Source organism: Gastrolobium bilobum, unplaced genomic scaffold (genome assembly GCF_033153095.1).
Source record: "Gastrolobium bilobum isolate Gb01-03AN ecotype WA unplaced genomic scaffold, APGP_CSIRO_Gbil_v1 utg107494, whole genome shotgun sequence".
Classification (NCBI taxonomy): domain Eukaryota; kingdom Viridiplantae; phylum Streptophyta; class Magnoliopsida; order Fabales; family Fabaceae; genus Gastrolobium; species Gastrolobium bilobum.
Window position 1 is genome coordinate 23,770 of NW_026896012.1, and position 72,089 is coordinate 95,858.

At 35.8% G+C, this 72,089-nt stretch overlaps 3 protein-coding genes and 1 non-coding gene across 5 annotated transcripts in view; 3 read left to right on the forward strand and 1 right to left on the reverse strand.

Moving 5' to 3' along the window:
* The first annotated feature begins 24,948 nt into the window (after positions 1-24,948).
* On the forward strand, positions 24,949-25,055 carry LOC133297292 (small nucleolar RNA R71). The gene has a single exon (XR_009749623.1). It is a non-coding gene; the product is annotated as a small nucleolar RNA R71 (small nucleolar RNA).
* A 4,185-nt stretch (positions 25,056-29,240) lies between these two features.
* LOC133297287 (DExH-box ATP-dependent RNA helicase DExH1) lies at positions 29,241-38,692 on the forward strand. 2 transcript variants are annotated; one of them, XM_061496399.1, is made up of 16 exons: positions 29,241-29,545; positions 29,717-29,862; positions 31,368-31,467; positions 31,567-31,779; positions 31,908-32,003; positions 32,305-32,580; positions 33,281-33,484; positions 33,582-33,737; positions 34,684-34,776; positions 35,393-35,607; positions 36,410-36,569; positions 36,774-37,047; positions 37,129-37,321; positions 37,430-37,616; positions 37,858-38,226; positions 38,331-38,692. In XM_061496399.1, the coding sequence occupies exons 1-16, from the start codon at positions 29,258-29,260 to the stop codon at positions 38,457-38,459; spliced, it is 3,099 nt and encodes a 1,032-aa protein (XP_061352383.1). In that variant the 5' UTR covers positions 29,241-29,257; the 3' UTR covers positions 38,460-38,692. The 2 variants fall into 2 exon arrangements, with proteins under 2 accessions (XP_061352383.1, XP_061352384.1); XM_061496400.1 differs by lacking the exon at positions 29,241-29,545 and having other exon boundaries at positions 29,745-29,862; positions 31,364-31,467.
* Positions 38,693-50,712: 12,020 nt separating this feature from the next.
* Positions 50,713-52,236, reverse strand: LOC133297289 (uncharacterized). Its single transcript, XM_061496402.1, has one exon. It carries the CDS (start codon positions 52,234-52,236, stop codon positions 50,713-50,715), a length of 1,524 nt encoding a protein of 507 aa, XP_061352386.1.
* An 18,134-nt stretch (positions 52,237-70,370) lies between these two features.
* Positions 70,371-72,089, forward strand: part of LOC133297288 (protein virilizer homolog) — a 23,668-nt gene continuing 21,949 nt past the window's right edge. Inside the window, exons 1-3 of the mRNA XM_061496401.1 lie at positions 70,371-70,598; positions 70,866-70,954; positions 71,241-71,364. Of these exons, the coding sequence (XP_061352385.1) occupies positions 70,524-70,598; positions 70,866-70,954; positions 71,241-71,364 (288 nt within the window). The 5' untranslated portion in view covers positions 70,371-70,523. The remainder of the gene's footprint in view (positions 70,599-70,865; positions 70,955-71,240; positions 71,365-72,089) is intronic.

Here is a 72,089-nt window from a genome sequence, read left to right on the forward strand (position 1 = left end):
AATTTTCTGAAACTTGCCTAACCACTCAATTTTTTGTTCTGAATCCATTTTCGGGGTTATTTTCATCATTTGAGATCTTCTACTCAATTTTACCTTCCTAGGGTTGTGTGTTTGGCTAATTACCGTTTTACCCTTTCTTTGTATTTTAGCCTAATTTCTAGGATTTTCACTAATTCTTACCTTTAATACTCATTTAATATATTAATATATAATTTAGAAATGTGAGGTGTTATAGTAGGAGGTTGTGCTGCAGAAGGTAACCCTAGATCAGGAGCACTAGATAGAACTTGAGCAACATGAGTTGTTCGAGGAGGCTGAGGTGGCTTGCCATGGAGCTTCTAACAGCAATCAATAGTATGATTGGTGTGATGACAATAAGTGCAGAGTAGCTGACCCTTAGAGTGTTTACGTCCACAACCAAAGCCCTGAGAAACAAGAAGGGCAAAGAGTCGGAGGTGTCAACCGGAGAGACATTGGGCATAACAGGTGCTGATGATGTAGAGGGCTTAGGTGAAATCCTAAGCAAAGTAGACATCATAGAATCCAGTGTAGGAACAGTAGCAGATCCCAAAATTTGATTCCAGTTGGCGGACAAATGGGGAGGTAAACCATATAGAATCAACAGCATAAAGAGAGTACTATGTTGTTCTCGGTCCTTAGCAACATCACCAGTAAGGGGCAGAAGTTCATTGAGATCATGAAGCAAACTCTATGCTTTCCCCAAGTACTCATACATAGGACAATCAAAATCACGAGGGGAGAATGTAGATATCAACTTCTACCACACACTATAGAGTCGCCAATAATTTGTTTGCAAAGCCTTTGCCTGACTCCAAACTGTCTCACAAGTATTTGCAGGTCAAAAATTATGCTTAATGGAAGGATAAAGAGTGGTTTTGATGAGACTGCACAACTAAGCATAAATTATCTTTCATCGTGTGCACTCATTAGTCGCAATAGATTCAACCTTAATAGTGAGAAGAGACGTATAATTATGCCCATCCAACCAAAGTTGCAGATATGAAGACCAACAATTATAGTTCGAGCCATCCAATTTATCCACACTAAGTGGAGCAAGGATATAATTGGTAAAAATAGTATACTCCGGCTTGGGGTCAGCCGGAGACCTATAAACAGAAGAGGTAGGAGAGTCCATAATCTCCCAAAAAAGAAAAAGAGACCAAAAAATCAGAAACATCAGATCACAAAACTAATCGGAAGGAGGAGGATCCGTTCATTACCAATAATGAGGTCAAAACTCCAAAACCATCTCAGAGAACGGAGAAAAACTCAACCGGTCACTACCAAAAAGCAGTTGCCACTCAACCGGTCACCACCCATCCAGCCTTAATAGTACTTATATCCTTTTTCTAAGAAATAGAGATCCAATCAAAAGTTTCAACCCACGTTGAAAAAAGAGGCGTAATCCAATGAAAAACAATAATCCACTTATTTCACAAAACAAATTGTTTCACTAAAATCCAAATGTGAAACTGTAACGGAAAGTATAATGGATTTCAAGAATCTTTAAATAGTAATACGCAAATTTGAATACACCACAATTCAAGATAAATATCCAAAATATTTCGAAAATGAAAATAAGTTAAAAAAAAATAATTCACGTTAGCATTGAATAAAATAAATCACCAGGATTCTAAAGATACACCATTCTAAAAGTCTATTCCACAAAAGATGCACAGTTGAAAAATGTCCTCAAAAATTCAAAGTTTATGAATTGTGGGACCTACCCACGGAAAACTACTTCATGTAAGTGACATAAATAATTCAAGACACATGTCCAATGAATACAAAATTCAAAATATGATACTTAATTTTCACTTACTAATAAGTAATAAATGTTAATACTAACTCATCTGTGGGGTTTAAAAATAAATATAAGTATTCATACTAAGGTGAATAAATCCATGAAATATTGTTATTCACAACTGTTGCGTATCTAGCAAGTGTACTAGTCGTACAAGTAATAAAATGATGAGTAAAGATCGTTCCCACAGAGATTTGTATTCAAACACCAATTAACCATAGAAAACTAATTTGAATCAAACAAAAGTTTGTAAAAATCATGAATGTTTTGTCACGAGAAAATTGATTTGAAGTAACAAAATATAATGCTAAAATCTGAATTAATATTTAATAAAAATAAGTAGTCAGAAAACAACTTCCCTCAACAATAAACTCATGTAAAAACTGATCATATGATGAATTCTTTTTCATGTGATGTTAATCAACCTTTTACTTATCATCAAGATGTAATCCCTTACTACCCTGATAGACACATTAATCAGAAACCCCAATCCCTTGGTGATTCCTTTCTTAATTCATACATTAAACACTAAAGTCTTAAGATTACATCAGAACTCTAGCATCAATCCCTTGAGTACTAGAATCCTGATGATGAGATTGCCAAATATAGGAGTAGAAAGAATTAAATAAGAAAATCTCATATCAACACATGAAAAATACTTCATCATATTAATCAAACATACATAAGATTATCATTAAGTTCCATTGAATTCAGACCACAATGACTCTACTCAGACATAACTAAAGAATACACAAGAGAAGAAAGATCAAACTCCATTTCCATGCAGTGAATCTTCAATCTCCAAGTACAATTACATAAGAAACTAACTAATACAAGAACTAAGTCCTAAAGAAATTTAGAGAGAAGTCAGATCAGAGAATCTGATGTAAGAGAGAGAGAGAGAGAGAGAGAATCCATATTTTTGAACAAGTGAAGGCCCTTGCCTTATATAGTTTTACAAATTCAAACAGAAAAACTAGCATGGGCGCTAAAACGTTCATGAGTGAATGTTTTAGCGTCCATGCTTGACGGATGCCCAACTGCTTCAAACTGACTCCAGCGCTAAAACACTTGGTTTGGACGTTTTAGCGTTGGAGACCAGAGTCTTTTTAGCGCCCAAGACCAGCAACTTTTTGTCTTCGGATTGCAGCAGCGCGCTAAAACGTTCTGTGTGGATGTTTTAGCGCTCAGCACCAGCAAGTTTTGGCTTCTTTCTGCAGCAGGGCGCTAAAACGTTCTGGATAAACATTTTAGCGCTCAACACTTAGAATTTTCTCTTCTTCAGAATCTTCTTCCTTCTCCCAGCTGCCTTTTAATCTTGCTTTTCCTACAAGAATAATACAAATTTTCAATAAAACTTCTTGAACTTGTAGTTGAGGACATTCTAGGATATTAACCTCTTTTTCCATCATTTAATCACACAAATTGATACTAATTCATGCTGAAAAACCTGATGAACTAAGGGTTTATCACAATTCCCAGATTTGAATATTGCTGTCCTCAGTAATAACTTTAAAAACAGAGAAGGACTTGAGATTCCTTACAAATGGAACTTATGAGGATGGATTTGAATTATGACTGATCAACAATCCATGATACAATCTTACAACCAAGCAATCTATCATTTCCCATAACTTGCCCAACCTCATCATATGACTTTCAACATATCAGTAAAGATGAAATACAGATACTTTCAACACAAAACACCCCCTCACTAGGAACTTCTCTAAAATTGTGAGAATTAAACTCTCTTGCACTCTAGTGTTTAAGGATGTACTCATCACTCAATCTTCACTGTACTTAAACTACCATAAGTTTGCCCATCTTCTCACTTTCCACAGTGACACTGATCCATAAAGTAGATCAAAAGAGACTTTGGTGGTATGGCTTGGTTAGGAATAGGATTCTGTATAGAAGGAGGGAAATGTCTTGGCATGAGGTTTGGCTAAAGGTAGGATTTAATGTTGCAGAAGGGTTCAGATTATATGAATCAGATTCAGATAAGAGGAGGATCACAATTGAATTTATCTATGTGCTCCTTAATCCTTCTCATTCTCTTCTTCCTTTTCATTCATTCTTTTCACCACCTTTTCTACAACTTTTCTTTTTCTTAAACTTTCTTCCTTCTTTTCTTTCAAACACTTTGTGTTTTTAATTCCCCCTTTTCCTTGTTTCCTTTTCTTTTCCTTTCCTCAACCAAGCACTTTGTGCCTTTACTTTCTTTTTCCCTTTTTCTTCTTCTTTTCCTCCAAATTTCCAACACTTTGCATTTTTATACATTACAGAAACACCTTTCTCCATACAGATCTTTCATCCATTACCCTTTATCTAAAACATGTAATCTGAAAACTGGGATAGATGCAGGCTCTTGATTTTATCAACAACAAACTTAGGCTCAAGGTTTTCATGCAATGGAAATATTTGGTTCAAAAGAGAATGCCTCAATCAACTCTACCTTACAAATCATGAACCATTTCAAGCAAGAAACAGAGAAAGTTCTAGAGTTAATCATACAGTGAAGTGCCCTCTGAAGAAAAAAATTCTGTATAGGCTCAATTCCTCACAGTTCAGAGTGCATGCTTGACTACCTCTATATACATCAAAACTGATCTCTATACTCTCTTCACATAAAATGAGTCATGCAATCATATCATTTTAGAACACATGCAAAGATTCAAGATTGTATCCTAAAATTTGATCAATCATGTAAAACTTTGATCATCCAATCCTCATGAAATTTCACATCATATTAACTCAAAATCCAATTTCTCTACATACACAATTACCTAAACAACATCACACAAGAAACTTAAAAGAAAGGATTGAGATGTTTCCCTGTTTGTGGCTCATCAAATTGTGTGACTCCATGATATTTGCATGTCATTCATTCACACTCCATTCCCAGATTTAAACGTCGATGTCCCCAGCAACTAATTTAAATCTAAAATAACAGTTGAACACTGAAACACATTCACATATCATCAAATAGCATCAGTACTATTTCAAAATGTGCATCTATCAAAACAGGGAATTTCATTGTACTTAACTAAAATAAAACCAGAATAATAGAAACAAATGGAAAAACAACAAGAGAAATCTAATCAGTCGACTCCTCATCATCAGAAAATAGCAGATCAGATCCTGGGTCATCAGTAGGTAAGGGGTTGTACTCAGCATCAGCATCCCTGTCCTCATCCATGGCAGAAGTATCACCAGCAATCTGATCATCATCAGCAGTGGCATCAGCAGCAGTCTGAGCAGAAGCAGTAGCAGCAGTAGGCTGGGCAGAAGGAGCAGTATCAGCAGTCACACTTGCAGTGGCCAGAGTATCATAGTAGGTGAGGACATCTGCCTCAAATGCATCCTCCTCCTCGGAATGTGGATAAATAGCAGGCTGGAATTCAGCTGTCTCTAAACCCTGGGCCTCACAGAGATCGGTCAGCATCTTGATTATATGAGTCTGAAACGAGTACTGACTCGTCTGTATGAACTTGAGACGGCGGCGTAAATGACCCAATCGAATGTCATTGTTAACCAGCCACTGCTCCCCGGATCTAAGCCTTTGTTCAAGCTCAGAATCCTCCTTAGTCATTGGTTTCCTGCCAGGTGTCAATCCAGAGGGCCCTTCTCCTCCAATCTTCAACTGCTGTCTGATCATTTTTTCATCAATTGGGGGATGCAATTTGGTTAGCACCCCATTATCAGTGACATCCACTCCAGCTTTCTGGCACAGCAGCTGGATCAGAGAACAGTGACCCAAAGCAGAAGTGCTGCTATTAGAATAAGCCATATCATATATACTGTCTTGAAGAAGAATGGGTAGCTCCACCTTCCCTTTAGTCATAATGGTATGGATCAAAATAGCTCTCATCAAAATTACCTCTGCCTGGTTGGAAGAGGGCATGACATTGAAAACCAAAAAATGGAACCAGACTCGGGTCTCACCATTTAGATGCCTCAACCACAGCAATTTAGGATTGACCTTATCTTTGGTCGCCTCCCATGTTTCACCAGGCTTGGCTATGGTCTGCAGAACAGGCTCAGCTTCCCCAATCTTGGTCCAAGTTTCAAATTATGGGTCCTGTCTCCTAGGTGGTATTTCAATTTGCTGCCAGTTCTTCTTGAAATCACAGCTGGAATTGTTAATATAATCACAGTGCCTGATCTTCAGAAGCTTCTGTATGGTGTGGGCATCATATTTCACTTTTTTACCCCTCACCCAGCTGGTGAAAGTCCTCTTACCACCCTGATCACCATTATATGTATTAGCAAAGAATTCCCTTGCTATATTAGGGCTGTTGTCCACCAGGATCTCACCAAAAGTAACCCAATCCCTATTTACCAAGTGGGACTGGAACTCAGGATATTTGTAACAGCCCGTTACGTACCGGTATTGTTAACATTAATTATGATATTAAGCGCAGTTACAATCACAACAGTTCATTTATAAAACACGAATAAATTTTTTCCGATTATTACGCGAGCATTTAAAACATAAAAAGGCGTAATAATTAAAAGCTGTGACCGTAACCGTAAACTCTTGCGGAAGACTTATTTAAACTATTTTTATCACTTACATCATTTATTATAAGTTACTAAGGAGTTCCCATAAACTCACTTAGCCAATTTCCAACTTTACGTTTTTACCACTTCGAACATGTTTCACTCTAATTTTTTCTGCGACCAAACCGATCGCAACCAACCCTTCTCCTCAGATTATATCTTTGTATTACTTAATTCCCCTTTTAACAAGCTATCATACACTCAAATCGGAGCTCATTTGCTCCGGTTATCGCCGTTTGAAGTTGGATAAGCAATTAGCCCAAACAACCCCAAAAACAGCTCCAAACCACTCACATTGCTCGAATTACTGCACTCAATCGACTCAACCATTTGCTCTCAAATTTTTATCCTAAAAACTAGACATCTCAAACTTCATTTTGATATATCACACGCTTAATTTGGCGGAGAAACGAAGCGGGAATTAATTTCCCAAATCCGGTCCAGAATCTGCCTCAGGTGCAGGGGCACATGGGCAGTCCGAGTTTCTCTATTTTTTTCAGGCCGAAGATCAACCCAGAATTTCCTCAAATTTTGACACAAGGTAGAGGACATCTCAAACTTCAAAATGGCGTATGGAACATCCCTAGGGGACCTCTATGGAGGGAGATATGCTCTGCCGAAGTTCGCCTAAAATCTGCCAATTCTACAGAAAGATCATTTAAACCTCAAATGTACCTAATAAACACATGATAATACAGTAATAATCCAATGGGTGGCACACACAAGGACCAACAACGCCTTGGGACACTTACAACCCAAACCAGTTTATAGTTATTAAACATAGAGTTCATATTAATCATTCTTAAGTAGTTGCAATCACTAACACCTTTTTCATGCATATTTCCATCATACATATTATCATAACCTAAAATAGGCCTAAGGCCCTTCCATCATAAATAGACATGCATCAATACTATTACAATATGGCTTTACAAATCACAACTTGAAACTAAAACTTCAAATTACATTCTTCTAAAATTACATCTTAAATTTAAAAGACAACATAACCAAATACATCACTGCTAGACTTAGGCAAAATGGCATGAACAAGATGCTAATGAAGCTACTAATAAATACAAATGACATGTTCATGCCCTAAGTCTAGCCTAGGCCACACGGCCAACAAAATGCAAAATATGAAGCGCTCCAGCGCTCACTCTGCGGGCCTCTTGACCGAGGCTCCTGCTCCACTGCTACCTCCTGAAATAAATGCCCCGAGACGGGGTGAGATATACGAATATATCTCAGTAACCAAGAGGTTCTGGAGAAAACTCCACCCAATGGTTCACTTCTATGCATATCAATAGAATACAACAACCACTTTGAAAACGGGATATAGCAAGGGATTTAGAGAATGAGGAATATAAAGAAAACAAAATACGACGATACGGGATGGTAACCCCAATTCCACGTACGCCCTCGGCATATATAAGCCTATGGGTATCATCCAAGGTGTGTTCACAGAAACCACAACCATGATGCCCAAACCAACCAAAATGCCAAAGGCATTCCTAGTGTGCTCCTACCCGGATCACACACCATGACACGCAGTCAACTGGAACTCCCTCCTGGAGACCTATCCAGCGGAAGTCCGAAAATGCCCGAAGGCTAATAAAACTGTCTACTGGCCAGAGACTCGGTACCGCAGTACCCATAGCAATAATGCATGCATGCTCATGTGTTGTATACTATTCATACACACTTCCTACCATTGCCATCAACTGGCAAGGTGGAACAGAAAAGGGGAACAAGCCCCAGTACCAAGAGGTTACCTGAAATATTGTTTCCACAAGCTCCGCAGCAGCTTATCCCTCAACTTGGTACACAGCAGAATGCCTACACAGAGGACATTCCTAATCACTCACAATTCAAACAATACATGCTACTTTACAATTACACATGCATTGAACCAATTACTTACCTCAATCCACTTGGTCCAAGACCAATGGCAACTCACTGAATCAAGATTCAGGATTCAAGTCAACGTACGGCAACCTATACAATTACGTACATCCATCAGTACGCGTCAAATAGTATCAAAACGCAAAATCACAAAAATCCTCCCCATCCTCCCTTGATGGTTCGGCCATTGTAGTGTAAATGTGAGATTTATTTTTCTAAATTTTCTTTCTCATTTTGTTACGTCTCATTAGGTTGTCAATAGGCCAGTTCAAGTGCCGGTTCATCATTTTTGCGTCGAATTACATCAAAACGCGAAAATCGCCAAATCACCCCTTTTCCCTTTGGAGGTTCGGCCATGTAGGTGTAAATTTGAGATTTATTTTCCTAAATTTTCTTTCTCATTTTATAACACTCCCTTAGGTTGTTTAGAGGCTAGTTCAATCTTCGTTTTTTTGTTTTTCGACATTTACGCATCGTTTTGCGAAATATTTCATTCTGGCCTCATTTAGGTCTCTAACACAATTCATTTTTTTCCATTGATTCAAACACTCTCCAAGCACAACACAACTCATCTAAGCACCATATAACTACACAAATCATTATCCAAATCATTTTTCAACATCAATTCTTCAATCTTTCCTCAAAGAATCGAATTTTAACCTATGGCATTCCAAGGAATTTCCATTCAATTTTAATCACTCCAACCTTCACACAACCTATTATATCATCATACCATCCTGACACAATTCATCAAACAAGTCTCAACACCAAAATTCACAAGTCCAAAATCATGATCATCAAATTTTTCTAAGTTAAATTCATCAATTTTCACCAATAAATTTCATCGCATTTCTAGCTTTAATACATCATTCTAACACATTATCATCTAATACACATTTTCAAATTGAGCTCTCTAACACAACACATCATCAAATCAAGCTTTAGGTTTCCAAAAATTCAATCACAATTAAACCATGTAAATGGGATGGAAACATACTCACAACAAAGGCTAGAAGCTAACCCAAGACTTCTCCAAGCAATGGAAGATCAAAAAGCTCCATGGACAACCATTTTTTCTCCAAAATTTCGTGGCTGTAAATGGCCAATATCTCCCCAAATACACGGTTTCAAGGCTCAAGAGTGGTACCAATGTGTTTAGAAGGTTGTTTCCAACAAATTTCAACACAAAAATCACTTGATTTGGTTAAGAAATGATCAAGTTATGGTGAAAAGAAAATTTGAATGCAAATGGGGTTTTTGGGGGAGGGGGCTGCGGGTTTCATGAAGAAGAAGGGAGGAAAGTGATGCATGAATAGTGCCAAGCACATGTGGCTTAAGTCACTTAAGTGGGGTGGGTCCCACCGCCACCTCACGCGATTTAAAACTAATTCGAATTTTCCTCCGATTCCACTAAACGTCCGTAAATTCACAACCTATTTAGAAACTCAAATTCTTAACATTAACTATTCCCCTTTAATTAGGCTTGATCAGATGAATTCAGAGTCCTCCATTCGTTCGGAGAAAACACCGTTTTAAGCTATTACGCGCGCCATTGGCACGCTTCCCCAAACTGTCTTAATTTCATCGAATATTATAAGAAATCATATTTCCTAACTCATTAGACCATTTTTAACTCATATTTGAAACCTAGAGCTCAAAAATCCACTGGCACGTTTTACGGTGCAATCGTAACGCGGTATTTTTACCCGCGAAAAACATTATTCACTGATTTTTCTGAAACTTGCCTATCCACTCTATTTTTCGTTCTGAACCCATTTCCAGGGTTATTTTTACCATCTGAGACCTTCTACTCAATTTTTATCTTCCTAGGGTTGCGTGTTGGCTAATTACCGTTTTGCCCTTTCTTTGTATTTTGGCCTAATCTTTAGGATTTTCACTAATTCATCACTTGATTGCTCATTTAATATTTTAATTAATTGATTTAAAATTGTGAGGTGTTATATTCACCCCAACTTTTTAGAATTTTTTCCGCAAAATTAAATCATACTCATCCGCTAACTCAGGATACAATCGGAGAATCTCATCCTCCCGCTCCCAAGTAGCATCCTCAAGTGTGTATCTCTACCATATTACTTTTATCACAAGCATGATCTCCTTTGTATGATACTCATTATCCTTTGATCCTTCACAATTACTCGTCTCTCATGGTTCTGTGACCTTTTAATTCACAATACTTTAAACTTTCTCTGGTTTACCGTTTCCCTTTCGCTGATTTGTAGGTAATAATATAACAATATTACGGATTTGTCGGTATCAATTTACCTCATTCTCATCTTTATCCATATTTCTGGCCCATGGTCGTTCTCAAAAGCATCTAATCGCTTTCGTGCACATTCACTAGTTATTCCTGGAGTATTTCCAACTCACACGTTCTTTAGTACTTAACTCTTTTCGATGTCCTCACTATTTTGACAATACCCCAACAACCATTTCTTTCCATTTCTGTTACTACTCTTATCATTTTGTTGTTTTCTTGGCTTTCACCCAAGCACATACTTTCTAGTTTCAAAGGCACTTTGTCGTGTCCTACAATTACGACTCACATTAAATTCTATACTCATATACTTTATTTTTCCTTGTCACGTGTCTTCACCTCTTTTTAGGTACTCACAACTATATCTTTCTCTTTGTGATACGAAACTAGCAATACTCCTACTAGTTTATATTTTCGATTAGCCCTATAAGGCCTTTCGACCACAAATACTCATGAAATTTTTCCATCTACAAACTCATATTCATAATTTACACTCATTGTTAAACTCTTTATTAGCTTAACCATCTCAACTTTACCAACTCAATCAGCTCAACTCCATACTTAGACCTCTCGTAGTCTAAACACAACACTCATTAATGACCTCCACATGAAGGCCTCATGCTTAATATTTTCTCCCACTAACTATTTTCAACTTTCATTCCACTCCGGTGTTACAACTTAACCATTTGTTCCACTTATTTATACCACTTCTTCGTAATCATCGTCATTTAATCCTGGATGTCAAACTCAATATAATATCACCTTACAGTTTTACCAACTTTCACCAAATACCTTGGGACAAATCATTTTTCCACACCCATTTCACTATTAACTGATGGACCACTAAAAATGTCATGTCTCTCACATGCAAGTCTCATCCTATAGGAATCTTTGAAACTTGATTATCAAGTCACATAAAACTAAATCCATCATTGCCACCACTTATACAATTCCCCACCGATTGGTATCTCAATCTCTCAGAATATTCCAAGCTACCACCGCACTCAGCCCTACCTCATTAATACTTAACCAAAACAACATCAACATTGTTCATTTTCCACACACTTTCCACGATAAGTGGCATATGCGATTATATATAACACTTCTCAATCTACTCCACCCGTAAGTCAGGCTATCAAATTTTTTGGTAACCAATTACAATTCCAGTTTCCAACTATATTTACACATTCGTGCTTGATTCCATCACAATTTACCTTTTCTAAGGGTTAATAATTCACCGTTTTAACCTGAACTCTTGATCATCACCAGCCTTCTTAGAAGGACACTTACTCCATCTGTCAACATTAAATCACATTATTATCTCTTTTATCATAAGGCGAGGATTCCAACAAACTTATTACCTCACTTGGAGCCGAAATTATTTCATCGAACTTACTTTACACCCACAATAGTGCTTCACTATCACACTTCTAATTTATTTATTTTTTACCCACTATACCTCACCTCTTATATCCAAATCTGACATATTTTGTTCATTTACAAACATCTGACCTCATTTTTGCGTTAATCACATGGAAGAACTCTCTCAATACAGTGGGTAACAACATTCACAGGTTTTAACCGCTCGAGCTCTTGCTGTCCTCAGGGCCCCAGATGTAATGACCCACCGATCAGAGAATCCACCCATATAATCCATGCATTAATGATAACCTACCACCTGCTGACTGTGTTCTATTAGTATTCCCAACGTTTCTTATTTGTGCACTTATGTAGATCAATTCAACTATAATAGCAGTCTCATCACTGCGGGATACTTCCTCATCTCATATTACTCGTATAACATAATAATAGTCTCCGGGAACATAATCCGCACGGAGATGGCTACACACTCCGGGCACATAGGCCGCACAGAGATGGTAATATCAAGTCTCATAACGTGCTCCTAGTGCATAGAGGAGTTCATATTTACATCACATCTGTATACAACAGCAAACGTATACCCAGTACACAGGGGAGTTCATACTTATAACATATCTGTATATAACGGAAAAACTGGTACTCCGTACACTCCAGATCACACATGGACCCAGTCCATTTGGTGTCTGTATCACCTCTGTATATAACAGCAAAATATCTTTGGTATATTCACATGGGGCTATCCCCATAACCATAGTAATAGTGGTATAATATACCCCTGTTATATATATAAGTCAATTCATTTTACTCTCTCATTTCATTCTTCTCACTGATAGTTTACATGTAGGTCACTATTATAATAATTCACATTCTCTTCGTAATTTCGTACACATTTCTTAACTCTCAATAGTCCCTTCTGTCATGTTACTGTTCAAATCCATAGTCCATTATCTCTTCCTTGCTTATTCTTCTCACAGATTATTTTCTCTTTTACTTTGACTATTCATTTGGCATAGTTCATAACATAATCTCTATTCCATGAATCCAGAATTTTCTCAAAGTTCTGTACACATCTCACATATACTTCCCATCACACAGGGATCTTCTAAGCATATTCGTCCTATCACAGAGGACTAATTTCACCTCAATCCGTGCACTGGAAAATTATATCAATCCTTGCACTAACAATTATACCCCAACTCATTAACTAATCTTATCATTTTTGTTTTGGCATTACACATTAGCTCTTTTGCTAAACACATAATTCCACACTTTATTGTAACTTAGTTCATACACTAATCACATGATTTCCCATCAGGTTGTACATTAGCTCATTCTCTAATCATACAATCTCTTCAGATACTTCCCATCATCGGGGATTTCATTCGGCCTCATTGTCCTTTTACAAAAATTTTAATAATTTATCTCAACACGGATAATTAGGCACTCAGGCCATCACAAGGTGTACATACATATATATGTATACTGGCACTTAGGCCATCACTGGATTATCATCGTTTATTCATCAGAATAGGTATACTGGCCATCAGGCCATTAGGTATTATTCACAATGCATTACAACATCCACAAGTAATTAGGCCATTTTAAATTACGATATTCATTCTTTGAGATTTCCAAGAGACCTACATCATGGATCAATCCTCTTATGCTTCACAACACCTGAATCTCTACATAGTAGCCATTTCCAAGGAGAATTTCACACATTAACGCACACCTATAATCATATTTGTTTCCTTCATGGCATATCGGTCAAGCTAGACCATTATTCCGTTACGGACAATCATACTCTCAATGAACCTTGTTCAATGCCATCCATGGCGATTCTCTCAATTTATTCCTTCTACTCATAATACATAATTATTTCGTCTCACCAATGCTTACTCAACACTAATTCCTTATGGATTTAAATCCCATGTTTCAATATCTCTCACATTACCAATTGACCAGCATTATAATTTCAAGTGGTCAAATCCCATAGGATTAATCATCAATTATTCTATTTATTTCTCTGCATGAACCATCTCAATTTGTTTAAGTGTACATCATCCATCAAGGACTTATAACTTCTAGTCAACATAAAATATTCAAACTCATTCCTAAGCATGATGTTCATCATTTTCAATAATCCAACAGGTTCTAATCTTCCACCTTGATGAAGTCCCTCCACCACGTCCACCTGGACATAATTGTTTTTACTATACAACACATATACTTGGAAGCTTCACCAATACCTTTTCCATACTATGGACTAATCTCAATTATATATCTTTATTATTCATGGTACTACAAGGTTCATCCATGCAATACCGTACATATCATAGATTTTTTTACAACTTTCACTTACAATCCAGCTTTATAAATTTCATCTACAAGGTCAGACAAAACATTTAAGTATGTTTCCCTGAAGTCCTATAATATTCATATTTTACTTACTGCCATCTCTTGTCCATGAAGCAGTCAACACTGCATCCACAACATCAGGCTAAGGACTTACATTTGGTGCTTTAGGGTTGCCATGCAGGCTTCTTACGATGACTACGCATGTAACACAAAGGAATGGGTTGATCAGACCCACACTAAGAAATCACATATGCAGTAATCGATAAGAATCTACATACAACTATGCAACACATAACACAACTATACATTATCATAGTTCCCTAACAAAACTGCTCTGATACCATAAAATGTAACAGCCCGTTACGTACCGGTATTGTTAACATTAATTATGATATTAAGCGCAGTTACAATCACAGCAGTTCATTTATAAAAACGCGAATAAATTTTTTCCGATTATTACGCGAGCATTTAAAACATAAAAAGGCGTAATAATTAAAAGCTGTGACCGTAACCGTAAACTCTTGCGGAAGACTTATTTAAACTATTTTTATCACTTACATCATTTATTATAAGTTACTAAGGAGTTCCCATAAACTCACTTAGCCAATTTCCAACTTTACGTTTTTACCACTTCGAACATGTTTCACTCTAATTTTTTCTGCGACCAAACCGATCGCAACCAACCCTTCTCCTCAGATTATATCTTTGTATTACTTAATTCCCTTTTTAACAAGCTATCATACGCTCAAATCGGAGCTCATTTGCTCCGGCTATCGCCGTTTGAAGTTGGATAAGCAATTAGCCCAAACAACCCCAAAAACAGCTCCAAACCACTCACATTGCTCGAATTACTGCACTCAATCGACTCAACCATTTGCTCTCAAATTTTTATCCTAAAAACTAGACATCTCAAACTTCATTTTGATATATACACGCTTAATTTGGCGGAGAAACGAAGCGGGAATTAATTTCCCAAATCCGGTCCAGAATCTGCCTCAGGTGCAGGGGCACATGGGCAGTCCGAGTTTCTCTATTTTTTTCAGGCCGAAGATCAACCCAGAATTTCCTCAAATTTTGACACAAGGTAGAGGACATCTCAAAATTCAAAATGGCGTATGGCACGTCCCTAGGGGACCTCTATGGAGGGAGATATGCTCTCCCGAAGTTCGCCTAAAATCTGCCAATTCTACAGAAAATTCGCCAGAGTTTCCTTTGTTTTTCCAATAATTCCAAATTTGTAAAAGATCATTTAAACCTCAAATGTACCTAATAAACACATGATAATATAGTAATAATCCAATGGGTGGCACACACAAGGACCAACAACGCCTTGGGGCACTTACAACCCAATCCAGTTTATAGTTATTAAACATAGAGTCCATATTAATCATTCTTAAGTAGTTGCAATCACTAACACTTTTTTCATGCATATTTCCATCATACATATTATCATAACCTAAAATAGGCCTAAGGCCCTTCCATCATAAATAGACATGCATCAATACTATTACAATATGGCTTTACAAATCACAACTTGAAACTAAAACTTCAAATTACATTCTTCTAAAATTACATCTTAAATTTAAAAGACAACATAACCAAATACATCACTACTAGACTTAGGCAAAATGGCATGAACAAGATGCTAATGAAGCTACTAATAAATACAAATGACATGTTCATGCCCTAAGTCTAGCCTAGGCCACACGGCCAACAAAATGCAAAATATGAAGCGCTCCAGCGCTCACTCTGCGGGCCTCTTGCCCGAGGCTCCTGCTCCACTGCTACCTCCTGAAATAAATGCCCCGAGACGGGGTGAGATATACGAATATATCTCAGTAACCAAGAGGTTCTGGAGAAAACTCCACCCAATGGTTCACTTCGATGCATATCAATAGAATACAACAACCACTTTGAAAACGGGATATAGCAAGGGATTTAGAGAATGAGGAATATAAAGAAAACAAAATACGACGATACGGGATGGTAACCCCAATTCCACGTACGCCCTCGGCATATATAAGCCTATGGGTATCATCCAAGGTGTGTTCACAGAAACCACAACCATGATGCCCAAACCAACCAAAATGCCAAAGACATTCCTAGTGTGCTCCTACCCGGATCACACACCATGACACGCAGTCAACTGGAACTCCCTCCTGGAGACCTATCCAGCGGAAGTCCGAAAATGCCTGAAGGCTAATAAAACTGTCTACTGGCCAGAGACTCGGTACCGCAGTACCCATAGCAATAATGCATGCATGGTCATGTGTTCTATACTATTCATACACACTTCCTACCGTTGCCATCAACTGGCAAGGTGGAACAGAAAAGGGGAACAAGCCCCAGTACCAAGAGGTTACCTAAAATATTGTTTCCACAAGCTCCGCAGCAGCTTATCCCTCAACTTGGTACACAGCAGAATGCCTACACAGAGGACATTCCTAATCACTCACAATTCAAACAATACATGCTACTTTACAATTACACATGCATTGAACCAATTACTTACCTCAATCCACTTGGTCCAAGACCAATGGCAACTCACTGAATCAAGATTCAGGATCCAAGTCAACGTACGGCAACCTATACAATTACGTACATCCATCAGTACGCGTCAAATAGTATCAAAACGCAAAATCACAAAAATCCTCCCCATCCTCCCTTGATGGTTCGGCCATTGTAGTGTAAATGTGAGATTTATTTTTCTAAATTTTCTTTCTCAATTTGTTACGTCTCATTAGGTTGTCAATAGGCCAGTTCAAGTGCCGGTTCGTCATTTTTGCGTCGAATTACATCCAAACGCGAAAATCGCCAAATCACCCCTTTTCCCTTTGGAGGTTCGGCCATGTAGGTGTAAATTTGAGATTTATTTTCCTAAATTTTCTTTCTCATTTTATAACACTCCCTTAGGTTGTTTAGAGGCTAGTTCAATCGTCGTTTTTCCGTTTTTCGACATTTACGCATCGTTTTGCGAAATATTTAATTCTGGGCTCATTTAGGTCTCTAACACAATTCATTTTTTTCCATTGATTCAAACACTCTCCAAGCACAACACAACCCATCTAAGCACCATATAACTACACAAATCATTATCCAAATCATTTTTCAACATCAATTCCTCAATCTTTCCTCAAAGAATCGAATTTTAACCTATGGCATTCCAAGGAATTTCCATTCAATTTTAATCACTCCAACCTTCACACAACCTATTATATCATCATACCATCCTGACACAATTCATCAAACAAGTCTCAACACCAAAATTCACAAGTCCAAAATCATGATCATCAAATTTTTCTAAGTTAAATTCATCAATTTTCACCAATAAATTTCATCGCATTTCTAGCTTTAATACATCATTCTAACACATTATCATCTAATACACATTTTCAAATTGAGCTCTCTAACACAACACATCATCAAATCAAGCTTTAGGTTTCCAAAAATTCAATCACAATTAAACCATGTAAATGGGATGGAAACATACTCAACAAAGGCTAGAAGCTAACCCAAGACTTCTCCAAGCAATGGAAGATCAAAAAGCTCCATGGACAACCATTTTTTCTCCAAAATTTCGTGGCTGTAAATGGCCAATATCTCCCCAAATACACGGTTTCAAGGCTCAAGAGTGGTACCAATGTGTTTAGAAGGTTGTTTCCAACAAATTTCAACAAAAAAATCACTTGATTTGGTTAAGAAATGATCAAGTTATGGTGAAAAGAAAATTTGAATGCAAATGGGGTTTTGGGGGGAGGGGGCTGCGGGTTTCATAAAGAAGAAGGGAGGAAAGTGATGCATGAATAGTGCCAAGCACATGTGGCTTAAGTCACTTAAGTTGGGTGGGTCCCACCGCCACCTCACGCGATTTAAAACTAATTCAAATTTTCCTCCGATTCCACTAAACGTCCGTAAATTCACAACCTATTTAGAAACTCAAATTCTTAACATTAACTATTCCCCTTTAATTAGGCTTGATCAGATGAATTCAGAGTCCTCCATTCGTTCGGAGAAAACACCGTTTTAAGCTATTACGCGCACCATTGGCACGCTTCCCCAAACTGTCTTAATTTCATCGAATATTATAAGAAATCATATTTCCTAACTCATTAGACCATTTTTAACTCATATTTGAAACCTAGAGCTCAAAATTCCACTGGCACGTTTTACGGTGCAATCGTAACGCAGTATTTTTACCCGCGAAAAACACTATTCACTGATTTCTGAAACTTGCCTATCCACTCTATTTTTCGTTCTGAACCCATTTCCAGGGTTTTTTTACCATCTGAGACCTTCTACTCAGTTTTTATCTTCCTAGGGTTGCGTGTTGGCTAATTACCGTTTTGCCCTTTCTTTGTATTTTGGCCTAATCTTTAGGATTTTCACTAATTCATCACTTGATTGCTCATTTAATATTTTAATTAATTGATTTAAAATTGTGAGGTGTTATAATATTCATCCTTCTCCAAGATGAACTTCCTCTCCCTCACAAATGGTCTGGAAGAGGTTTTGGCAGTGTAACGAGCCTCATGCTCAGCACTCCTCCAAAAATGTGCATCATAGGTAGGAGGTGGAGGTGTAGTTGCAGAAGCCCGAGGTTCCCTGGACCTCTTCTTTCCAGACTTCTTGGGGGGAGGTGTAGACATAATCCTGAAAATCAACATAAAGAGTCAGTATGGAATTTGAATTAGTGGATCCAATTCCCAGATTTAGAATGAAATTAGTGGTGGAATTGGCTCCTAAACATTCAAGCAAATACCCCACAATGCCCATGAGTATACCCTTTTAAATATGCATGCAACAGGGCCTGGGCGCTAAAACGTTCACACTGAGCGTTTTAGCGTCCTGGCCTTAAACGTGTAAGAAACTGGACAAGCGCTAAAACGTTGGGTGACCAGCGTTTTAGCGTTCTTGCTTTTCTGGGTAAGAAACTGGACAAGCGCTAAAACGTTGGGTGACCAGCGTTTTAGCGTCCTGGCTTTTCTGGGTCAGGCATTTTAGCAAACACCTTATGTGCGTGTGTGCAGCAGCAAGTGTTAAGCTAATGGGGATTTCTTCCCAACCCAAATATCAGAAAACCCATAATATCTTTTATCATGAGCACATATTTTCGAGCCTAATTACATGAGTAGTTGAAGAAACGAAAAAAGAAATGAGACCTAGATGAAATGGCAACATATGGATGCAACATTAAAATATAAAATGCAAGAACAGTTTGGATAGAGAAAGAAAACGTACCTTTGGTATGAAATGATAGTCTTCGATGCAAACAATGGAACAATGGAAGATTGAGTGTGAGAGAAAGTGAGTGAATACGTTGAGAGAAAATGTTGAGTTGTTAAAGAAAGGAGAGAGAAGGCTCGTATTATTCTGAATTAGTGATGACGCGCTAAAACGGTGAAACCAAGCGTTTTAGCGCCCAGGTCTAGAGAATGTGCACACTTCGTGTGTAGCTCCACGCTAAAACGGTCAACATGGACGTTTTGACGTTGGACCAGAATGTGTGTAAATGAGTAGTTGGGTGAACGCTAAAACGGTCAGTATGGACGATTTAGCGCTCATGGCCAGAGAGTTTCATAGTGATGCAACTCCTAGACAGATAAAATGTCCAGAACGGAGGTTTTAGCGCCCAGCACTTGTCAAAGTTTTCTCTTAAGATTTTCAAAACTTTTCCCTCCTTCCTTCTTCACTTTACTAATGGGGTATGAACACTGAAATTACATACCTGGTACAGTGGGTTGCCTCCCACTCAGCGCGTGTTTAACGTCACGAGCCTGATGGGTATGATCTATTTTACCTCTAATAAGGCAACTGTCAGAAGTTGCCTATCCACAGCACTTCCAACATATAACTTCAACCTCTGACCATTTAGTGTAAAACTTATGTCTGAATCCAAAGAACTAATTTCCACAGCCCCATAAGGTTTCATGTCTTTCACCACAAAAGGTCCAGACCGTCTAGACTTTAACTTCCCTGGAAATAGCTTCAACCTTGAATTGAACAGAAGAACTTGATCTCCCACCTTAAAATCCCTAAGTGTGATCTTCCTATCATGCTATAACTTTGTCTTCTCTTTATATAGGCTTGCACTGTCATATACAGAGAGACGGAACTCATACAATTCATCCAGGTGTAGTAATCTTTTCTCTCCTGCTCCCTTTGAATCGAAGTTCAGAAACCTCACAGCCCACAATGCCCTGTGCTCCAACCCTACTGGCAAATGGTATGCTTTCCCAAACAACAGTTGAAATGGGGACATTCCAATAGGAGTCTTGAATGTCGTCCGGTACGCCCACAGAGTGTCATCAAGTTTCTTGGACCATTGAGTCCTAGCATTCCCAACAGTCTTCTCCAATATTCTTTTTAACTCCCTGTTGGAAATCTCAACCTGACCACAAGTCTATGGGTGGTACGGAGTACTAATCTTGTGCCTCACCCCATACTTTGCAAGAGCATATTCCACCATCCTATTATCAAAATGAGTTCCCCTATCACTAATTATAGCTCTCGGGACTCCAATTCGCGAAAATATGTTCTTCCTCAGAAAAGCAATCACAACCCTAGAATCATTGGTTGGTGTGGCTATGGCCTCAACCCATTTTGAAACATAATCAACTGCCACCAATATGTACTTATTAGAGTAGGAAGAAGGGAAAGGTCCCATAAAATCCATACCCCAAACATCAAATATCTCCACCTCCTGTATATTGTTCAAGGGCATTTCATGTCTCCTGGAGATATTAACAGTCCTTTGGCAATTGTCACATGCCTCCACATACTTCTTGGCATCCTTGTATAGAGTTGGCCAGTAAAAACCGCTCATCAACACCTTTTCTGCGGTTCTCTCTCCTGCAAAATGTCCACCATAAGCAGAACCATGACAATGCCACAATACATCCTTCTGCTCCTCCTCTGGAATACATCTTCTGATCACACCATCTGAACACCTGTAAAAGAGATATGGCTTATCCCAAATGTATCTCTTCACGTCATGTAGAAATTTCTTCCTCTATTGCCATGTAAAATCCTTAGGCATCATCCCAGCAGCTTTGTAGTTGGCAAAATCAGCAAACCATGGTGGGGTACTGATGGTTAATACTTTATCCCCCACCATTTCCGTAACAGCACTTATTGCCAGTATCTGTTCATCAGGGAACTCTTCTCTGATCACTACCTTTGATCCTTCTTGAAGCTCTTTCTCTGTAATCCTGGATAAGTGATCAGCCACCAAGTTCTCAACTCCCTTCTTGTCTTTGATCTCCACCTCAAACTCTTGTAATAGTTACATCCAGCGGAGTAACCTGGGCTTTGCATCCCGTTTACTTAACAAATACTTTAAAGCTGCATGGTCAGTATAAACAATAACTTTTGATCCTAGCAGATATGGCCTGAATTTGTCAAATGCATACACAATAGCCAGTAATTCCTTTTCTGTAGTAGCATAATTCTTTTGTGCACTATTTAGGATTTTACTAGCATAGTAAATGACATGCAATAATTTATTCACTCTTTGGCCTAGTACCACTCCTACAGCATAATCACTGGCATCACACATTAATTCAAATGGCAATGAAAAATCAGGTGCCATCATGATAGGTGCAGTGATCAACTTCTCTTTCAAAATATGAAATGCATGTAGACATTCATCATCAAACATAAACTCTTGGTCTTTGACCAACAACTTGCATAAAAAGGCTTGGCAATTTTTGAAAAATCTTTAATGAACCGCCTATAAAACCCTGCATGACCAAGAAAACTCCTCACACCTTTGACATTGACAGGTGGAGGAAGTTTCTCTATCATAGAGATTTTTGCCTTATCTACTTCTATTCCTCTCCTAGACACCTTGTGTCCAAGAACAATTCCTTCAGTCACCATTAAGTGACATTTTTCCCAGTTCAAAACTAGATTACAATCTTGACATCTTTTTAAAACAAAATCCAAATTTTCCAGACATGCATCAAAATCAGAACCAAATACAGAAAAATCATGCATGAAGATTTCTATATATTTCTCTACCATATCAGAAAAAATGGATAGCATGCACCTTTGAAAAGTGGCAGGAGCATTGCATAAGCCGAAGGGCATTCTCTGGTATGCGAAAATTCCATATGGGCATGTAAATGCGGTCTTCTCCTGATCCTCCGGAGCCACGGCTATCTGATTGTAACTTGAATAGCCGTCCAAGAAACAATAGAAGGTATGTCCTGCCAATCTTTCCAACATCTGGTCCAAGAAAGGAAGTGGAAAATGGTCCTTCCTTGTTGCCTTGTTCAGCCTCCGGTAGTCAATGCACATTCTCCAGCCAGTGATTGTCCTTGTGGAAATCAGTTCATTATTCTCATTTTTCACCACAGTCATCCTCCCTTTCTTAGGTACTGTTTGAACAGGACTCACCCAAGCACTGTCTGAGATAGGATAAATCATTCCAGCATCAAGTAACTTCACAACCTCCTTCCTCACTACCTCTTTCATAGTGGGGTTGAGTCTCCTCTGTGGTTGCCTCATTGGTTTGATTTCCTCTTCCATCAATATTTTGTGGGTGCAAAAGGAAGGATTGATACCCTTAAGATCTGAAAACTGCCATCCAATAGCTATTTTATTCTTCTTGAGTACCTTAATCAACTTTACTTCTTCACTCTCAGATAACATTGCATTGATGATTACTGAATATGTTTGATCATCCCCAAGGAACACATACTTCAGATTTGAAGGTAGTTCTTTAAGCTCTACCTTAGGTGCTCCCACAAGAATGTCATCTATCTTTTTATCAAGCTCTTCCACTACCGGTTCCTCTTGATAATTTTCTGTACTTGTTTCCTCAAGAAATCTATCTTCCTTCAATGAAAAGTTTTCTTCTCTATTCACTTCTTCCACCATCTCCTGTATGACATCAATACTGAAACAATCCTCCACATCAACAGGATGTTTGATGGCTTCAAAGACATCAATTGTAACTGTTTCTTCATCCACTCTTAACATCAACTTTCCTTGTTCAACATCTATCAGGGATCTTGCAGTTGCTAAGAATGGTCTTCCTAGGAGTAAAGGATTTTCAGTATCCTCTTCCTCCATATCAAGTATCACAAAATCCACAGGAAAAATAAACTTGTCCACCTTAACTAACACATCTTCTACTAATCCTTCTGGTCTTTTGATAGATCTATCTGCTAGATGCAGAATAACATTGGTATCCTTCAACTTATCTATCCCCAATGCCCTACAGACAGACAATGGCATCAAATTTATACTTGCCCCTAAATCACATAGTGCTTTACCAACTTCCACATCCCCAATTGCAATAGAAATGCTAAAGCTCCCTGGATCCTTCAACTTTGAAGGTAATTTCTTCTGAATCAGAGCACTACACTCCTCCGTCAAAGCCACTGTCTCACCATCCTTTAACTTCCTCTTCTTAGATATAAGATCCTTCATAAATTTTGCATAATGAGGCATGTTCTCCAGGGCTTCAGCAAATGGTATGTTTATCTGCAATTTCTTGAAGATATCCAGAAATCTTGTATAGTGCTGTTTCTGAATCCCTTGCTTCAATCTCTGAGGGTAAGGAACTTTGGCATATGGAGACAAAGTAACTGGCTGGTCCTGCTTGTCATCCATCTTCTTCTTCTCTCACTTCATTGTCTTCTTGGGCACAACATCATTTTCAACTACCACATCTTTTTCTTCCTTATTTTCCTTCATTATTTTTTTTTCTTTATTTCCCTTCACCTTTTCTACTCCATTATCAGATACTACATCTTCAACCACAACCTCCTCTTCATTCTTCTTATCTTCCACATTCTTTTTCACCTGTTGAAGCACCAACCCACTTCTTGTCATGATTGCTTTGCAGTGCTCCTTAGGATTCAACATTGTATCACCAAGAAACTTCCCCTGTGGTCTCTCAGATATCTGTCTTTATAGCTGACCAATCTGGGTCTCCAGATTCCTGATAGATGCTTCCTGATTTCTGAATGAAGTCTTGGTCTCTTGCATGAATGCAGATATTTCCTCTCTGAATGAATTAGACCCCTGAATGTAATCTTGAGTAGTCTTGGATAACTGAGCAAAGGTTTTTTCCCATGCAACAGTATCACTTGGCTGTGATAAGTGTGTTGGAGGAGGATGCAGTGGAGGATTCAACTGATGGTTGGAACTATAACTAAACCCTGGGTGCTGATTCTTGTTCTTCCATGGTGGCACATACACATTTCGCCCCTGGTTGTTGTTGTCATACCACACTCCATTAACTTCCGCATGTTCTGGTGATCCCTCATAGTCACATTCCTCTGTCACATGGCCCTTCCCATAGATAGCACACACGCACTTGGTGTCCGCAGAAGCAACCTTTTGTGAGGATAGTTGCTTAGTGAGAACATCCAACTGCTGTTGCTGTTGTCTCTGTGTCTGCATCAACTGGTCATTCCTTGCCAATAGGGCATCATACCTATCCAACTTGATGATCCCTGCCCTTCTGTCAGGCAATGGGGCATTATCAAATTCCTGAGATGCCAATGATTCAAAGATATCCAAAGCTTCTTGAGGAGTCTTGGTGGTCAATGATCCACCAGCAGTGGCATGCACCAATGTGCTAATGTTGGTGGTCATTCCTTGTAGGAAGATTGTTGCTTGTTGCCATGCCTCTATTCCATGCTGTGGACATTTCCTCAATAAAGTCTTGAATCTCTCCCAGGCCTCATAGATGGATTCTGACTCTTTTTGCTTGAAGCCTGTAATCTCATCCTTCAACTTAGCCCTCTTGGATGCTGAGAAAAATCTCTGCAAGAACTTGGTTTGCAGATCATCCCAAGTTGTTATACTCCCCTGAGGCAATGATTGCAACCATCTCCTTGCATCATCCTTCAGTGAATGAGTGAATAGTCTCAACAGAATTGCATCCCTTATGACACCATTAATTTTCACAGTATCACTCAACAACAAAAAAAATTCTATATGCAAGTATGGGTCCTCTGCACTGGTTCCAGCAAACTGATCTTTCTGTACCAAATGTATCAATGTAGGCTTCAATTCGAAGTTGTTTGGTTCCACTGTAGGGCACCTAACACTCCCAATGGGAGGGATCACTGCAGGAGTCGTGTACTCTCCCAGTGTACTCTGTTCTGGTGGTGGTGGTGGTCTGTGGTTCTCTGCCATAACTTCTTATTGGTTGACAGCACTGGTTTCACCCCTTTCTTGAAACTGTCTTCTTTGTCTGGCTGCTCTTTTGTTCTTCCTCACTGTCCTTTCTAATTCTGGATCATACAACAAAAAATTTGGATCAACCGTACCTCGCATACACCAGAATTAAAATTGACCAAAAACTTAACTAAAAGTAAAATGCTGAAAATAAAAGATTCAATCTCAGATTTCTATGGTATCAATCAATGTTGAAAAATAAATCCCCGGCAACGGCGCCAAAAACTTGTTGCGGATCTAGCAAGTGTACTAGTTGTACAAGTAATAAAATGATGAGTAAAGATCGTTCCCACAGAGATTTGTATTCAAACACCAATGAACCATAGAAAACTAATTTGAATTAAATAAAGGTTTGTAAAAATCATGAATGTTTTGTCACCAGAAAGTTATTTTGAAAGTAAATTAATCTAATACTAAAATTTGAATTAAGATTTATAAAAACAAGTAGTCAGAAAACAACTTCCCTCAACAATAAACTCATGTAAAAAATCATGAATTCTTAATTCATATATTAAACACTAAAGTCTTAAGATTACATCAGAACTCTAGCATCAATCCCTTGAGTACTAGAATCCTGATGATGAGATTGCCAAATATAGGAGTAGTGTAAACATTCCTGTTCTACACCACTCCCTTAGTAGAAAGAATTGAATAAGAAAATATCATATCAACACATGAAAAATACTTCATCATATTAATCAAACATACATAAGATTATCATTAAGTTCCATTGAATTCAGACCACAATGACTCTACTCAGACATAACTAAAGAATACACAAGAGAAGAAAGATCAAACTCCATTTCCATGTAGTGAATCTTCAATCTCCAAGTGCAATTACAATAGAAAACTAACTAATACAAAGACTAAGTCCTAAGAATTTTAGAGAGAAGTCAGATCAGAGAATCTGATGTAGGAGACAGAGAGAAACTCCAGACTTTGTAAAATGTGAAGGTCTTTGCCTTATATAGTTTTACAATTTAAAACAGAAATTTAATATGGGCGCTAAAACGTTCAGAATGAGCGTTTTAGCGTCCATACTGGACGGATGCCCAACTACTTTCAACTAACTTGAACGCTAAAACGTTCATAAATGGCCGTTTTAGCGTCCATGCCTTGTGAATGCTCAACTGACTCCACCGCTAAAACACTTGGTTTGGACGTTTTAGCGTTGGAGACCAGAGGCTTTTTCCAACAACAGGGCGCTAAAACGCTTGTTGCAGGAAGTTTTAGCGCCCAAGACCAGCAACTTTTCATCCTCGGAATGCAGCAGCGCGCTAAAACGTTCTGTGTGGACGTTTTAGCGCTCAGCACCAGCAAGTTTTGGCCTCTTTCTGTAGCAGGGTGCTAAAACGTTCTGTGTGGACGTTTTAGCGCTCAACACTTAGGCATTTTTCTCCTCTTCATAATCTTCTTCCTTCTCCAGTTGCCCTTTTAGCTTGCTTTTCCTACAAAAACAATACAAATTATCAATAAAGCTCCTTGAACTTGTAGTTGAGGACATTCTAGGACATTAACCTCTTTTTCCATCATTTAATCACACAAATTGATACTAATTCATGCTGAAAAACTTGATGAACTAAGAGTTGATCATCGTGTGACCTAGAGCGAGTTTGGTCTATCAAGAACCTACAACTTCGTCTACGTTAGATAAGATCTAGCCCAATATATTTAGTAAAATAAAATATGCTTAGGCCTAAAAAAAGTCTATTTAAAAAATAAGACATAAACTTACTTTTAAAAGAATTTGTTTGTAAGTTTAAAATATGTTCATCGATATAATATTATTTATTTTAAATTAAATAAAATTACTAATCAATTAAGAAAATAAATATTATTATATTTGTTTTGAATTGACGTGTCTTAGGTTCCATAGGTTTAAATAGATTGATAGGCACAAAATCTTTTTTTTTTTCAAAAATAAGTTGGGTGATATATATATATATATATATATATATATATATATATATTTGATATGGTGGAAGTAACCTAATACAAATTATCAAAATCCCTTACCATTAGACCAATCCTAATGACTTATTTTTTATTAAATTTTTAAAATAGATAAGATAAGATCACATATACTTTTTTTTTTGGTAAAATGATCACATATAATTTAATTTATATTAAGTTAGTAAGTTCTTGTCAGTTTAAATCAAAACCTAATTTTATTCCAAAAAAAACCCTAATATAACCTAACCTAATATCCTTTTTACACCCTTAATTTGTGATAAAAAAATTTTATTTATATAATAAAAAAACTTAGATTCACTTATATTATAAAAAAAACCCTTTTTTTCTATATCAATATTATGTCACTTATAATTTTAAAAATATAATTAAAATAAGGGATAATAGTAGTAGATATTGTTAACAAAAATAAGAGTAAAATTCTTTTTAAGTCTTTAACAAAAACTACGGTCCTCACTTTAGTTCCTTACAAAAAAAAAATTAGTCGCCTGGTCCCTATAAAATTCAAAGTGGATCCATTTTAATCCTTTTGAGGGTCTCATGTTTGTCTTTTTGAATTTGTAAGGGACCACGATTTCAACTAAATGGGTCTACTTAAAGGACTTTGAGACTAATTTTTTTTGTAAGAAAATAAAATGGGAATCCTATTTTTTGTTAGAGACCCAAAAGAGATTTTACTCAAAAAAATAAAAAAATCACACCTTAACATTAGCATGAATTTTTTTTTTTTTTGGCGTAGCATGAAACTTTTAAGGAATTAATATTTCTCATATTATAAGATTATAAGAACTAATTTACAAATAAAAATAGGGGAAGGATATTGTAACAATTAAGTTGTGTTACTACCAATCAATCTCAACGTTAGATAGATTATATTGATCTAACGGTTATATTTATTTCCATCTTTGTATGATTATGATTTCCCATATTTAAAGTAAAAGCATTAAATATGGAAAATCATAACCATACTAAGGTAGAAATAAATATAAAGTATTAAATTTGAAAAATCATGGCCATGCAAAGATAAAAATAAATATAATCGTTGGATCAATATAATCGATCTAACGGTGAGATTGATTGGTAGTAACATGGTAGTAACACAACTTGATTGTTACAATATCATTCTCCATAAAAATATATGGAATCTATATTTTGTTTTTTCTCTTCTAAGTTCTAACTCATGTAATCCCATATATTTTTTGGATTTAGTGTTTATTATTTTAAATGACATAAGTTATGTCATTTTAAGAGAGAGATAGACAAAAAAAATAAAAATCATAGGAGAGAAAAAGTGAATGATTTTTTTAATTTAAATTTTAAATAAAAAAATTATTTTATGTCTGTCTCTCTCTAAAAATGACATAATTTTATGTCATTTAAAATGACAAACACTCTTCCCATATTTTTGTATATACATAAAACAAAAAATTATCTTCTAAAATATTAAACTCAATCTTTAAAGGGTTTTCGTTTTATCCTTTAACATAACACAACAAACTTTCCTACCCTCACAACATTTTGTGGGGCCCACACTTTTTAAAACAAAAAAATAAATAAAAAATTAAGGCACGCAAAACGAATCTCTATAACATTACACAATCACTTTTCTTACAACATAACTCTTATAAAACCCATCTTTAAATGCATGAAGAACACAATTTCTTGTGCGGATCAAAATCAAACGTGGGTTGTGTTAAAGCCTTGGGGGTTTAATTGGTTTCACACGGTGTGTTTCAACCCACACTCCCCAAGTGTCTATGTTCCACTCTCCACTGTCGCTGCTATAAATGCCTCGCTGGCTTTTTTGCCACACCTTCTACTCACATCATTTCACATACATACACTCGGCCGCACCCAAACTTTCCCCAGCCAACCTTCGGATCTCCACATCCGTCATGTCCTACCGCCCTAACTACCAAGGCGGCGGCCGCAGAGGTGCCGCCTCATCCTCTGGTCGAGGCAGAGGTCGCCGCGGAGGAGGCGGTGGCAGCGGCGGTCGCGGTGGTGGACGCGGCGAGCAAAGATGGTGGGACCCAGTTTGGCGAGCTGAGCGCCTGAGACAACAAGAAGCTGAGGTAAAATTGAAATTGAAGTTGAAACAAATAAGTGATTTGAAGAAGTGTGTGAATGTAAAAAGCTTTTTGTGTTTATGAGTGTTTGATAATGCAGAGTGAAAGTTCAATGGTGCTTTTGTTGATGCTTTGATCAATTTTAATGATTAATAATAATTTGGGGTTTTTATGCAGAAGGAGTTGCTTGATGAGAATGAGTGGTGGGATAAGATAGAGAAGATGAAAAGAGGAGGGGAGCAGGAAATGATCATCAAGCGTTACTTTAGTGTTGCAGATCAGCAAACTCTAGCTGATATGGCTTATAAGCATGGGCTTTACTTGTATGTTTCATTAAATACTTTGAATTTTCTTCATCATTTAACCAGAAAGTGAATTGAGACTTTACTTTCAATTGTGTATTTGTGATGTTTTACTTTGTTCATTTTGGATGGAGGAATGAGGAGTTATAATTGTGGATGAGATAATCAATGGCTGAGACTGAGATCACTATGATAATATACCTTGGCATTTGTTACAGTTTAATAAATTCTTCTAATATCACCTAAAATAAAGAGTAGTTATTTTATTTCTTCTAAAGGTTTCCCTGATATCTTTGTTTGCTAATGTTTGTATGAGGATCAGCCTTGAACCAAACCATACTTCACTTATTGCGAATTTTACAAGTCAAGCCATGAGTTATGTTAAATAATAATATAAACCATTAAAAAGGCACCACCCAACAGCTTAAGCTTTTGGGTTGAATTGATTCTTTACATGGTATTAGAGCCTCGTGTCCCGGATTCGATCCTCACCGCCTCCCACTTTTCTCTTGTGGAATTTTTTAGTACAGGTAGACTTGGCCTGATACATCATCCACCATTTAAGCCTAATGGGATCTCGTGTGAGGAGGCGTGCTAAATAATAATATAAACCATTAAAAAGGCCCTCACCCAACAACTTAAGCTTTTGGGTGGAATTAGTTCTTTACAAGTTCTTATGGATTGAACTTGGCTGTGTACCAAATAAGTAGATAACTGAACGGAAATCATGTAACATCAATTATATTAACATATAACAATAGTTTATATTAGATAACAATGTCAATTTCCTATGCTATACTTTATACACAATAAATGAAAACAACTTTGTGGGTAATAGATTTTCAGCTGTAACAACCTGTAGGAATTTTTTGTTTTTTGTTTTAATAGATTTTCAGCGGTGGTAACTTAGCAACACATATATTAAATAAAGGTCCTATTCATAGGATTGTATTGGTTACAAAGGAGGTCAATGAAATGACATGGTGTGGAGACTGGGGAGGGTAATCACAGGCTAAAATGCATGTAAAAGTGGCCTCGCTGGGATTTGATGCTGGGATCAAGCAATCTCCAAAAGGACTTGGTGCCACTGGCTCTTGAGTGAATATAGTATATTCAAATATAAACAATTGGCTCAATTCATCTCCCAAATTGTGTCGTGGACTGAAATTTTTTCGTTGTGATGTGCATGAAACCAAACTGCACATCCAACAAAGTTTGGTTTTGGAAATGTTTAAGTGGTATACTTGGTCTAGTTCAGATTTTTGACTCCCCTAGTCTGCATATTGTGCTTATGGTAGTGGTATTATTTTAGATCTAGAAGGAAGGGCTGGGCAACTATATTGTGTAACATAACTCTCTGAATTCTTGACAGTAATTGAACTTGTGGAAATAGAGTCATTTGGCATAGCATGTGATACATACTCAGCATACATTCACTTCTACTTGTGAACATGTAAAGCTTAATCTGATGGTTTTTGATCTTGTCTAACATCTTAATCACCTGAATTGTATTTGGGCAAAGAAAGCCATGCTTATGATAAGGGGAAGACTCTTGTTGTTAGCAAAGTTCCATTGCCAGATTACCGTGCAGATCTTGATGCGCGTCATGGATCAACACAGAAGGAGGTGGAGTATATCTATACCTTGTTTCAATGTCTGATTGCCGATATGAGATTTCTTGTTGCAAATTCTGGAAATGTACTGACTATGTTCAGTTTTCTGCAGATTAGAATGTCCACAGACATGGAGAGGAGAGTAGGAAATCTTTTGAATAGCTCACAGTCAATAGAGGCAGCATCTGCTAGTTTGCCTTCTGTATCAACTGACCTGGGACATAAACAATCAATGACTACTATAAAATCTGTTTCTTCACAGAAGACTGATTCTTCAAAGGAGAAACTTAGTGTTGTACTCAAAGAAAGGCAGGAACTTGCACAGGTACAAGCATTTGGTAGTAATTTGACCACCAATCTGATGTCATTTGTTTGCATCAATTGTGCCAATTACATGACTGTTTTATGTTGTATCTTAAACTTATGTCAGGATTGGATATTATTCATGTGCAGGCTAGTGATTGTTTGAAGGAAATGATATCATTTAGAGAGAAGCTTCCTGCATTTAAAATGAAGTCTGAGTTTCTGAAAGCGGTTCAAGAAAATCAGGTGGGCAGATATGCTATTTATCATGACAAATTGTCTTATTTACTATAGTTTATTGACTTAATTCATAATAGGTAATAAATATATCTGTAGATCTTCATGGAAATAAGAAAAGGACAAACTCTGTTGCTAGATCTGCAAGTGGAATAAAATGTCAATATGATGCATGGTCCGTTTGGATTTGAACTTCTCTTGATACTGTTTTTATGATTGTTCCTTAATTATCATCAATTGAAGTCATTGTAAGGTTTTAATTGTAGTTTTGGTTCTAGAACAGAGTAAAAATTGGCTTGTGTTAGTGCAGGTATTGGTAGTTTCAGGAGAGACAGGTTGTGGCAAGACAACGCAACTGCCACAATTTATACTGGAAGAAGAAATATCGCGTTTGCGTGGAGCTGATTGCAACATAATTTGTACTCAGCCTCGTCGCATATCTGCAATTTCTGTTGCAGCTCGAATATCTGCTGAAAGGGCCGAGAGTCTTGGTGAAACAGTTGGATACCAAATCCGGCTTGAAACAAAATGTTCTGCGGAAACACGCCTTCTTTTCTGCACCACTGGTGTATTACTTAGGAAATTGGTAATATGAGATTCCTCTCAAATTGAATGTCTCTTGTTTTTAAACTTTCAGTTCATGTCTAAACTTGTTTTAGACTTTTAGGTGTTTCTTCAATCATTAATTGATCATTATTAGGTTTTGATGTTCCCTGTGCTATTTTTCCTAAGTTTTTTTTTGGGTGGGGGGTGGGGATTGTTTGTTGCTTCTTGTTAGATATAAAATCATTATGAAGTATGAACCTTCAACTTTAGCTTAAGTTTTTGCGAGAGTTGGCGATTGACATGGTATAGAGCCGTAAGGAGTTTATTCCTTGTCGTCTCCATTATTCTAAATAAAAGTTGAATTTCAGCATAAGGTAGGATGAGCTTGTGCATTCTCCATGCTTTATGCTCAAAGGGCTCTTGTGTGAAGGTGATATGTTAGATATAAAACAATTCACAAACCTTCACCTGATAGCTTAAGCTTTTGGGAAAACAGGTGATTGACACTTCCTGCCCTGCATATTGTGATAGTGGTGTTGCATAGAACATAAAATTCATACTCTGAGGAGAGGATAAAATAGTTAAGTAATTACAAGATTAGTCAAACTGAATATCTATCTTTAATTTGAAAGAGGAAAAATATAAAGTTAAATATCTTGCAGCCGTATATGGAATATTCATATATTCTTCGCAGCTGGCAGTGATGTTGATATCTGTTTTCTGTCTTTGTTGTTAAATAGGTCCAAGATCCAGAGTTGGCTGGTGTTAGTCATTTGCTGGTGGATGAAATTCATGAAAGAGGCATGAATGAAGACTTTTTGATTATAATTTTGCGTGACCTTCTTCCTCGACGTCCAGATTTGCGTCTCATTCTAATGAGTGCCACTATCAATGCTGATTTGTTCTCTGAATACTTTGCAAATGCCCCAACATTGCACATACCGGTATTGCATTATTTTTAGATTTCATGTTATTGAGTTATATTAGTGGATTTCAGTGCGAATACTTCTTTTTTTTTTTTTATTTGGACATGTGTGCCAGGGATTTACTTTCCCTGTGGTGGAGCACTTCCTAGAAGATGTGTTGGACAAAACTCGATATATCATCAAGTCGGAGTTTGACAATTTTGAGGTGAATTCAAGGAGAAGAAGGAAACAACAGGATTCTAAGAAGGAATCTTTGACCGAAATGTTTGAGGCATGTATATTTGACATATCAATCCATCTATTTATGGTCTTCATGATGTATAAGATGCTTTAAAGTATCAACTCTTTAATTCTCACAGTACTTTTTGCATTGAATTAAGAATTAAGAGTCGTGTCTCCACTGTTTTTGTTTCATGGATCAAGTAGTGTCTTGTATTCTAGCAATGTCTTATGAATGTCTATGTTGTTGGATTCTACCTTGGCTCTGCCCCCTGCCTCTTCTTTTTCCAATGTTCTGTATTCGATTTGTGGTAGTTGCACAGTCAATATGGTGTTGATATCAAAAGATTATTATTTTTCCGAAGCTTTTTAAGAAGACCATGTAGCGAAAGCAGTTCCTAATTGTTGTAACAAGGCAGTCTGCAATGTTCCATGAGAGATGCTCTTTTTGTGTAAATATTATTTATGGCATAAAATTTTGATGATAGACGATTCATTTTGGTGGGGTGGTAAAATATGTGTATGAGCAACATGTTCATATGGCTCAACTTCATGAATGTTTTGGTGTGTGGTGTGTACTTCTTTGATGCGGTGCTTTTGGTTAAAAGAGAGGGAAGGTGGCTGACTTGGAGGTCTATGGAGTGAAAGACCTTCATGGTCAACAGTTAAATATATTATCCTCCTCTTTCTTTGTAATCCATCTCTCTCTCTCTCTCTCTCTGTCTCTCTCACTCTTCTAATAATTTTTTTTTTTGAAAATAAAAAACCAAAACTTGATGAAAATTTTTCAACAATTAAGTGGTCTAGCCTACCTATCCAATTAAAAATTTATTAGTCTTTTCTTGCAATTAGTGGAATGCTTTATAACTTATTTCTTCTCTAGAGTTTCTACTTGTGGGCTGTCTACTATTTTACTTACTAATGGGCTCACCCCTTTCCATTGTCACTGTATATATAAATGTATGTATAATACTTACACAACTTTTTTGTTCTTACAGGATATTGATGTAGATAGTCATTACAAAAATTACAGCTTAGGTGTTAGAAAATCTCTTGAAGCTTGGTCAGGTTCACAGATTGATTTGGGTCTGGTATGTATATGCACCATTTTTTATTTTGCTGATGAATCTGTATTTTGTGAATTATATCAGCTGTTGGGCAAGTCTCTTTTTCTCTTTCTCGATCTTTGTAAGAAGCTTAGCTGGTATTATTTGGTCAAGATGCATCAGAAGTTTGATTATTTGTACTGCTGCTAGTGTAAAAGTCTGTGTTGAAACAGAGTATTTGGGAGAAATTGAGTGTGTTATCTACTCACAGTTCATCTTATTATACACTGAGTGGATTAAGTATAGGAGCTAACCGATGACTAATTATAGAGCTAATTAACAGCTATTAGCTATAGTCATATAGTACAGATGAATAATATTCACATGTGTGCTATATATCCTTATGAACTTAGATTAGTATTCTAACAGTTCGCCACTTGACTTTCCTCTTTGTCAATATATTGTGCATTCTGTGTTCTCTGTTGCAACTGATGCCTTGTTTCTAACTATCTTCCTTACTCATGTGGCTCTATGCTTTTATTAAATGTCTTAAGTTTGTTGAATCAATTGGCACAATTATTTTCACGATACCTTTTTCTCATGCTAACTCAAATCCTTTTTAATGAGCGCCTGTTTCATTTCAATTACCATGATGTTTCAGGTAGAGGCAACAATTGAATATATATGTCGGAATGAAGGTGGTGGAGCAATTCTTGTATTTCTTACTGGCTGGGATGAAATCTCTAAGCTGCTTGACAAACTTAAAGGAAATAACTTTCTTGGAGACCCTAACAAATTTTTAGTCCTTCCTTTACATGGCTCAATGCCTACCATCAACCAGCGTGAAATATTTGACCGCCCTCCCCCTAACATGAGGCGAGCATTTTTCTTTTACTGATTTGATTATAGGCAGATTTCTGTGATTTAAATATTCTTGGAGAAGTTTGTGAGAAATTTGTATGAGTGAGTATGATGTTGGCATGGCAAGTTGTATATATGTATGGGAGAATGACTGAGCCAGAACTCAAATCCAACATGTTGCAGCTTGAGAGACTTCGTGAATGGAAACTGGTTAATCTAGTTTACTTGTCTTTATTTTCAGGAATTTTCCATGTATAAATCGTCCCACTGCTAACTTACCAAAGTTCCAAAGTAGCTTAGCAAGTTGGCATCCGATGCAAAGCATTTTTTTTATTCATCAAAAAAAGCAATTGGCAAGAACATGATGGTCTGAGTTTAACCTGTCTTTGAAATATAATAATTTGAACGAAGGCTACAATATTTTCAGCTTGTTTAAGATACCTTGTTGGTTTGTCCTTGAAGTTTCCTATCTATCATGGGCACTTCACTTGTGATGTTTACCCATTCCAAAGTTTAAATGGTTGAGTGGAACATAGTCATATACTCCAAAAAGATTATTTAAAATCTCCCTTCTCTGTGTTATTGGATGGATATAAATGTGAAGAACTGCTATCCTGCTTAGTCTAAACTCTTGGAAAGCCTAATTTCTTGCACTGGTCTTTTTTCTTCTTTTATGTGGCGTTTCACTGTATTGACCATGTCAACTTGCAGCATTTTTGTAATATACATTAGATGTTCTGTAAGGATGTAGGATGTCTTGTTCTTTTCTCATCATTTTAGCATCTAGATTTTGATTGTTGTTATTTTGCCGTTGTAGAAAAATTGTACTAGCAACAAATATTGCTGAGAGTAGCATCACCATAGATGACGTTGTGCATGTCATAGACTGTGGTAAGGCTAAGGAGACCAGCTATGATGCTCTAAATAAGCTTGCCTGCCTGTTACCATCCTGGATTTCAAAGGCTTCAGCTCATCAGGTATTGAAGTTGTAAAACAATTTTTCTCAAGGGTTATTGGTCCCATTGAACATGTGACTCTTCGGAGGTTGAGCTTGCCCTTATTGCTGAATCCTTTAGTTGCTAAATGTTGTGTTTGACTCTAACCCCATGATAAAAGACAGAGAAGCAGAGTGTGAATGTGCAATGTGTTGATTTTACTAATGGGTAGACATCTCATTTCAGAGACGTGGCCGAGCTGGTCGCGTGCAACCTGGAGTTTGTTATAGGTTGTATCCAAAACTGATCCACGATGCAATGCCTCAGTATCAGTTAGCTGAAATCCTCCGAACACCGTTGCAAGAATTGTGCCTGCATATTAAAAGTTTGCAGCTTGGAACTGTGGGATCATTTTTAGGAAAGGCACTTCAGCCACCAGATCCTCTCGCTGTTCAGAATGCTATTGAGCTTCTAAAAACAATTGGGGCATTAGATGATATGGAGGAGCTTACTCCACTGGGTATATTATGCTGGATATGATTGTCTCCTTTATACTATTGATAGGCTTTGGATGTTATCTAAGCTAGTTTGATCTTTACAGGTCGGCATCTTTGCACCATACCTTTGGACCCAAATATAGGGAAGATGCTTCTCATGGGCTCTATCTTTCAGTGCCTCAATCCCGCCTTGACTATAGCTGCAGCTCTTGCTTATCGCAACCCATTTGTCCTACCCATAAACAGAAAAGAGGAAGCTGATGCAGCAAAACAATATTTTGCCGGTGATTCTTATAGGTTAGTCATTGATAGTGTTCAAGAAAATGTTCCCTTCTGATAGTTTTCATTCAAATTTTACTGCATTGACGATGCTTGTACTTAATTAGAAATATAATTTTGATTCAGTGATCACATAGCCCTTCTCAAAGCTTTTGAAGGATGGAAGGAGGCAAAACATAGTGGGAACGAAAAGGAATTTTGTTGGGATAATTTCCTTTCCCCCCCAACCTTGCGGTTGATTGATGACATGAGAATACAATTTCTCAATTTATTATCTGACATTGGATTTGTTGACCAGTCCAAGAGTATTAATGTAAGGCCCTAGTCCCAATTGCTTTTTCTTTTTAATTGAAATACTTTTCCCCATCTTTCCCGCAATTTAATTTCCCACTCTTTTGAATGCACTTTGGTTAAATTTTCCTGTTGACTAATTTTATTAGTCTGGGCACTTCCCCCATTTTTTTGTTAACTTCTGAAAGTAACAACTATAGTTTATTGCTAAATTCTGGACAAGAACTAAGGGTGATCATCGAGCATAATGTATGCGTATGCAGGCTTACAACCAGTACAGTCGTGATTTGGAGATGGTTTCTGCAATCCTTTGTGCTGGGCTCTACCCTAATGTTGTTCAGTGCAAAAGAAGAGGAAAACGGACAGCATTCTACACTAAAGAAGTTGGGAAGGTTGACATCCATCCTGCTTCTGTTAATGCTGGTGTTCATCTCTTCCCTCTGCCCTACATGGTATACAGTGAAAAGGTGAAAACAACCAGCATCTATATTAGAGACTCTACGAATATTTCAGATTATGCCCTACTTCTATTTGGTGGTAATCTTGTCTCTAACAAAACTGGTGAGGGCATTGAGATGCTTGGAGGCTACCTTCATTTCTCTGCTTCGAAGAGTGTCATTGAGTTGATAAGGGTAATTTCCCTCGATCTTTTGTATAAAATGTCTGGTTCTTTTTCTTTATTACTTATTTTGAGCTATGCTTGAGCAAAGCAATCTCATGATAATGGGATTTGCAGAAATTACGCATGGAGCTTGACAAGCTTCTAAACAGAAAGATTGAAGAACCAGGATTGGACATTTCTGCTGAAGGAAAAGGAGTGGTTTCTGCCGCTATTGAGTTGCTGCACAGTCAAAGCATTCGATAATTTCTTTTTTTCCAGGAATGAGGGCATGTTGTTCTGAGTCCTGCCATTCATTAGCTATTATAATTAGCGGAAGTTTTGACGATTTTACTAGCAGTTTTTATTATTCGCTAACAATGTTATATATATATATAGAGAGACAGGATCCTTTGACACCGGTGTCAAAAAAAAAATTTGACACCTCATCTGAGAGCCGTTAGATTAAAAAAAATCAACGATTCTGATTTGTAAGCATGTGACACCATTGATTTTTTTTAATCTAACGGCTCTCAGATGAGGTGTCAAACTTTTCCTTTGACACCAGTGTCAAAGGATCCTGCCTCATAGATATATATCAGTTTTTATTAATCGCTGACAATGTTTTATGAGGTAGGATCCTTTGACACCGGTGTCAAATTTCAATTTTGACACCTCATCTGAGAGCCATTAGATCAAAAAAGATCAACGACTCTGATTAGCAAGCATGTGACACCATTGATCTTTTTTGATCTAACGGCTCTCCCATGAGGTGTCAAAATTGAAATTTGACACCGGTGTCAAAGGATCCTATCTCATGTTTTATATATATATATATATATATATATATATATATATATGAGGCAGGATCCTTTGACACCGGTGTCAAAGAAAAAGTTTGACACCTCATTTGAGAGCCGTTAGATTAAAAAAAATCAATGGTATCACATGCTTACAAATCAGAATCGTTGATTTTTTTTAATCTAACGGCTCTCAGATGAGGTGTCAAACTTTTTTTTTGACACCGGTGTCAAAGGATCCTGTCTATATATATATATATAGGGATAGGATATTGTGACACCCAAGTTATGTTACACCCAGTCAATCTCACCGTTAGATCGCTTATGTTGATCCAACGGTTATATTTATTTCCATCTTTGTATGGTCATGATTTTTCAAATTTAAAGTGAAAGCATTAAATATGGGAAATCATAACCATACAAAGGTAGAAATAAATATAAAATATTAAATTTGGGAAATCATGACCATACAAAGATGGAAATAAATATAACCGTTGGATCAACATAAGCAATCTAACGGTGAGATTGACTGGGTGTCACAATATTCTATCCCATTAATATATAGGGTTTATCGTTTCTCAAGCTGCTTGAGATAACTTTATCTTCGACCACTAAATCATAATCGTACAAAGATGGATCAACAATGATAAAAGAAGAGAGAGAAAAAAGAAATCATAACCATTCAAAGGTGAATCAATAAATATAAGGAAATAAATAAACAAAACGATGTAGTTTTGGGCTAGCCGGAGATAAATATATCTAAAGCAACTTGAGAAATATTGTTCTTATATATGGGCTTATCGTTTCTCAAGCTGCTTAAAATAATTTTATCTCTGATCATTAAGAGCCTATATGTTTGGGCTTCTAAAAAAAGTAACTTTTATCTCTTTCTTATTTCAGAAGTACTTTTTATAAAAGTTAAAGCTATTTATACTTTAATAAAAATATTTAATTTTAAAAAAAATATTTGGCTTTTGACTTTTGCTTTTTTTAGAAGTTAAAATTTTTAGCTTCTGAAAAAAGTAGGTTTTTGGTTTTTTTTTCGTAACTTCTATTTTTTTTTTAAAAGCAGATATCCAAACGAACAAAAAATGAGAAGTACTTTTAAAGAAAGAAAAAGCTCATTCAGACGGGCCCTAAATCTTAAACGTACAAAGATGAATCAACGATGATAAAGGAAGAGAGAAAAAAAAGAAATCATAATCATTCAAAGTGAATCAATAAATATATATATTTGTTAATCAGGTTTAAATCTTATTTTTATTTATTTGTTACAATAAGTAGGAATATCATCTAACTCTAAGTCCTGGTATATTCAGTCATCGAAACGTTTTCACCCTGTTAGGGCGCAGATGATGATGTTCCTATTTATTGTTTCACATTAGCCATAACAGTGTGGAAACGTTTCGATTCAATATATTGAGGCCAAAATGACGTTTCTACTTATTGTAACAAATAAATAAGAGTAGGAATTAGGCCTGATTAATTAGATGGCCTGCATGCTATTGCCACTGATGTGAAATAGTTTTAGTCATCTGAAACAAATGTACTACTTAAGTTTATCTGATGTATAATTACTTTTAAGGGTGTTCTGTTATTTGTCTTCTATTATAACTGCTATTTTTTATAATTTCTCATGTTCTTTTATAATTTTTATACTTTTATTTAAAGTATTTAAGAATTAATGTGATTATCTCTACTGAGTTTTAAAGGGTGTTACAGTTAGGGGTGGCAAAAACGAGCCAATCCATCGGGTTGACTCGTAACCCGCCACAAATGAATCGGGTTGGGTTAGCATAAATAAGTTGTCAACTCGACCCGAGTCAACCAGAACTCAAACGAGCCAGCTCGTGGGTCAAACGGGCCAGCTCGCGGGTTGAGTTTTTTTTTTTAATTAAAAATAGTAATATCAAAAACTGCCCTAGCCGTATCTCACTTCTTACTTTCTTTCATCGTCACTTCTCACTTTCGTTCATCGTCACTCACAATTTCTCCGATTCCCCCTCTCTTTTTTCTTCGCTCGTCTTCGCTGCCAGTAGCCAGAGACTCAGAGTGCCCGGTAAACGCTGGTCTTCGCTCGTCTTCATCTTTTTTTTCTTTATATTTTGGTTTTGTTTTTTGGTATGATTTGAATCGTGAGTGAGGATTTATGTGTTTTTACCCTTTTGGTTGTACTCATGCTATCTGAGTTTGTAGAACCATTATTCTGGAGTGTATGATCTTAAGTTTGAGAAAAAGAATAAGAAGATAAAATTCATTTAATGAAAGTAACCAGATGAAAATGTCAAAACTGTGGATTTATGTGTATGGCTGAACCTTAAGATCCATTCATGCTATAATACAATTGTTTATTCAGTAAAACATTCACTTCTAGAGATTTGTCGACCATAATCATTTGTCAATTAAATATATTGTATGCTATTATTTTATTTGAAAGATATTCGATTTTGTCTCTGAACTCATGTTTAGATTCATAGCTTAATTTGGATTTATATACTTATGAGTGCTCTCTCTGGTTGATGTTGATTTTGAAATTGTGTACATGGCTATAGTAGAATAGAATGCATATATGTATAACTTTGTGAAATAGTGTATGTCGTTGGTTGGTGACAGATCTATTCATTTTCATAATTTCATAATCCTTGGGTCTTGTAACTTTTAATTTTTGGATTTGCTTGGCTGTTTAAAGTTTAAAGTTTAAAAGTTTAAACGCATAGAATTGTGCAGAACAGATAGAGAGATTGATATGTGAATGGTTACATGCCTACACCCAACTGTGACAACCAACTATGTATTTGATTCTATTTAGCTTTATTGAAGATTGTATTTGGTATTTGCAGGAAACTTAGCTCCACAGAAACCATTATTTTTTGAGACCCGCGAGCCAACCCGCTGGCAATATTTTGAGCTAACCTGCGAGCTTTTTCCGAGCCAACCAGCGAGCTTTTTTCCGAGCCAACCTGCGAGCTTATTTTTGAGCCAACTCGCGAGCCAACCGTAACCCGGCTCGGGTCGGGTTGGGTTGGGTTTTCTGGCCCGTTTTTTTTTTTCCGAGCCAATCCTAACCCGGCTCGTTTTTTTCGGGCTGAACACAGGTCGAGTCGGGTTAGCCCGTTTTGCCAACCCTAGTTACAGTTACTAAAGCTCAACAAGGGGAGGAGAAAAAGGGATTGGGTTTTACACTTTGATTCTCCTCATATGGGAAACTGAGTCGCATTGGGCTACATATGCCCATTGGTAGCAATATTTCTCTTATTATATTATACTTTTAATTTCTTTTATTTGATTATACTTTGGGAAAAATATGTATAATTTTAAAGGATATTAAGTTGTGTCATTTTAAGTAAGAGAAATAAATAAATCATGAAAGAGAGAGAGAGTTGATAAAAAAATGGAGATGTGAATTTTATTTTTTTATGAAAATAAAATGACACAAATTATGTTATTTAATATTTTTATGATTGACTGGCCCAAGATATTTTTGTAGAAGTTACACGAAGATACTATGATCTTAATTCCCGGTTTACTTCTTGGGCTTGAATTACCTAACGGGTTGTATTTTGCGCTTTTATACTTCAGTATTTCGTTTACTTTCAAAGTCTGTTTATTTATTTATTTTATTTTGGGGAGGAGGGGATGTTAGGCTATGAAGCATCGACACTTCAAAAATTCTGAAGTATTGTGTCCGACACTCTGACACTCTAACCAAAAGCTCTGCCCCCCCCCCCCCCCTTCTCGATCTATCCAAGGGATGGAAGGGCAGAGACCTTTGGACACTCCAACACGCGTTGTAGAAACTCAAAAAATGGTTCAAAGGTTGTGTTGCGTTGCGTTTTTAGTTCCAACTCGTTGGATTACGATTATCATTTTATTGAGTTTAATATAAATATTTGGGATATTTATGTTTCTTTACAAAATTGATGAGTATTATAAGTTTAACTTCATTTTTTTATTAAATTATTAAATATTCAATATAATATACACTAAATAAATTAAAAATATTATTTAATATCAAAACATGTCGTAACGTGTCGAAATTTAACATTTTTTAGAATTAACGTGTCGGAGTATCGTGTCGTGTCGTATCACGTGTCCCGTATCTGTATCGGTGCCACATAAGTGTTAGGACACAGCTTTTGAAATTTAAGTAGCATGTGTATGTCTGTATGACCGATTACATGACATAACACCATTTGCAGCTAAAGCCTATTCACATTTTTATTTATTTATTGTGTGTCTTTGATCATTGTATTTTCGCAGATATTATTATGTGATTAGTTTTGTAGGTACGGTTGCCATTGATTATTGTAAAGAGGTTCTTTGAATAATTATTTCGCCCATTAAGTTTAACCCAATAGATTATAATTATTGATGGACGGAAATCGACGGTTAAGATCTAAAATGATATAAGCTTGTATTCTTTTTTTTTTTTGGAAACTGATCCTAATTACCTCTTTGAGGCGAATCAGAACCCCCTGGTATCCCCACGGGTTCGACTCTTTGAGCCGCCTATAGGACTAATCCAGAGTTCGGGTGCGAGTCCAAGGATTACGGTACTTATGCCCCTCCCCAAATGGTGTTGGTGCGATTCGAAGGTTCAAATTACAATTTTCATTATTTATTTCAAGGTTCAAATTACTTATACCCCTCCCCAGTTGGTGGAAATCAACTTAAACTTGTATCTTTTAAAACGATAGACGTTATTACCATTATTTATTTCAAGGTTCAAATTACAATTTTCATCTTGAAAGTGCTGTTTGCTTATTACCATATTTTGACACAATTTGGAATCTTTTATCCGTAATTTAAGTTTTTAATTTTTTTAACCAAGAATATTTATTAACAGAAATAAGTAATTTGTTTAATATTTGTGAATAACGTCCTTTGGCTGATATTAACTATATAATGTACTAGAAAATTTGTGAATTGTTTTTATGGACTAATAATTCAAAATAGAATAAAACTGCACTAATCTCCTACTAATTATATTAAGGCTTGCTTAAATAACTTTAATAATATTTCTTTAATAGGGATTATATATTTTGAGGATACCTAAAACTCGTTCAATCGCTGGTGAAATTTCTGTCTTATGTGCAACATATTATAGCAGCTAAATATGATGAGTTTTTAAATTCAGCAGTCTAGTTATAGCATTAAATAAACATAATGAATTTTCTCCCAAGTGGTTGGATATAAGCTTAATATTGACCGCGCTTCTTAGAGAAATGTTTCTTACACAACTATCCGATGCCCCATCTGGTATCACCATAGGTGTCAAAATCAAAGTGAAGGTTTTGACAGCGAAATTTACTTTTTAACAATGGGTTACAGAAGTATTATGTCACATGACCCTATCTAATTTTCTTACAGAAACAAAAGTGAAGAGAGAGAAAATGATAAAAAAAAAGAGAAAAGAAAAATGGTGGGTCCCACGTTTGCATTGTTTGTGCAGGAAAATAGTTTTGGGTTCCTGTTACATGATATTTATATTACCCTTTAACAATATACTTTTTAACAACAACCTTGATATGCCTAGGTTAGGAGAATTGCTCTGTACATTGGACAACAGAGTTTATTGGATATTAGGTATAAGGGTAGTTTAGTATTTTAATAATATTCTAGATCTTTTTTTTTTTATGCTCTTCTATATAAGAGCTCACTCATTGTACAAATTAATTTACCAACCAAATCAATGAAATCAATATTTTCTCTTTACTCTCTTTTACCTTCTAATATGGTATCAGAGCATTTTTATCCTCCATGAATGGAGCTTCCGCTGCCATCATATTTTATTTTATTTTAGTTTTCTCTTCATCGTTCTTTCTGAGTCTTTTATTTTTCCAGATCTGTGTCTCCTTTGCCAAGATCTATATCTTTTCTCTCCCTTTCTTCCAGATCTGTGAATTTTATTTTATTTTATCATCAGAGCTCTTTGTCTCCGCTTATTGTAATTATTTGGTATTATGAAGGGTGTAATTGTTTGTAATTTTATCATCTATATCTTTGTCTCCGCTGCCATCAGTTTGCTCAAAATATCGAGGTTTGTAATTGTAACTTTGTTGTGTCTGGTATTATGAAGGGTGTGTTTATTGATTTGAAAATGGCGTAAAATGCAGGGTACACATGAGTTTATTGTTGAGAGAGATTCTGGTTCTTCTCTGTAATGATATTAGCATAGTTAAGGAAACCATCATTTTATTCGTCACATCTTGTTATGGCTCAATCAAAGTTGGGAGTTCAATTTCAGTGGCATGTACAGTACAGGATATGTTTGCTTTGCTTCGCTTAGAGCAACTTCAGATTTCATGAAATAACTGCCCCTTTCAGTGGAATAAATTTTTGGTACACGTACCCAACTTGATATATTTTTTTTTTCGAAAGAAGAAAGTTTTCCAACGTGACGGAAAAAAAAAATTAAAATGTTGAAAAAAAATTTAAATGTGGATAAAAGATGTACCGAGTTGTGTACGTCTGATATACTAAAGATTTGTCCCTTTTAGTGATCCTCTTGCTTTTGGTTAGTACTTGTTGAAATGATTAATAAATATTTATTTAATATAAACGATAATTAAAAATTACAAGATAAAGATGAAGAAAAGCTCTTGAGCAGAGTTCATCAAATAGAAAGGTTACAAATATTTTGAGAGAGATAAGACGTACACAAAATGAAATTAATTCGTAATCTATAGCAGAGTTGATAACGTATATGAAGAAATGGCAAATCAGGAAGGAACCAAATTGTTGAACATATAGTCACAGTTCCATTTTGGAAATTTCATAGAGATTCCTATTTTAAATCAAATAGACCAAGGTTGTATTCCGAAAAAATAAAAATAAACCAAGAATCAGAGTAAGATTGATAGTAAAAACATATTGTACAAGGCATTCATTAAGTCTATGTGGTTATAATTTTGGGGTAGATGTCTAGAAAATGATCGAAGAATATGAACTATTGTTGGTCATTCCGTGCAAAACTAATTTTATAAAGGATCTTTTTGTCTAGTTCGGGTAATTTCAATTGAATCAATGATGAATTCATGGAAACATTTTTTTTAGGGTTTTGTGTGAGGGGAATATTGTAAATATAATATAAAAATTAATTTATCTAGAATTTTAAAATTTTGAGAGTTGATTCGTGATATAAAAATAATAAGTATTACGAAACTAGGTGATTGGTTTCCTTTTCACCATTCTAGATTACTGTCATTGACCCGTATAAGAGGCTCATATTTTAGAAGATCCAAAAAATGACAATTGAAAGAAGAAACTAAGACAAATCAAGGAAAGCATCAATCAAGGATGCTAATCTTAATACCATAACTATGAATCTGGTCATGGGCCCTCAGAAGAGCCTGCAAAGGCTCAGAAACCCACTACCCACAAGTAAATCCTATAAATAAAAGGTAAAGTCTACATGTATGGACATCCTTTCTCGATCTATTGTTATATTGCCACTGTGCACACACACCACCCCTTTGGCAACACTGTTATTATGTGCATAATGATCTGTTACCTCAAAGATACCTATTTTATAAATATCTGAGAGATCCTGTAAATCCAACATAAAACATAATCTTTGACTAGATGTCTCTGTCTTCGAGACACAACAACTACTAATATAAATAGTGCAATCAAGTTTTTCTTGATAAATTGTAGTTCTATCTCTTTTGATTTCAATTGAGAAGGATTTTGGTATCTGGGTATAGGATCTTATGAAGGATTGCTAATATAATAACATAATGGATCAAGTTTTTGAAATTATTATATTTTGAACTTTTTGAACAATTCAACTCCTAAATGTATCCCTAAATAGGGAACATAGTCTTGATATCGATTTTCCTTTGATATTCATTGAGTTATAACGGGAGAATTCTCTTTTTCCCAAAATAAATAAATAAATCTTGTTGCTAAGAAAATTATGCGTTTTATTTAATATTATAAAGAGAAAAATGTTTGTCCATTTAAATGATACAAGTTGTGTCATTTCACTTTTACAAAAGATGGGACCCACACTTTTATTTTTATTTTTTGTCCACTCTCTCCCCCATCGTCTATCTCTTTCTCTCACTTAAAATGACACAATTTTACATCTTTTAAAATGACACTCACTTTTTCCTATTATAAAATAGGAAAAGAGTTTTTCTTTAACAAAAGATAAAATTATTTTTTGTAATATCAAAACGACGTCCTTTTAGAGTTTAGGAAAAAAAAAATGTAGGGTATTCTAAAAATTTTACTTTTGTGAATTATATTGAAAGGATTTAGTGTATCTCCAGATAACTTATCTTCAATGAGCCAAAAACGACGTCGTTTTAGGTTGAGAAAAATATATTTTTGTAATTCTAATTTATTTCAGGGTTATTAGTCTTTTCATTTTAATTTTTAATTTTTTCAACTCTAAAACTATGTTATTTTGTGCTAACAGGAGATAATTTTATTTTCAGTTCTGGAGAAATGCTTTTCCTATATTAAAAGGGTTCAGTGTATCTCCGGTCAATGAGATCTTATTTTCAGTAAGCCCAATACGACGTCATTTTGTGTTAAAAAAAATATATTTTTGTAATTTTAATTTATTCTAGGGTTATATTTGTCTTTATTATTTTAATTTTTTAATTTTTCAACCCAAAACAACATTATTTTGGGCTCACTGAAGATAACTTTATCTCCCGTCATTGGAGAAATGCTTTTCCCATATTAAAAGGGTTTAGTGTATCTTCAATTAATGAAGATAATTTATTTTTAGTGAGCCCAAAACGGTGTTATTTTGTGGTTGAGAAAATTGTATTATTGTAATTTTAATATATTGCAGGATTTTATTACTCTTTACCCTATATTGTTTTTCCCAAACCCCAAAAAAGATGTTATTTTAAAATTGCAAGAGATAATTTTATCTCATTTCACAAGAGAAACGTTAATCTCTTATAAAATTATATCAATAACATTTTTTTTATTTGCTGAGATTGCGTTTTTCTAATGATTTTCTTTTGTTGAAACCCTAATAATATGTTGTAGGTTTAGCAACAAGACGGGAGTAATATTTTTCACGCCATTATAGATAAGTTAAAACTATGTCAACTTGTTATCAAAAAAAAAAAAAAAAAAACTATGTCAACTTTTACATGTTATTATCATGAATTATATTGTTATCTCTTCCATAATAAGGATTAACAATTTATTTGTTATTAATTTTCAAATCCATTAAAAAAAAGAAGAAAAAAAACATAATGTATGTGTTTAGATTAGTTTGTTTTGAAGAAACAATCTAATGTTATGGATAGTTTTTTTGATAAAACTTTGGAAGAAATAAAATGGGCTGCACATTCTAGCATTTTTTTTTTTCTTTTTAAGCGAGAGGTGATAAATTGGTTATGGATGAATATAGAAATGAAACGTACGTATTACTACGCGGAGGGACGGTTTGAGCTGGAGAGAGATTGCTTTCTAATGATACTAATGAACATTATTGTGAGTTTGAGTCTTTCTTTTTCTCTTTTATATATTTTTTTAATGCACGCTAATTATTTTTGAAATTGTGTGCGTGTAATAGATTATGAAATATGCTATATACGTTTATTCTTTCTCCTTTAACCCCAAAGGCAAAACATTTACAAACATATTCAAAATAATTCTAAAAAATAGGATTTAGAATGCTTTGGTTTTCCTTTTTCCAACCTATCCCAAGAACATTGTTTTCTTCCTTTTCTTATCTCAGTTCATTTGTTTCTCTCCATGTCTTCCTCTCTTTTTCTCAAAAAAGTTTTGCTCTCTTTTTATAGGCTCCGCTAATACGGTTTTGGGTTTATACCTCTTTAATCTCATAGGAATTAGAATTTTCATGAATCACTTACTTGTGAAGTCGCCAGCTGTGAGTCGTTATATACTACCAAACACTCCACTCCGAGCTCCTTTGCATAGATTAACCCGGCAATCATTGCCTCATATTCTGCTTGATTGTTGCTTGTGGGAAATTCCAACGTCTACGAGTGCTCTACCGCCACCCCTTCCGGGTTCTCAACGATAATTCCTACCCCACTGCCCTGTTTATTGGATGACCCATCTACGAAGAGCTTCCACCATTTATCTTCCAGGTCACCTCCGGGATGGGTCATCTCAACCACAAAATCTGCCAACGCTTGTGCCTTGATCGCCTTCCGTGGTTCAAAATTAATACCGAACTCGGTTAACTCCACCGCCCATGTCACCATCCGACTGGCGAGATCCGGCTTATGCAACATCTGTTTAATGGGCTAATTCGTTCTGACTATTATCTGATGGCATTGAAAATATTGACGGAGCCTCCTCGCCGTAATTAATAATGCAAATGCCACTTTTTCCACATGCTGGTATCTTACCTCTGCTCCTTGCAATACTTTACTTATGAAGTATACCAGTTTCTGACTTCCATCACTTTCTTCTCGGACGAGTACTAAACTTACAGCTTCCTGCGAAACAGACAAATATAGAAACAACAGCTCGCCTGGCTCTGGCTTGCTGAGAATTGGTGGTGATGCCAAAATATTCTTGAAGTGCTGAAACGCAGCTTCACACTCCTCCGACCATACAAAATCACAACCCTTCTTAAGCAACTGGAATAACGACAATGAAACATGTGCAGATTTTGCCAAAAATCTGGATAATGTTGTTACTCGCCCATTCAGTTTCTATACGTCTCTAATATTCTCCGGGCTCTTCATCTCCATTACTGCTCTACATTTATCTGGATTGGCTTCAATTCCCCTCTCTGTTAAAAGAAAACCCAAAAACTTGCCCGCTGGAACTCCAAAAGCACACTTACTCGGATTCAAACTCATATTATGCTTCCTGAATTGCTCAAAAACTTCGTTTAGGTCCTCCAAATGCTTCTTAGCATCCTCTGACTTCACAATCATATCATCCATATATACCTCCAACATTCTGCCCATTTGCTCTTTAAACACTTTGTTCATCATTCTCATATAAGTTGCTCCTGCATTCTTCAGCCCAAACGGCATCACACTGTAACAATACACCGCGTTCTCCGTAATAAATGTTATTTTCTCCTGATCTTCCTTCCACAAAGGTATCTAATTGTACCCGGAATATGCATCCATAAATGACAATACTTTATACCCGAATGCCTTGTCCACCTACTGATCAATGCTTGGTAATGGAAATGGGTCTTTAGGACAAACTTTATTCAAATCAGTATAGTCCATGCACATCCTCCATCTCCCATCTGCCTTTTTAATCAACACCGGGTTGGCTAACCATGTAGCATATTCTATTTCTCTGATAAACCCCGCTTCTAATAACTCCTTTGTCTTTTCTTCTATCGCCCTCCTCCTTTCTGAACAGAACCTCATTTTCTTTTGAACTACCGGCTTGGCTCCGGGCATTATTGCTAAACGATGACAAGACAAAGTTGGATCCATTCCGGGCATATCAGAGGGTTTCCACGCAAAAAGATCTGCATTGTCCTGCAATAGCCTTTTTAAACTTGCAGCCACCTCTGGTTCTAACTCCGAACCCACTTTAGTAAACTGTTCGCAAGACTTTCCTAATTGAACTTCCTCCATTGCACCGGCAGGTTCCGGCCTATCCTGTATATCTTCCGCTCGGGGATCCAATCCCACCACCATTACTCGCTCTTCTTTCTTCCCCTCCTTTTCCGCTCGTATCTCCTCTTTCTTGTTTTCCTCTTCTTCTGCAATCATTTTTGCCTTTTTACTCTCTTATCCCATTCACAAACTCATATTGTAACAACTCTGAGCCACCACTTGATCCGCCCTTACTGTGGCCACATTGTCGTCTTTAGCCATAAACTTCATAGCCAATTGTTCTATCGACAAAAAGATCTTGAACTTCTTCATAAATGGTCTTCCCAAAATAATATTGTAAGCTGAACCCAAATCTACCACTGCAAACGACAACGTAACTGTTTTGTGCGTGGGTGCCTTACCCAGAGTCAACCTCAACGGGACGTATCCTAACGGCTTAATCTTATCTCCTGTAAATGCTAACAAATCAGCTCCCCATAGTTCTAACTGGTCACAGTCTAAATCCATCCTTCGGAACGCATCCCAGAATATAATGTCCACCGAGCTCCCCGGATCCACCAACATTCTATCCACTTGGTAATTTGCTAGCAACCCTGAGATAACCAAGGGATCATCATGCTCCAGATCTAATATTTCGTCTTCTAGATCTTCAAACACTACATGTTTACCCGTCTTCCTTCTTTCCTCTTTAAAACGCGGCTTCTCCGAAATAGCCATGCACATCTTCAAATGCTTTTTTCGGGCATTACCTGATTCTCCTCCTCTTGCTCGTCCTCCGGCTATAGTGCAAATATGCCCCACTGGAACCTGACTCGGAGATGCTTGAACTTTTTGGTTTTCGTTAGCCTCTTTATTCCTTCCTCCAGGCGGGCTGTGACTACGATCTAGTCGCCTATCCTTATCCTCCTTACACCCTTCTCCTTCTCCTCTTCTCACATACTTCTGTAACTTCCCTTCTTTAATCAGCCTCTCGATAACATTCATCAAATTGAAGCACTCATTTGTAAGGTGTCCATACCCTCGATGAAACTCGCACCACTTTGTCTTATCTGCTTGTGCGTAACTTGACCGAATCGGTGGCGGCCTAGGAACGTTTCGCATTTCCGTCGTCATTACTTCTTTTAATATCTGGGCTCTGGACGTATTTAATGGTGTAAACTCCCTCCTGTATGCTTCTCTAAATCTCTCTCCGACTACTCGAGGCTGCCTTTCTTCAAACTGTCCTCTCCCTGCAGGCCTGCCAGGAACCCTAAATGTAGCCTCTCTGAAACCTTGTTCAATTTTTCTTTGAGAAGATTTAAATTCTTCTAGATCAATGTACTTCCGAATCCTTTCCATCAAATCTTCTTTCGTAGCCGGACCTTTCTTTGCCAACGAATCTGCCAACCCGCCAGGCTGCAACCCGGTGGTATATAACAACAAATACGTCTGATTCTCTAACCCCTTCACTTGCCTAGCTTCTGCTTGAAATCTTTCATAATACTCTCTCACTTTTTCTCTCGGCTTTTGTCTTACTCCACATAAATTGTGTGTGGTCTTGGGCTGGGGTCTGCAATGGGCAAACTGCTGTATAAACCGGAGAGACAAATCCGACCAACTGTCCACAGAGTTCACTGGCAACACCGTAAACCATTCTAACGCCTGTTTTCTCAGAAAAACTGGAAATGTCTGACATAACAATGAGTCTGATTCTCCACATAATGACATTGCTGCTCGAAAAACAGTTACAAACTCCTTTGGATCCGAGCTCCCATCATAAGCCTTTATATCCGTTGGCTGTTTGTTTGAACCAAGTCGGAATAGGCTCCACCCTCAATCTCCAAGATAAAGGGGTTCCTGAAGGCCCCTGATTAATAGGCGGTACAGGAATCCCCTGTTGCGTCTATTATGGTAATCTCCCATGTCGCTCATTCCACCCGGGTCCTTCTTGTCTTATCATTTGTCTTTCGTAATCCCGAGGACTATAATTCTCTACTTGTTGCCGCCCTCTTCTCTGAGCTCGGTTTCCTGGTGCGTAATAGTACTCGTCTTCCTCACGCGGGAACTCTCCTCTATAATAGATATATCGTCTTCCTCCATCTGCCCTTCTTCCGTTAACTTCTTCATATCGTCTCGGATCTCGCCCTCGCTCTTCAGGACGAGCGTAGTAATGACGACTTTCCTGCCGTTGCTTGTCCTCCAAGGACTCCCTACGGGGTTGCTCATCATCCTCTTCCTCATGCAGCCAATCTCTTCTGGCTTCCCGAGCATTTGCTTCATAAGCCTCTTCCTCTGTCACCCGATTTAATCCACGTCTTTCACCTTGATAATTTTTCCGCTCTAGAAGGCTTCTTGATATCTGAGATACTTGCCCTCTTCAAACCTCTGTCCTCCTATTTCCTGTCTCGGCTGGAGGCGACAATGGGATATAACTAGGAAGGGGAGATACAGAATCTCTCCACCTGTCCCTGCCTAGTGGCATGTTTCCCACAGGTAGTCTCTCTTCTGAATGTTGCCTCCCTCTTCCTCCTTCCGGATGTTGCCTGTTCCTTATCTCCTCCACCAACTGAATTAAAGCTTCTCCAACTCTACACAACACACTCTTTCTTTCTTTTGTTGTTGTTGTTGTTAATGGGATGGAGCAGAACAACGTTATCGCACCGTTCATTTTAAATACATACCACGTGATGAACGATCCCAACACCGATAAGCTTATCACGTGGGGCCCAAACAACAACTGCTTCATCGTCCTCGACCCCTTCGTTCTCTTCATTCTCCACCGCTCGCTCATCATGGTTATTGCTTGCCATGACCCAAGAAAATGCGTGGGAATAATTTTACCTTTCCCACAGACGGCGCCAAATGTTCTCGACGAACATCAATATGGGTTCTTTTTAATTCCAGGTGTTCGTTCCTAGAATACTCTCCTCTATATATATACCCCTAATTTAGGTGGTTACACTGGACGTGGGTGATGGTAGACATCATCATGCTATCATGGTAGGACCCACCTGAAGTACCATTATGTGAAATAATCTACCCATAACCCGAGCAAAGATCTTCCGAGTTAACTCAGCTGATTCCCCGGCTAGCGATTCCTGGATATACAAACCTGGAACAAAATCCATTATCTTTTAGATATGTTAAATCTCGGAATTTAATTGAGTGTTGATGTGCCTCTGGCAAATGCGATTTTCCAAGCTGGAAATTATAATAATTAAGTAATAAAAGAGCAATTTAAATACATATTTACTTATTATCTTGATTCTTTTATGTAAATGATATTTCTCACCTATTGATTGTGTTTTTACAGGAAAAAAAGAAATAAAAATTATAAAAGCCTGTTAACGCAATTCCAGACGGGTGTAGCACACTACAAATTCCAGCAGCATGGCGCGAACCGGCACCACACTGGCGCACACCTGCGCCAGTTTCCGGATTTCACAGCGGTGTTTTGCAAGTGGCGCCAACTGGCGCCACCCGGCGCCAGTTTCGTGAAGAATTGAAAAATGGTCCATTAGCATGGCGCCATTTGGCGCCAAAATGGAGCCAAGTGGCGCCAAAATGGTGCAAAATTCCCACGCCATCTAGCGCCAAGAATACAAGGAAGTGGCGCCAAGTTTGGTGCAAGGTGGCGCCAAGAATTCATGTAGGTGGTGCCAACTGGCGCCACTTTACGTGAATTCGGTTCCGACTTTTCTGAATTTGGTTCCGACTTTTCTGAATTCAGGTAGGTGGTGCCACACCGGCGCCAACTAGCGCCGGGTTGCGAGAAAATTACTCCGTGTTATTCTGGGGGTATTTTTGGAAGAAGGAAAATAGGCATATAAATAGGATCCTTATGACAGAATTAGGGATCCAGACCTATTCTACTGAGAGAGACGACGGTGGTGCTCCGAGAGGAATCTGAATATCAAGTTTCTTTTCTTCTTCTTCGTTTAATTTATCAGGTTTATGTTTTTATTGAATATTGGATTTTTAGCCATGATTATGTTTGGCTAGTTTACTTTTTATTGTAGTTAGGGTCACAAACCCTATGTGAACCTTTGTTACGACGGATTGGTTTATTTCTACTCGTCTATATAAAGTTCTTTATCTTTACCTTGTGCGAAATTTATATTCTCTTTATTAGAATTGATCAATCTGATAGTTGAGGGTAATTTGAGGGTTAGAAGCCTAGATAGGAATATTGGGATTTTCATCCTGAAAGGGGGTAGGATAACGGTTCGTATGCATGCTAGAAATAGATGTTTATTGAATTGCAGATGTTTGAATTATCGTGTTCATTGCTTAATCCTCATGAGGGGTTGCTAAGGGATTAGGATTCCAATTGAGATTAAAGGGTTAAATTGCCAAGGGATTAGAATTTAACTAATTAATTTTAGATGATAATTATCTGAGTATTTATATAATTGAATATTTTTAAATCAATCCAAAGTAATAAGTGGGGATCATAAGGTGAGTGCGCTCTGGCTACAATGCTTTTCTCATTTTTATAAATCAAATCATTCTTGTTCTTATTTTTATTCTTCATCACAGAAAAATTACAAAAACAAGTCTTTATTTCAGTTCTCAATTTTACACAACTCGACATTATTTGTCACAAACAAACTCTTTTGAACTTTTCCATTCTTGAAAGGAATATTAATTGATATTCGACCAAATCCCTGTGGAGACGATACTCTACTTACTTTCTATATTACTTGTGCGATCGGTATACTTGCCGGGTAGCATCAAGTGTCCACTAAACCAAAAACTCTTGGAGTAGTTATTTTAGTATGATTTACACTTTGATGTAATATTCATTGCCATATTTTTTTTATTTTTAAACATCTTTCATAACAGAGACCACCATTGAACTTGAAGAGTGTATTGTTCCTGTTCCGGATGGCCCAAAAGTCTAAGCCCAAACCCCTTATCCACGTCAGCCCTACCAACCCTCAACTTCCTTACCCCCAAAGCGATGATGCTCTCTAGGTGAGACACTCTCATCTTGGGATTATAACTCCCAAGGAGACCGCCACATGTACTATAAGAGGTAACTGCCATTTGTCACATGCTGACATCGCTAGGCACAGGGGGTGTATCACTGCTACCTTAGCAGTGTCTGCCACCCTTAGCAGCGCCTGCCACCCTTAGCAAATCTCAAGGAGGGTTGACCCCCCTCCTCACCAACCCATACAAGATCAACATCACGTTCCCCTATAAAGACCCCTCTCCACACACAAGGAGGGGTATCTTATGTATCGTTATTCTGTCCATTTATCTTGAGTCACATACACACACACCCGATCCCCTTTATCATCTGTTAGCTTCATACTTGGGACTATATCTCCAAGCTTGGTCTCTACCTGTGCTGGAGGTATAACCCATATAATGACTCCATCCCAGAAGGAAACATAGTGGACTTATAGTCCTCAAACGGTACAGTTCCTCCTTCCAAAAAGTGGATCTAAAACTCTTACTATTTCAAAATTATGAGGACATGAATAAATACAACAAAATTAATAGAAGATATATATACTTTAAAATGAAAACCAAAAACGCCATAAAGGATAACAAAGTTGGCACTCCACTTAGTGGCTTAAATATGGGTGTGGTTATTAAAAATTGGTGGGTGCAACATATCTACATAGAGGAATCGATCACCTAACCTTCTTTTAGATTTTTCGGGGAGAGATGTTATGTGTTTATTTACCTCCCCACCACCTCGAATTAGTCCATTTTATTTGGCTAATATGACTACTGTTAGGTGGCATCATCATATTGTAATTGTTAGCTGTCAGTACACCATTTAACATCAGCCATTTAGCAATACAAATTTAGACAACCAAAGGTTTAACACTTGAGAGCAAATTATTAAAAATAAACAAAAAAGAAAACAATCAAGCAATTAATGAGAAAATGACAAATTCTTATTTTAAAAACTAGACTCTCTCATATAATAACATGATTCGATGATTAATTATATAGACAAATCAATGTAACAAGAGACTAGAAAGAGTACATGTAGATACATAGTGAAAAATGATAACTATTAATTTTTGAATTCATTTTTTCAGCAGTCAATGTAGATAAATTATTAAAGAGGACATGCCACGAAGTGCAACTGTCCCAGGAAATTATAGATATAAACATGGCTTCAATATCCTCCACTTTAATTAACATGTTATGGAATGGTAGTAGAGCGGAGCCTTAGGCATTAGACAGGGAGATCCCTTCTCACCTTTTAGGGATGAAAAAACTGTCACACATTATAACTGCAATAGAAAACAGAGGCTCGTGGCATCTTATCAAGGTAGGGCGAAATGGGCCAAAATTTCCCATTTAATTTTGTCGATGACCTCATGTTATTTGCAGAGGCAGAAACTTCTCGAATGGAGTTAATATTGAAATGTCTGAACTTATTTGGTGATATATATGGCCAGAAGGTTAGCACTCAGAAAACAAGTATTTGTTTTTCAAGAAACACTCCAAAGAGCGTTGCAACAACTGTCACGTGTCTCAGTGGATTTAAAAGAGTTAATAATATTGGCTGATATTTAGGGGCATGGATGATATATATGCTTCCATAGTTGAGAAAGTCTCTGAAAGGCTCAGTAATTGGCAGTCTCGTTGCTTATCACAAGCAAGTAGAATAACATTGGCTCAATTGGTGTTGGCATCATTCTATAATTCCATATGCATAGTGGAAAGTTTCCGAGATCAATTTGTGAGGAGGTTGGGCGTATTCAAAGAAGGTTTATATGGGGAGACCTGGAGAATAAAATATCATACCATCTAATCAAGTGGGATGTGATTACTAGCCCGAAGAAGGTAGGTGGGCTTGGGTTAAGAACCCTCCTAACTATGAATGATGCATTCCTTGCTAAGATTATTTGTCAGATTAACCAGGAGCCTGATGCCCTTTGGGTGCAAGTTCTTCGTAGTAAGTATTTTGGCATTGCAAGTAGACAAGATATATTTCGTGTCAAGACAGGTGACTCGAGGCTATGGACCAACATATGCAGGGTTTGAGAGCTTATGAAGTAGTCTGTAATCTGGAAATTTGGCGATGGTAACCATGATCGCTTATGGAATGATCGTTGGCCTTCATCCCAAAAACTAATTGATTTTGCGGAGAGGTAAATTCCAATCAATAAGATAAATGCAACAGTTACAGATATGTAGGCAAAGATGGACAATGGGATTTCTCGGCTTGCAATTATCTGCTCTCGCAGAAAGCTATTCACGTCATTAGAAGCTGCCTCCCTCATTCTGATGGAGATGGTCCTGACTGCAGTAGATGGGTCATTCCAGGACATAAAGAGGGTTTTGTTAGAGGCTTCTACTGATGCCTTCTTCCATCACCAAACCACAGTTTCGCTTCCAAACAAGCCTTGGGGCCAAGTGTGGCAGTGAAGAGGCCCCCAGAAAATTAAGATTTTTGCTTGGAAAGTGCTTCATGGAAGGCTCCCAACTAAAAAGTGGACGTCAAATTATAGTGACCAAAGTATGGTTTGTCCTGCTTGCAATGGATCTAGCGAAACAATTATTCATGCTCTTCGAGATTGCTGCTCGACCAACAGCTTTTGGAGACCACTTATAGCTAGCAGCGATTGGAACGTTTTTCTCTCGTCTAATTTGGATGAGTGGATCGTTGATAATATCAGCAAGAGGTGAGGGGTAGTCTTGGTATCCCATGGATAACTATTTTCCTTTGTACCAACTGGTTGGTCTAGTGGTGGCGCAACCAAGTGCTTCATAATGGAATAACAATGAATGAGCATGGGAAGCTCAATATGATCATGAAGACAACTCAGGAGGTGCATCAATGTTGGATGAGGGATACTAGAACCATGCCTATTGCAAAATATGGAGTGAAGCTCATCAGGTGGAATGCGCCTCATGTAGGGTGGATCAAGCTGAACACAGATGGTGCAACCAGGGGCAGTCCTAGTAAAGTTAGATGTGGTGGCATTTTGAGGAATGATAGTAGTGGCTGCTTTGGTGGTTTCATATACAGGATTGGGACCTGCAATGCCTTGCTCTAAAATGTGGGGAATACTCAAAGGTCTTGAATAAGCATAGAATAGAGGTTGAAGACAATTAATCTTAGAAAGTGATTCTAGCTTCCTAATCACTTTGCTCACTAATAAAGGTGACAAAACCTGTGAGTCTCATTTTACGACTCAGATACAGGCATGACTTGCAAAAGATTGGACAGTTCACTTGGCTTACACATATCGTGAGGGGAATGCTTGCACAGACTGGCTTGCGAACTATGCTATGGAGGAAAACTAAGAAGCCAACCTTATTTGGTTTAAGTCCCTTCCTCCTAGCCTTGCACTTTTAATTCATGCAGATATGGCGACAGTTAGTAGACCTAGGCATTGTTTGTTGTCTTATGTTTTTTGGTTTTTGCTGTTTGTTTTCTTTGGGGCTTGCCCCTTTTATCTACCTAAAAAAAAAAAAAACCACAACATTAAGCCATCAAGATTCATCTAGTGATGAAGATTTGTATAGTTCGCATGAAGTTATAATTATCAATCTCAATGTCATCATTATATAAATAGGGATAAGATATTGTGACAACCAAGTAAAGTTACAACCAATGTTACTACCAATCAATCTCACCGTTAGATTGGTAGTAGCGATCCCACGGTCCTCATTGGTCTCTTAAATAGCCCCATGTATTCGTTTCTCTCTCCCCCTTCTCTCTCTCTCTCTTCCCTTCTCTCTCTCACTATACACTCTGCCGTCGCCGTCGTTGTCCATAGCCTCTATCCCGTCGCTGCCGCTGACTCTGTCGCTGCCGCTGACTCTGTCGCGCCGCCGCCGCCCCTCCGCCGCGCCGCCATCGCTGCATCCGCGGAGAGCTTCGTCGAATACATGAGCTAGGGTTCGATTTTTATCAGATTCGATTTTTTGAGCAGATCAATTCATATGTGATCGGTGTAGCGAAGGGTAACTGGATTCTGTTATGTAAAAGTTAATAGTTTGAGTTTTTCAGGATTCCAATTACTAGAGAGCTTTAGTTCCTCGCTGGAAATACTAGTTGAAGTATCTAAGGATGCAACTTACGCTTCTTTCCTCGCAAGGGATGAAATTGGATAGATGGGTATCTTAGAATGGGTTTGCTGTGAATTGAGCTTCTGATGATTGACGTTGAGAGAATAGAAAGCCTTCTTCTAAGCATTTTTGTTCTACTCTAATCTTTCACAACAAAAAGGATGTGTTGATTTCAATTCAAATTAAAAAGAGAGCTACAAAATGAAATAAACTGAATCAATTCATGACTCTATGAGAAAACTCAATAAACCATTAAAATTCCAAATTAAAACCAAATCACGTAGAATCTACCAATCAAAAGAAAGTGTGTACTGCAAACCAATTTTAAATGCCAAAAACAGGGATTTGACCTTAGATTACAATCACAAATCAAATAAATGACCCATAACATACAGCGTAAGCTACAAACCCAGAGAATTGATCTTCCGGCAGAAACCCTAGCTCGTGTATTCGGCGAAGCTCTCCGCGGGATGCAGCGGTGGCGGTGTGATGGAGGCAGCGACAGCGACGAGACAGAGGCTATGGATAGCGACGGCGGCGGCAGAGTGTATAGTGAGAGAGAAGGGAAGAGAGAAAGAAGGGGGAGAGAGAAACGAATACAGGGGGCTGTTTAAGAGACCAATAAGGACCGTGAGATCGCTACTACCAATCTAACGGTGAGATTGATTGGTAGTAACATTGGTTGTAACTTTACTTGGTTGTCACAATATCTTATCCCATATAAATAAAACCAGATTTGTTTTTGTGTTTTTGGGCTAAGACACTCCTTTGTTACCCAAAAAAATAAAATCTTTCCACAATTTTATATTCTATATATATTCTAAAGCAAAACCATTTGTTGGTAAGTTTGCTGACGTGTCGATTTCTCATGCATTCTCAAGTTTGTGTTCACACTACTTAAATTTAAATATTTTCCTCTTTTAGAAATATTTTGAATTATTTTAATTTAAAATTATTATTAATTTGAAATTATTTTAAATTAAAATAATTATTAATTCATTTTCGTGAAAATAGTGCAGCTTTTATTATGGTTCAGATTTTGAATGCAACAAAACCCCACTACCTCCTACCTTGGAAAATGTTGGGCTTATTAATTTTGCTGTGTTCAAGAAAGATATTTATTCCATCAAATGGTGTTTCACCAAATTAACGCATTGAGTGTTTGTATAAATGGGGAAGTGTTGTTTCTTTTTCTTTTTGGGTTGCCTGCTTTTTTTTTGCGTTGGTGTGTGTAGGGGTTGCTCTATTGATATCATTTTGCTTTTTTTTTCTGCGTTGGTGTGTGTAGGGGTTGTTCTATTGATATCATTTTCGGTTTCTTTATTAACAAACGTTGTTCTGATGACGTATTTTTTATTACATATTTTTGTAGGGTTATCTTTTGGAGCTAAATCAATGTTGAAGAACACGTACGTTTGAATATAAACCACATCTTTTTTTTGGCTTGCTTACGTTTTTTTTTTCTTTGTTCATTTTTGTATGGGTTGTTCTATTCGTACAATTTACGGTCTCTTTATTAACATATTCAAAGATTTAGTTTCAACATAATCATTTTCATTTTTTTATACTAATTCTCATTTCTTCGTTTTATAGGGCGGAAGGTTTTGTGCTACTGTGAATGATTATTTACATATTCAACGTCTTTCATGTTGTTCGAGGGAGCTGCTATAAAGGGTTCAATTTATTTATGCTTGCATTAATTCAATAGGGTTTATGAAATTGTTTGTGTGTTACATTATTGAGTTTTCGTGTTGTTACATTGAGGTTTCGTGGTGTTATACAATTTTTATGACATGTTTTTGTAGGGTTATCTTTTAGAGTAACATCTTGAAGAACACATACGTTTTGAATATGAATCCAGTGCGTTTATAGTCAAATCTGCAATGAACGCGAAATTGAGGCTTATCTCTTTGTCTTTCTCAACACCTTCGGTGAATTGCAATGACGCTGATGAAGATGGTTTTGTGTCTTCTTTTGTCCCCACTACAAAAAATACAAGAGTTCTTGAGGCTTTGGGTCTTCGTGTTGTACATGGATGCGTTTTGCTGCTGAAAGGGAACATGTAACTAATGGAGAAACTTCACATTTTGTTATATGAATTTAACATTTTGTTAGACAGGGTTTCGTGATTGTGTTGTGTTTAGGGTTCTTATTTTCTGTAACCAATAAAAATTGATTATTTCAAGAAATATAAAACAAAATAAATTTTAATGTTGGATATAATTATTTAAAGAAATTTTACAATTTTGACGGTTGATGATGTTAGTATGTGAAAAGTTATTGGAATAAATTGTCTTTTTTTTTCGTTTATTTATTTGTTGGTTTTTTTTTTAGCAATTGTCAATAAAGTTTATTTTGTTGTTTCTTCCTTCTTCTTTTTTTCATAGCTTTGGGGAATTTAAAAGTCACACTAACGAACGGATTGCTTATAGCAGTGAATGGAATTGCTGCATCGTTATTTTTGTAATTGTCGAAAAACGAAACGCGGTGCATGTGTTCCCAATTGTCTTTTAGTATTCCTAATAGGGATTAATAGGGATTATGGAAAATGTGAATCATCAAAACAATTTATTGCTTTGTGCATTGGAATGGACAAAGCTAATAAACAAACCACTTGAAACGTCATAATTGAACATCATAGTGTTCCATAAATATTTAGGACTTAAGAGTTATGGAAAATATGAAGAGTCTTAATCTTTAATGGTAAATTAAGATTCCTTGCAGCAGGCTTAAATGAGGGCAGACCCAAGAGAAAGATTAAGAAGCCCAATTATTTGATGGATTATATAGAGTGAGAACCAAGAAGCCTAGTAGTGATACTTTGTTATTAGATAGTTGTTTGAATTCAATTAGTAGTTAGTCAAGTTTATCTTAATTAGTCAATATGCCTTATCTTATCAATTTGTTAGCGAATAGGATTAGGATTTCATCTATTTCCTTAATGTTAGTTGCAGGTCATTTGGTTTCTATAAATTACCGAAAATGGATTGAATAAACAAGAATTGTTTGATCCTCAATTTTCTCTCTTACTCTCTCCTTCTCTCTCTATTAATTCTCCTAGGACCATTGGTTATTATACCGTTTTCAATAAAGACGTGGCAATTGTTTATTATAATTGTTATGGAATAGCAATAGTCATATAATAAAAGCTGACATATGCATTTAAAGACATCACGTTTGAGTAATAGCTAATGTGTTACCATTCTGCTAATTTTATTTAATGACATATGAATTAGTTTGTTTATGTTTCAAATAACATAATTAAGGATTATTTTTTAACGAAAAAATAAATAAAAACCATGCATCCACTAATTTTATTTTCAAACTTCAAAGGATACAAAACTTCGTATAATATTTGAGATGAAATAATCTTTTTCCTTATATTTTATTTTAGCTCTTCTTCTTTTTTTTAGAATTTTTGGAAAATTAGTTTAAAAATAATTTTTTTGGAAATAATTTTCATTTATTAAAGTTTAAAAAAATATTAAAATAGATAAAATTAATTTTATTTTTTAAGTCTTCAATACATAAGAAAAATTAAATCTCATTGTTTTAAATCTTCTGCGATGATTTACAACAATTACAAGAGTTTGGGAGCATTTGATGTTTTTGTTACAAGACCATAATTTATCTTTGTTCTCATCGCAAAAAATAAAACATATATATATATATATATGTGTGTATAGATACTTCTAAAACTTTAGTAATGATTCTCAATCACAACTAACTTAAAAATAAATATTCTTTGAATGGATGTGTCAGGTGGGTAATAAATTACTAAATTTGATTTCAGTTTTATAAATACTAATTTATAAAATTTTAAATACTAATTTTTTTAAATTCCACCATTTGCTTAACGTCCAGAAAGTAGATGGTCTTTCGTATTCTTTACAAAATTATTGTTGGTAGAGTTGTAGTATTATTGAGATGAAATACAATGCATTAAATATATATATATATATATATATATATATATATATATATATATATATAGGGGACGATTATACTTACCACCAAGTAAGTTTACCACCCATACAACCAATCTCATCACCGTTAGATTAGAATTAGATCTAACGGTTCATAATTATCACATATAATTGTAATTTTTACTCTCTCATCCCCTCTTCTCTCTAGGTTTGTGATCTGCACATCTCTCTCTAGGTTTGAGAATCACCTCTCTCATCTTCTCTTCATCGTCACAACGATTTGATTTTCAATTTCAACAAAAACTTCTCACCAAGACAAATAATTTGACCGCGAGTTAATTTTTTCTTCATCGTCTTTTTCCATCGTCGTTGATCGCTATTCTTTTTAAAGCTTTCATTCACATGTACATTATTTTGATAAACAATTCTTCCATCATAGCTGATTTCTATTTCTTCCATTACTTTTTTTTTTTATAAACAATTCTTCCATTACTTTAACAATTCATTCTTTATTAAAAAATCATTACTTTATATCAAATGGGTAATAGTTGGGTTTTGGGAGGATAAAAAAGGTTGGTGCTGTACGTGGGGCATGAGATCGATGAAGAGAGGATGAAACAATCTTTCTAATGATGGTAAAAAGAGATTTAATGTTTTACGATGGTGAAAAGGATAAAAAAAATTAATTTATCCATGTACAATCTCTGTAACGATGAACAGAGGATCAGAGAGGTGATTTCCAAAATTAGAGATAGACCAAGAGAGTAAAAATTAGGATTATATGGGATAATTATGAACCGTTAGATCTAGTTCTAATCTAACGGTGATGAGATTGGTTGTAAGGGTGATAAACTTACTTGGTGGTAAGTATAACCGTCCTCATATATATATATAAGTTAACTTTGTGAGTACTAAAATATACTTACGCAAATAAGCTAATGAATGGTTTTTTAATTTTTTCACTTTGAGTAACTTTTCAAATTTGAATTTTTAACTTGATAGGTGGGAAAAGAGTTCAGCAATCATTACAAATTACAAAACTTTTCACATTTGAATTTTAAATTTGATGAGTAAGAAATCAGTTCATCGTTCATTACAAATATAAAATCACATTGTTTTCTGCATGAAAAATTATTAAGCCTATTAATTTTGTTGCTACAAAAAACAAACAAAATATTATTTTGTTGGAAGCTTTAAAAAATAAGTTTTAATACAAAACATAAGTTTAAAAATCCACTTTAGAAATGTTGACAATAGTTTTGTGGTTTTCTGATTCAATTCAATGCCAAAGTTTAAAAATCCACCTTATATATGTGTTTTTTGGATGTAACCTATAGTGTGCCAATATTCTTATCTTAATTATAAGAATAAATAATTATATATAAGCATTATATTAATACATCATATTTAATCTCAATAATACTTTGAATCTTGAATTTTAAACTTTGTAGTGGTGGGAAAATATTTGGACAATTGTTGGTGGCAGACAATGTTAGTATTTGGGTGTCCTAGAGACAATCTTATGATTAAATAAGGACATAGATGTAGACCTTTTTAATATTGTCGCAAATAAATAAAAGAATTCTTTATCTTGTTTCATAATTCTGTCTCGATATTAATGTTAATATATTATGAATAACTTGATAAACCCCGTGGAATAAAATAGGTATCTCTTGAATATCTGTGATGAGATCACGATCATGAGGATTCAAGAATACCGGATGCTTATTCCTAATATTATGTTCCTAGTCTAGAGATACTGAGAATGGGGTCAGTAATCTCGGGTAAGACTAGCATGACTTATCTACTTGTATATGGATACAAGGTATAGACCTCATGTGCTACAGATATGGAGATGTCTTAGTTAAAGTCGTGGGTGGACCTATAAGAGTATAGCTCGCACTGAACGGACCCACAAAGAGACTCTATGAGGAAATCTCACAGATAGTATCATTAGAGTAGTCTCTTTATATTTGAGTATGTCTTTCCTTAGACCAGAAGTTATCACTTAGACTGTGTTCTAGAAGGCATGCTTTGACTGTATACCTCGTCTGCCTGAAACATGGAGATTCATAGGTATGCTCTTGGGCTTGTCCTGATAGGGCACTGGGCTAGGGTGATAAGCTGAAGGAATTCGTCAAATCTCTGTGAGAGATTAGGTTATCCTTAAACCGGAGAAATCGGGATGACATTTACATTGACTCGGGAATCTATGCATAGTAAAAGAGATAATAAGATGATCTGCCTTTAGAGTCAGTAAATTGAAGACTCCCTATTTTATAAAAAGCTAACCCTAAACCGCCGCAAGGGATGATACGTTTCTTTACCCTAGGTTTTATGGGAAGGTAACCGAGACGAATGGACAAACATACAGCAACCAAATATGTTTAATAGGATGATCAAATCATTAATCTAACTAGTTCTGGGGCAACAAAGCATTGCTAGTGCTCTGTGTTGTCATTAGATGAGTTGTGGGCTTATTGGGCCCAAGCCCATTTATGTCAGTGGCTATGTTGGACCTAATGGGTCACACACAAACACCTAATTGTCTAGATGCTCTAGCATTAAAAGTATTGGGCCTTATAATAGTTATTAGCCCAAAAAGTAGTTTGGAACTCCACCTAAAGGGGTGGAGGGCGCATGGTTAATGTAATGAGCTTGGATAGTCCAAGTCATTACTAATTAATTTAATTAGTTAAATTAATTAATTATCAAACATTTAAATTTTGAATTTTGGAATTTAAAATTTGAATTTTGAAATTTAAATTTTGAATTTGAATTTTGAAATTCGAATTTGAAATTTGAAATTTGAATTTTGAAATTTGAATTTTGAATTTGAATGTTTGAAAGTTTAAATTTGAATATTTTAATATTTGAATTTAATAATTAAATTAGAATTGACTATGAAAATTGTTTCATTACGAAAAAGGATAAGATAAGATCTTGTTTGAAAAAGACAAGATAAGATCTTGTTGGAACATAACAAGATAAGATCTTGTTGGAACATAACAAGATTAGATCTTGTTGGAACATATCAAGAGAAAATCTCTTGGACATAATCCAAGGAGATATGGGGTGCTAATATGGCTGATGATTAGTCATCAGTATCAGCTCCAGAAGATACAATCTGTTGAGAGAATATTTGAGTGATTTGATGACTCAAATGTATCTGGTCATTATTTAGGCTATATAGGGCGCACCATATAACTGATTATATGATGATTTATGATCAGATATTTGATTAGGTTTTGAACCTAATATATCATAAAGATATGATAGGATGTTGTTGGCAAGATTTGATGAGATTTGATTTGCAACAAATCCTATTCTCTCTCTCTTTGATGGAGCGCCCTTTTGGAAGGGATTTTTATTGATTAAAAATCTGATTTGTTTTTAACAAATAGGCTCCTCTTGTTCGCCTCTTTATATATGTTCCTTCTAGGGTTTTTAGAAAACCAACCAAGCCATTCTCTCCTAATTTCCTGCGCCACTTTTGTGAGGTTTTCTCTCAGAAAACTTCACTCTTCCAAACACTTTTACATAGCCTCCTCTCATCACACATTGAGCGTATAACAAGCCTCTTTGTGGTGATCAATTGGCGGCTTTACTGGAAGGAGTTCCTGTATCTAGACGCAGGTGGTGTGGATCAACATTAGAGGGTCTGAACCTTTCAGACCTACCTTTGATCGTCTTGAGTTTTTCACGAACAAGGTATGACATACGTCTTAAAGTATGTATCTTGATATGCATGTGTATTCCGCTTGCGGAAAAAATTTGTTTTTCTCCTCTCACATGCTACGGCCTTCAAGGCCCTCTTTTTACTTTCAGACAACTCATTTATTATCCCATTACTTTCTACATGGTATTTGTTAACCATATCAATGCTGCATAAAAAAAAACTATTTTGTTAGAAAGTAATCATTAAAAAACGAAAATATTTTGAAAAAAAAATGCAAATATTTTAAATTAAATAAATATAAAATAAAATCAAAATTTGTAAATAAATAAAATGGACAATTATGTGAACAATTTTTCGTGACAGACAACTCATTGAATATCTCACTGCTTTCAACATTGAAATTTCCAAATTAATAATAAATCATTGCTTTCTGAAATATTTATTTTAAATTTTGAATTTCATTTAAATTTGAATTTTGAATTTGAATTTTTTTTTATAAAAGAATTTTGAATTTTAAACTTTGTAGAAGTGAAAAAATATTTGGACAATTATTGGTGGGCGGCAGACAGCTCATTTATTATCCCATTACTTTCTACATGGGTAATTGTTAACCATATCAATGCTGCATAAAAAAAAACTATTTTGTTAAAAAAAATCATTAAAAAAAAATATTTTGTAAAAAAATGCAAATATTTTAAATTAAATAAATATAAAATAAAATCAAAATTTGTAAATAAAAAAAATGGACAGTTATGTGAATAATTATTTGTGGCACACAACTCATTTAATATCCCACTCCTTTCTACATTGAAATTTCTAAATTAATAATAAACACTTGCTTTCTGAAATATTTATTATAAATTTCGAATTTCGTTTAAATTTAAATTTTGATTTTGAATTTTAGACGTTGTAGTGGTGAAAAAATATTTGGACAATTATTGGTGGCAGACAACTCATTTATTATCTCATTACTTTCAATATGGATTATTGTTAACCATATCAATGCTGCATAAAACAATTTATTTTGTTAAAAAATAATTATTAGAAAAACGAAAATGTTTTGTAAAAAAACGCAAATAATTTAAATTAAATAAATATAAAATAATATCAAAATTTGTAAATGAATACAATAGAAAATTATGTGAACAATTTTTCGTGGCAAACAACTCATTTAATAATAAATCATTGCTTTCTGAAATATTTGTTTTAAATTTTGAATTTCATTTGATTTTGAATTTTGAATTTTAAACTTTGTAGTGGTAGGAAAACATTTGGACAATTATTGGTGGCAGACAGCTCATTTATTATCTCATTACTTTCTATATCGGTAATTGTTAACCATATCAATGCTCCATAAAAAAAACTATTTTGTTAAAAAATAATCATTTAAAAAACAAAATATTTTGTAAAAAAACACAAATATTTTAAATTAAATACATATAAAATGAAATCGAAATTTGTAAATAAATAATAATAACTCATTTAATATCTTACTGCTTTCTACATTGGAATTTTCATATTAATAATAACTCATTGCTTTCTGAAATATTTATTTTAAATTTCGAATTTCATTTGAATTTGAATTTTGAATTTTAAAATTTGTAGTGGTGGGAAAATATCTGGACAATTATTGGTGGTAGACAGCTCATTTATTATATCTCATTACTTTCTTTATGGGTAATTGTTAACCATATCAATGCTGCATAAAAAAAAAATATTTTGTTAAAAATAATCATTAAAAAAACCAAAATATTTTGTAAAAAAACACAAATATTTTAAATTAAATAAATATAAAACAAAATTAAAATTTGTAAATAAATAAAATAGATAATTATGTGAACAATTTTTTGTGGCAGACAATTCATTTAATATCCCACTGCTTTCTACATTAGAATTTTCAAGTTAATAATAACTCATTGTTTTCTGAAATATTTATTTTCAATTTCGAATTTCATTTAAATTTAAATTTAAATTTTGAATTTGAATTTTGAATTTTGAATTTTAAACTTTGTATTGGTGGGAAGACATTTGGACAATAATTTTGGTGGCATAGAGCTCACTTAATGTCCTACTACTTTTCTTTTGTTGTATATTATGAGTAAAAAAAACTACTACTTTTCTTTTGTTGTATATTCCACTATTTTGTGCATGGATAATTGTTAGCCCTATCAATGCTGCATAAAAAAAAAAAAAATTTAAAAAAATATTGCAAAATAACAAAATTATTTAAGATGAACATTTTAAATATACATGTATAACCAATTTTAAAAAACGTATAAAAATCATAAATTAAAAGAGAAAAAATCATATAGAAAATGTATAATTAATACAAAAGAATTTAAATTTTAAATTTAAATAAAATTAAAATGACATCTATCATTCTGTAAAAAATAGATTATAAAAATTTAATCACTATAAAAATAAATTTTTTAATTTAGTATGTGAGAAAGAAATTAAACTTTCAATTTTTTATTGAAAGAGTATAATTAACACGAAAAAAATATGTCATGAATGAATAACTAAAAGCTATTATTTGGAGAAAGTACACAACCTTTTATGGATATTTTTCACTACTTTTTATATGAAAAATTATTATGTCTATTAATAATACTTACTATTGGGTGAGAAAATATGTACTATTTAAAATTTAAACTTTTCAATTTGAATTTTGAACTTGATAGGTGGGAAAAGAGTTCAACATTTAATATTTCTGTCGTGGGAAAAAGATATATATAATAAATTTGAATTTAATATAAAATTATAGATTAAACAAAAAATGTATTAGAAATTATAAAAATATATTTATAGTTGATAAAAACAATCTAAATTTTAAATTTAAACTTCATAGGTGGGGAAAAAAGTTTAAAATTGAAAGTCAAATAGCTATATTAATATATCTCTACTTTTTGCACAGGTGATTGTTAAACCTATTAATAATACCACAACTTTCGGCATCTTAAATTGTTAAGCCTATTAATAATTGGTTTTCTCCGTGCATCGCACGGGTACTGCACTAGTATATTCTTAATTAATATCTCATTATGCTATTACTTTCAATGATTCAAAATTCAAGATTAATAAGATGAATTTCTATTTCTATTTCTTCTAAAAGAATTTCCGATTAGCATGAATCTATTTATGAATTTAACTAAAATCATGAAGGGATTATCTCCCTAAACCCCCTTTTCCTTTCCCTGTCTCAGAGGTCCGCGACGAGTCATCAACCATAAAAGGAATCTCCATTAAGCGTTTCACATCTGAGAGAGAGAGAGAGAGGCTCCAAAACATAAACCCTAGAATTTCAAATTTTGCATGTTCCTCTTCTCTCGATCCCAAATCGCAATCATTGAAGCTTCCACATGGGTCGACCCGAGCCATTCGTCCTCTTCGCACAGACCTTCGTTCACCCTCATCTCGATGAGTACGTCGACGAGGTAACCCCACATTCGATTTTCATCTTTTTTTTTTTCTTTGCTGAAGCCCCATTCTTTCAATTGCAATGCTCAGTGAAAATTTGAATGTAATTTTTTGGTAAACCTTTAAGCTTGGTTGGTAGTTGCTACCTCCTACTCTTCCTCACCATGTTTCTACGGATTAGCAACAAGGGAATTCGAAATGTGTTTTACTAGGGCACTGCGTTGGTATTATCATTCGAACTTGGTAGATTTATGTTGGGTGTCACTAAAAATTGTTGCTTGCAGGTGATTTTTTCTGAACCCATTGTTATCACCGCGTGTGAGTTCCTGGAGCAGAGTGCATCATCGGTTGCCCAAGCAGTAACACTTGTTGGGTATGTCTTTGTCTTTGTTTTTATTTTTTAAATTTTTTTGGTTGCATTTCTTTTTTATTTGATTGGTTTGAAATGGTAGGAAACCACTTTACATAGTTGCTTGGCGATGAGAGTTTGATTGTTGTTTTGAAATGTAATATAGTTTGTGGTTGTTCTGGCTTGTTTTGTTCCTTCATGTGCTGTATGCTTGCTTCATTTGGTCATAAGGGTTATTTTTTATTTTATGATTTTGGGTGACTGTTGAAGATTTTGCAATCAATTAGTTAATTGCTGGCAACCTTTTCAGGGCAACTTCACCTCCGTCATTTGCCATAGAGGTATTTGTTCATTGTGAGGGAGAGACGAGGTTTAGAAGACTCTGTCAGCCTTTTCTCTATTCACACTCTTCATCAAATGTACTGGAAGTAGAGGTATTTACAACATTTTAGATGATATTATAATCTGGCTGTTATTAACAATGTCTGGTTCCTGGTTCCTCCAACTGTTTGATTATTTAATTGTGCTTCTATTTCTGTTGAATTTGTTCAAAATTATATCTTATGTTATTATATTTCTGTTTGATCTTTAAACAGGTAGATGTGAAAAATGTATGTGCTGAAAAGTAAATTTTATGCTTGTGACAAACTCTAGTTCTAAATTATTTTTTTTCTGATTAAAGAACAGTTAAAGTAAATATTATTGTTTGGAAGATTTTTTTCACATGAATTGCTCCAATATACAAAAAGCATTAATTTAAGTTTTGCTGATTAATATTAATGAAAAAGTGTGATTAGAGTTTTGGGTACACAATGGGGTCTGGATTATATAGCCAAAATAAATAAGTACAGATATCACTACTATCCTAACTACAACAATTACATGATTCTGACTACCCGATTTACATAATCAGCAAGATAAAATTTACATAGTTAACTACAATCACCAATACTCCCTTTAAGCTGGAACATATAGGTAATATGCACCATGCTTGTAACATATGTAACTTATTCCAGGACCTCCCAAAGATTTAGTGAAAACATTTGCTGATTGATTATTCGAGTGAACAAAGCTAGTGGTGTTGTCTCCATATAATATTTTCTCTTCAATGAACTGAAATCAATCTTAATGTGTTTGGTTTTCTCGTGAAACACTGGAA

Coding starts and splice junctions, on each gene's coding strand:
- LOC133297287 (XM_061496399.1), top strand. CDS start 29,258: ATGCCTCGCTGGCTTTTTTGCCACACCTTCTACTCACATCATTTCACA. Junction 31,780..31,907: donor AAAGGCAGGAACTTGCACAG/GTACAAGCATTT, acceptor ATTCATGTGCAG/GCTAGTGATTGTTTGAAGGA. Junction 37,617..37,857: donor ACCAGTCCAAGAGTATTAAT/GTAAGGCCCTAG, acceptor ATGCGTATGCAG/GCTTACAACCAGTACAGTCG.
- LOC133297289 (XM_061496402.1), bottom strand. CDS start 52,236: ATGTCATTATGTGGAGAATCAGACTCATTGTTATGTCAGACATTTCCA.